Source organism: Mobula birostris, chromosome 26 (assembly GCF_030028105.1).
Source record: "Mobula birostris isolate sMobBir1 chromosome 26, sMobBir1.hap1, whole genome shotgun sequence".
NCBI classification, from domain to species: Eukaryota; Metazoa; Chordata; class Chondrichthyes; order Myliobatiformes; family Myliobatidae; genus Mobula; species Mobula birostris.
The window spans coordinates 27006636-27059309 of NC_092395.1; the positions used below are offsets into that span (position 1 = coordinate 27006636).

Genomic DNA, 52674 nt, shown 5'->3' on the forward strand with positions numbered 1-52674 from the left:
GTGAGGATTGGTTCGTGTTCCCTTGTCTTACCCTTCCTGATGTTCACAAAAAGCTCTTTGATCTTACTGACGCTGAGTGCAAAGTTATTGCTGCGACACCACTCAACTAGCTGGTATATCTCCTCTCCATTTGAGATTCTATCAACAATGGTTGTGTCAACAGCAAATATACAAGATAGCATTTGATCTATAGCTAGACACACAGTCATGGGTATAGAGAGAGTAGAGCAGAGAGCTCTGAGGTGCACCGGTGTTGATCGTCAACGAGGAGATATTACCAATCCAAAGACTGTGGTCTTCTGGTTAGGAAGACGAGGATCCAATTGAAGTCTTCCTCCATTCATGGACTATGAAGCTAATGAGACTATTTTTGTTACTGACTTTGGTCAGGAAGCTCCTCTACTGCCTCACCACCTGTGTGCCTGTGATACCTTGCAACTCATGACCAGTCTCTTCACCCCGTAGAGATCTAACTCTATTCTTGATAGAGTTCTCCTTGTATGCGTAGAACACAACATCTATTCTGCTACTCTGACTGCCTTCCCTCAGAGCCATACCCAGAATTGCTGTGGCAACATCTCTGAAAGTAACTTGTTCAGCTTTCACTCTTTGGACCAAGTTCATTCCATCAACCACTGTAGCAGAGTTTCCTGGGAGTTGCTCTTCTACTGCTACATTTTTCTGCAAGGTTGTGGCTAAAGTAGCTTTATTTGTCTTTCTCAGTAATTGTTCTGGTACAGACAGGGCCCAGGGCAATGGTCCAAGGAGATGAGAAAGGATATCCTCCATACATAGACTGCGCTCTTGAGCCATCATTATGATGCTTGCAAACAAAGACCTATCTGCTTTCAAGATGATGGCCCTCCCATTTGATTTCACTTCTCTCTTCTTACACATATCACTGAATATTTTCAGCTTGTTGGTTTTCATTGGGTCATGGAATTTGTTTGCTGGTGGGTCTTCCTCTAGTCTCTCATCCTTGAAGGTTGTATAGCATTGCTCACCAATCTCATATGCCTTCATCAGGTCGGAGGCAATGTCCTTGGGGCTGCCTTTGCCGTAGAGATGCTAATGAGGTCCTGCTTCTCTGCAAATGGGTTGACTCATTCATGTGTGAGGCTAACTACTGCTGAAACTGCTTCCTCATCTTTCTGGATTCTTGGCCGCTGCAGCTCCGCATGACAAAGCTCTGATTTGTTGCCTTGCACCAGCTCCCTTAACTGTCCCGGGAATGCACTGCGGTGCTCAGCTGATAGCTCCAGCATTCAGGCTGAACCGTGATGTGCGTCTTTGTTCACTGTGGCTTCAATAGCCTGGTCCACAGGGATCTGCCCAAAGGGGTTGTTACTTGACAGCTGCACTGAGAATTGGCCTGTCTTGAAGGCCTCATTCACAGAAGGATTCTTCTCTGGGAGGTTCATCATCTGAGCGAAGTAAGGGGACAGGTACCTGGCATGATTCATCTTATCATAGGCAAAGCACCATGGGATCATGGTTCTCATAGCATGGAGGTGCAATTCCCAGTCCCCCTCGCAGAAAGCTACCACCACAGCAATGCTGTCACATATTTTCTAGCACTAGGGGGTGTATACCTCGCCAAAAATCACTATAAGAATTATTCCCCCCAGATGGTACCGGTGGCCCAAATTTGGAGTCCTGGCTCACGGACTAAAGAGGGAGGTCCAGAGGCCTAGGTTCTGTAGCTTATCGATCAGAACTGTGGGAATGATGGTGTTAAACGCTGAGCTATAGTCACCGAACAGCTTCCTGACATAGGTGTTTGCGTTGCCCAGGAAGAGCCATTGAGATTGTGTGGCGAATTGCGGTGGGTCCAGGTTCTAGCTGAGTGTTGCTCCTCCAATGCGAGGTTGGCCTCATCGTGGAACATCGACCGGCAATGTCTGAACGGGAATCTGAATTAAAATGTTTGGCCACTGGGGCGTCCCGGTTCCGCTTTTGGAGGATGGAGCGGAGGTGCTAGACGAAGCGATCCCCCAATTTATGAAGGGGTCTCACCAAGGTAGAGGCCGCCGCATCGGGAGCACCGGACCCAATAGAAGATACCAGCAGATTCGCGGGTGAAGTGTTACCTCACCTGGAAGGACTGCTTGGGGCCCTGAAGAGGGGAGAGGAGAGGTGGTGAATGGGCGGGGTAAGTGCCGGGACGGAGATTAGTGGGAAGGGACGAACGGACAAGGGAATCACGGAGGGAGCGATCCCTGCGGAAAGCGGAGAGCCGATCCTCAACTCGTATACGAGTCCTGTTGACACCGACCCTCACTGGGAGGCGAGACCCTCAACGGAGTACGGATCCCACTAGCAACGACCAGTGCAGGGTTACAAACTCTCTCTGGTGTTGGAATTCATAGTCATAGTCATACTTTATTGATCCCGAGGGAAATTGGTTTTCGTTACAGTTGCACCTCAGGGCGTCTGACCCTCCAAGGGAGGAGTTGTAAAGTTTGATGGCCACAGGCAGGAATGACTTCCTATGATGCTCAGTGTTAACCACCTTGCTTGATGCCTCGCTGCCAGGGTGATCTTCCAACCCATGGAATTATTCCAATCGGAGGAATGGAAGATCAATAGTTCCTATGGCTTCACTCTGGTGGCCCGACGAGAGTCCTCGCAATTTAAAGCGCTGCAAATCCTCAGCGAACCAGGAAGCACCTCTGGAGGGGGAATCAGGGCTAAAGTTCCACGTGGATGGCATCTCCTTTCGGCTATTGTGCAAAACCATCAGTCCGTCTTCCTCTCCAGAGCTGCCGCCCACGCTGAGGATTTCTAGCATCCCTGGTTCATTTCGCTCGGTACCTGTCCAACCCCGGGTTTGAGCGAGGAGCGAGGACAGAGCTAATGAGGTGGCTTTAACCTGAAGACAAGGTGACGAGTTTTGGGACATTGGAGGGGAAATGCGGTTTACGTGTAATCAGTGACATTACTTAAACCGCCTCCTGCAGGGTGTCTCGTTCTCTACCTCACCAGCAATGGGCATGCGCGTGTTTTATTAATCTCATCTAAACCGAAAAGCTGACCTTTAATTCCCCTAGCAACGCCATGTTAGATTTTATCTGACAGCAACCATAGCAACGGCTCATATTCCCAACTCGCCAAAGGCGGGAACCACTCAAGTCAGATCTAGTGTCAACCGACACCCTGCTTGAAGAATTTCCCCGACGGGAGCACCGCGCTCTTTCCAAAGAGAAACCGACTGCCGCCCCGAAGGCGAGGGGTGTGATTGAATGTCGGCTCCAAAATGTTGTAAAGGAATTGATGGCAAAGTGGGGGTTCGGAAAGAGGGAGAGCCGCCTTTTTATTACATCCAGGCTACCAGCTCAGGATCTACAGGCACTAAGGCAGCGGGAATGCGCCAAGGGGAAGATCAACAGGCAATGTTAATATCTTGAGTTACACATAACCACTATGGATCGAATCGGAGAGGATACGCATGACGGGCTGAATGGCTTCATATCGTCATCAAATTGGCCTGCTCCTATGGAGGAGCCGCAGCCCACATTGGTGGAGTGATTAAGGACAGGGAAGGTTAAAGGCCAGAGATGGAGGAGCACAGATTTGACACGAGGGTACAAGGAGTAATGGGGTAATGGCGGCAATTGAACAGAGCGAATTTTTAAATTGAGGTAATTCTTCCCTTAGGTGGTTCCCGCCCCCCACATGGTATGGACAGCAGGGTAATATAGCGGGTAGCACAACATTTTACAGTAGCAGCAACCCGAATTTGTATACTTACTCCGTGACTGCACGGGTTTCCTCTGGGTGCTCCGGTTTCTTGCCACTTTCCAAAGACCTACCGGTTGATAGGTTAAGTGGTCAGTGAAAACTTGTCCCGTAATTAGAAACGTAAAAAACCTACAGCACAATGTAGGCCCTTCGGCCCACAAAGCTGCACAGAACCTTCGAACTACCTAGTGTTACCTCTATTTTTCTAAGCTCCATGTACCTATCCAGAAGTCTCTTAAAAGACCCTATCGTATCCGCCTCCACCACCGTCGCCGGCAGCCTATTCCAAGCACTCACCACTCTGCATAAAAAACTTACCCCTGACATCTCCTCTGTACCTACTTCCAAACACCTTAAATCTATGCCCTCTTGTGCTAGCCATTTCAGCAATGGGAAAAAGCCTCTGACTATCCACACGATCAATGCCTCTCATTATCTTATACACCTCAATCAGGTCACCTCTTATCCTCCGTCGCTCCAAGGAGAAAAGGCAGAGTTCACTCAACCTATTCTCATAAGGCATGCTCTCCAATCCAGGCAACATCCTTGTAAATCTCCTCTGCACCCTTTCCATGGTTTCCACGTCCTTCCTGTAATAACCAGAACTGAGCACAGTACCTCAAGTGGAGTCTGACCAGGGTCTTATATAGCTGTAACATTATCTCTCAGCTCTTAAACTCAGTCCCACTGTTGATGAATGCCAATGCACCGTATGCCTTCTTAACCACACAGTCAACCTGCGCAGCAGCTTTGAGTGTCCTATGGATTTGGACCCAAGATCCCTCTGATCCTCCACACTGCCAAGTCTTCCCATTAGTGCTGTATTCTGCAATGATATTTGACCTACCAAAATGAACCACCTCACACTTATCTGGGTTGAACTCCATCTGCCACTTCTCAGCCCAGTCTTGCATCCTATCAATGTCCCGCTGTAACCTCTAACAGCCCTCCACAACACCCCCAACCTTTGTGTCATCAAATTTACTAACCCATCCCTCCCACTTCCTCATTCAGGTCATTTATAAAAATCATGGAGTAGGGGTCCCAGAACAGATCCCTGAGGCACACCACTGGTTACAGACCTCCATACAGGATATGACCCGTCTACAACCACTCTTTGCCTTCTGTGGGCAAACCGGTTCTGGATCCACAAAGCAATGTCCCCTTGGATCCCATGCCTCCTTACTTTCTCAATAAGCCTTGCATGAAGTACCTTATCAAATGCCTTGCTGAAATCCATATACACTACATCTACTTCTTTACCTTCAATGTGTTTAGTCACATCCTCAAAAAATTCAATCAGGCTCATTAGGCACGACCTGCCTTTGACAAAGCCATGCTGACTATTCCTAATCTTATTATGCCTCTCCAAATGTTCATAAATCCTGCCTCTCAGGATCGTCTCCATCAAGTTACCAACCACTGTATCTTCGAGATACCAGAACCCCAACACTCCCCCATAGCAGGTAGGGTCCCTGTCTGCAGTCTGCTTTCTGATCCTCTCCTGTTCCAAGTGCACACCCCACCCGATCCCCATCCTCCGAACCTGACAGGAATCCAGATTCATTCTGTGCAGCTGGTGTGGAAGGTTGTGAGGTATATGCGCGTGTTGTACAAGTGCTTCTGTGCTCCCACTGTACAAGTGATTGCCTGTCCGTGTGTGTGTCCATTTTGCCCTCCTGTCACCGGCCATAGCCAGCTGACTCTCCTGGTGCCAGTGGACCCACTTCCCTGCAACCTTTGCCCAGGTACAACCAGTCACCACCACCCCACCCCTCTTCCCCCAGCAGCATTCCCAGGGACCAGCAAGGCAGAGTGTGAGGGTGGTGGGGTCCCCCAGTCTAGTCCCTGTTCCCAAATTCCAACCCTCCCTTGTCTCTTTGCACCCTCCCAAGAGTCCAGTGCCCTCCTTCTGGGGAATTATTCTATCACTACCTCCCCCCCCCCCCCCGGGTAGTTCTGTTCCTGGTTTAGGAAGAGATATTCTGCTATCCCCATTCTGCCGTCCTCCTCTACACACATACCCACCCCTGGTGGAAAGTGCCTCTCTCTCTCTCTGTTGTCACAGAGTGTAGATGTTCCCAATATTGTACCGTAATCTCCACCCTCTCCCTGAATGTGTTGGAAGACTCTTAACAAATATTGTGTCGTGTTTTATAGGACCCTCCCACCACCAGGCACCCCTTGTAGAGAGAGAGACTCCCTCTTTCCTTTTTTTCCCCCATTAGACTAGAATTAAATTGAGGGATTCAATGTTCCATGCTGCCTGTCAATAATAATTCCAGCACCACCGGCAGATTTTTATCCACTGTTCAGCCAGCATTCTTCCCCATCTTAACAACACCTTACAGGATCTGCTCACTTCCTTTACTGGGATCTTACTGTGCACACATTGTGAACGGTTATCTTGCAGCAGGGGTTTTAGTTTGATAGGTCGCATTTGTACGAACTGTCACACAACAGCCACCAGCCAAAAGTATTCACCAGTATTGCCCTGAACCACTGCCATTTGGAAATGAATGCAAAATCTTCCTGTAGTAGCAGTTCATTGAACAGGGAGCCTGTGGCAGGCAGCTCATCTGACTTTCTCAGGGCCTCCATCTGAAAGGTTGCAGAAACATTACCTTGCATGCCCTCCAGCTCTCACACCTCATACGTTTGTGTCCAGTGGATGAAAACCTCGCAACTGGTTAACACATTGACTTGGGCACAGTGGCCGACAGCAGCAGCCCACCATTCTCTGGAAAGTGGGCAGTGAACATCAGTGTCACCCGCATGTGAAACCACAAAAATGGTTATTGCACATTTCCAGAGACAAAACGTAAAGATTTTTACTCCCCATGTATGTGAAGTCAATTCAATTCCAGACTTCAGGCAAAGCACCACCATGATTCCTTATCAGCACAGTCCAGGAAAAAGCAATGGAGGTACACAATGAAAATTAGTCCCTTTATTGAAATACTTTATTTTTCAACTCTCATCTTAAAGCCAGAAATTGTAAAGTAGTGCCAAGAGACATGTCAGTGTATGCACACAGAACAATCTTTAAAAGCAAGTGATATGGACTAGCAGCCTGCACACCTGCACAAGCCAATCCATGCAAACATCTTTCCAATTAAAGTGTAACGTGGAGCTCAACTGCTCCCCACACTGAACCCAGATCAAGTCACAAAACATGAATAATGATCGACGCGCAGTGCAGCGAGGCAAAGTGACAGGCTGTCTGGGCTCCCAACTTTGAGCTGCGGAAAGAATCAAATCAGTCAATCGTCCCTCCTGGGGCTGGGAGGAAGGGAGAACTTAATATCTTCCATCAGATCTTGGGCTCAAAGAAACCAATGAAAACATACAGATGGTATTTGTCTAGTTGGACAAAACATCTCTTGGTTAGGTCACCCAGATCACCATTTCTGAACTTGGCCGATTGCTCACCCCTTTGCAAGCAGCCATTACTGAAACACAACTCTCTCCCCAATATATGGCATAGTCAGTCAGCAGTTAGCATGGGAAATTACATAGACATGTCCCGGGAACACAAAGTGGGTCCCACTGAAATGCATAAATCAAGTCAAACTGCATCCTGCATTTAGCCTTAAACTATTAGTGTTTAATACTGATTACTCACATTAAAAATACTAAAAAAAAATTTGAAAGGTTCTACACAAAGGTTCAACAGTCCTGCTGACACAAAGCAGCTATTACAAAATAGTGTAAACTGGTTTATATATTAATTTCAAGAATAAATAACTAGATTGAAATCGCTGCATCAGTTACAGACTGATAGTCATGAGCTTTTAGCACAGAGGCTCACCGGAGTGTATCTGGTCTTGAGGAGCTGGCATCAGGGCACAAGGTAGTCACAACTTGGGCTCTGCAGAACCCATAATGTAAACAATGACCAGATCTTTCACTTAAGATTATCCCATACACTGAGAGAAGTCCCTCTAAGGTCTGGAGCAATGATAGGGGGTTTGGGTGGTGGGAGGAAGGTGGAGGGGAGGGTAGTGCTTGATTCCAAAACACCACTGAGCCCCATATGTAGTTTTGAGGGTGCCTATTTGACCCAAATAGACCCTGATGCACATTATGCTGGAGGCATTATTAATGCTTGTTCAATTCTAGAAACCACCATAAACTTGTAACAAGGTTCTGTGCTCTCAGTACAACTCACTTCATCTTTCCCGATTCCCTGCCATTAAGCCAGGGTCACATCCCACAATACATCCATCTCTCCCTCAGCTACTTAACTAAACCATCTTTTCCTCCGGATACAAAACATTCCTATTTGGCCTTGCTGGATATTGTTACCTGTCTGTGACAAACCAACATCACTGGAGCAGAAACAGATCTTCAAGAACAGTGGACAAAGTCACCCGAGCTGAAGGCCTTGTGTGGCCAGTTCCTTTCATGACTAATGCTCAATATGCTACCACAATGGAGACACCCGAGTCTTCTGCAACACCGTACACCTTTGTTTCGAGGGATCAGAGACACAAACTTCTCAGCCAAGATCTGTTTAAGCAAAAGTTTCAGCCATGTTCTCCATTCCACTGTTCTCCAATTCAACAGCTCCTGGGAAACAAAACCCTTCAGGGTCCGTAGGAATCCTTCACTCTCTCCAAGAACTTCACTATTCTGATGCTTAATGTTAATAGCCTTAGGCCCCCATTTGGAACCCAGAATATTTTGTGGTGCAGGCTGGAATAGAGATTTTATATTAATAAAAGCCATTTCACCAACTAGCATTAATTAGCTCCTCATGAGAGGAAAGGCGTGGAGGCAGTCATGCATTTGGATTTGGTGTAAATTTTATTCAGGACCCAACCAATTAGTATTTACCTCTAATTCATTGCCTACAGCCCACACAGAGACTTGTCCGGCAGCCTGCAAGGCCCTCATCAGGAATATGTTCTCAGTTCCTTCCCCTGGAAGGGAGTGTGCAATTAATTTTTGTGCTACTCCCATCACTCATCCTCATTGATAATGTTTAACTTACCCAAGCTAATTAACATGCAGTATATATTTAATATCAAGCAACACCAGAGTTCCTCATTTAACTTGGTAGAATTTTCTAGAAGCAGTGTTGTAACAAACTAAGCGTTTGGTTCTCAATCTACGGTAAAAGTCAAAGTATAAACCCAGTCTCAAAAGCTGCCCAACACAACCAGATTACCACAGCATCAATTTGACCAACAGCACAAATTCTCCAACCAATGAGAGGCACTTCCTTTACTATCCTATTGGTTGAATTGGCATTTGCTTCAAGAACATGTGACATCCAACCAATAAAAAAAGAGCATGACATGGGAGGATCACTGACTAAGTAGCTAAACCACACACCAGGACCCTCCCCAACAGGACATTTTGTTGGAAGAAAGAAAGAAATTAACTCAAGATCAGAACATTATACAGATCTTACTTACTTTGCACAGCTTTGGACCAAATCAAATTGACAATATGACCATTGGACAAAGTCAGAAATGGGAACAACTTACCTCCTGGTTAGATTATTCCTGGGCATAGATATGCGGCCAGTTCAAGACCAGCTCGGCTATTGGGCTGTTTGTCCACTGTAGACCAGAAGTCTAGTCTTCCACAATGTCTAAAGTACCAGAGAGCAGATCCAACCCCACCAGGTCACAGATGCTGCAGCAAGAAGTTGGACTGTGACCAAGGGGGCAAATATTTGAAAGTAGAAAGACTTCCTTTATAATAATTCCAAACCATGACTGTCAATCAGAGGAAGGAGAGAACAGAGTCTTCGTCCTTCCTATACAATAGCTGCTTCTCGTAACATAGAGCTGTGGAGTTCAACTAACAGCAGGCCTCCAAGTCAAAGCCAAGAATGTCAGCTCAACCAAGACCACAGCAAAATATTCATTCACAGTAACCAAGAATGGTTCAAATAGTCTCTTCCCAAGTTATTTATGTTAGGGACAAAAGCATTTAAAAAAACGAAACCGCCACTGTCAGTTTATTTGGTGGCTAGCCGGTCCCATCTCAAACCTTTGGTCCCAGTTGGCTCTTACCCTCCCACCATGGTCATAGTTTTGGCTCTTCACCCAGTTCACTGCTGCTCTAGTGATCTCTAAGCTCCCAGCTGATACAATTGTGCAACTGAAGAAAGGTTTCACAGGAACTGGGACAAAGCTTCCATGGTTACGTGCATTACCCGACACATCACTAGAAACAAACACTTCAGAAAGGGTCTACATATTGCCTGGGGCAGGCTAGGGTTTAAAATAAACCTGCCCAGTTCTATCTCTGGCTCTTTTTGTCCTTGGAAAAAGGGTGCTCAAAGGAGTTACACTCCCTGTGGCCACCAGCAATCAGAATTCAACTTTGCATGCTGGGAACGTCTCCTCTTGCATGACAACCGTACTGTTGCTGCCCAACACAGTGATGTTCAAAGACTGCTGCCTCTCGTGCGTCTCCTGGTACCATTCATGCATGATGGGAGAGTCAAAGGTCGGGATTATGGTGACCTGCAAAAGGAAAGGACAAGGTCACATAATTGACTACAAATATCATTCCAGAACTTCAGCAAGCACAAGACGTGGTGGGCAGGATATTAAATCAGATGTTACAAAATTGCCCCAAAACCATTGAATGGTGTCTAGTGGGACAATAGACATGTTGCGTCCAACAGCTGCCCCCATTGCTCAATGCATAATCCATCCACGTACTTAGCCCTGACAGTGCGAGATACAGTTCCACTAGGACGAGACACCCTGAAAAACAATGCATCAGTAAGTTGTGCCAAAAATCCTCCAAGCAATCCGTGGCCAATAAAGTTATTGTAACATGCACAGAATGCGGGAGGAACTTAGCTCAGGCATCTTCTATGGAGAGGAATCAACAATTGATAGTTTCGGGCCAAGACCCTTCATCAGAGCTGGAAAGGAGCCAGAATAATGTGTGGGGGTGGGGAGGAGAAACAGTACAAGCTGCCAGGTGTCCACAGCTAAGAGGCATTCCCACAATAGCAATCAGATCATTTATCTTTGTGGCACTGAAGGTGGTATTAACCTGGAGGCTGGGAAGAACACCCCAAGAAATTCTTTATGACAAAACCAGCAAAGGATTAAAATTAGCAAAAATGGTGGAATTAGCAATAACAGGATTACTGTCCCACGGGAAATTTTTATGGCTACTTGAGAGGGTAGAGAAGGGGAGTGGTTCACCATTTCACTTGAAAGGCATCAGCACTCGGTTGGTACTGCTTTTGCATCCTTTCCTGAGTAGTACATAGCCCGAGGTAATTGGGACAGTTGATACAAAGCTCATGTTATCTAAAGATAGAATGGATTAGAGAGGAGATTGCAGTTACAGCACAAATTTCCAGTGGAGTAATTAAGTTCAGGAAGTGGCTGGAATTGGAAGTAAACTGCTTCTAAGAGGACTGGAAGGCTGAGTGGGATTACACTGTAAAATATTACAAATCCCGGGTGCTGGGGATTCGAAAGCCATTGCCCAAGTTCAAGGCCCTCACCTGCACATTATTGCCCCACACTGCTTTGCCTTCCAGGAGCGAATCCAGAATGTTCCTCATCGCACCCTCTTTCTGAGGGTCATCTCCACTTATGACGTAGACTGACGATCGCAGACGCTTGAAGAAGTCCGTGTTGATTGTCCTGGCAGCATAGCTGTTAGGGATGTAGGCAAGATCCACATACACGGGGGGACACTTGCTCACTGCACCTATAATACATGAAATTAATGGGCTGTTGGCTCCAGAAGGTGTCAGCAGAACCACTGATTCAGCAACTATTGAGGTTAATAATTACAACATTGGTGAAATGAATCAAGGTGAGATCAAGGTGCAATTTGAGATTGCACAAGCCATTGCTGGTAGTGAGTGAGCAAGAGATGTAAAAAGTGAGCAAGACCTGCCTGGACTTTCGATAGAACTTGAGATCATTGGGTAAACAGGCACTTAGCAAGAGCCAATACAAACAAGTTTAAGCACAGTGGCCATTATTGGAGTGGGACAGTGTAAGAGTGGGAAGGTTGAGGCTTTGGTGAGATGAGACAAGATGCTTAGAGGACCTTTGTTTTTGAGAGGGATTGAAGCCCACAAGGACTGTAAGGATAAGGATAGGATGTGGGAAGGTGGATCTTTGGGTTGTCTTTCAGTACGTGGCAAGTATAGGCAAAGTATATAAAATGAGTAAGTTCCCTAAACATCATGTGGAATGTGTGAAGACAGGGAGACCTCTGTTAGAGAACTGGAGTGGTAGCTGGATAGAAAAATCATTCAGGAAGCTAAGGGATCAATTGACAGGAGATACAGGGAGGTAGTTACATTTATGGCGCAGGAAACAGACAACTGGATGACTACCAGGAGAAAGGGGATAAATAGCCAGTGCAGGGTACCCCTACAGTGATCCCCTTCAACACGTATACTACTGGGGGGGGGGGGGAAAGAGAGAGAGACCAAGCAGTGGAAAGCCACGGCAGTCAGGCCTCTGGCAATGAGTCTGGCTCTGACTCAGAAGGGAAGGGGAGAGAACAGGCAAGCAGAATTGATAGGGGATTCATTGCTTGGGGAATAGACAAAATGTTCTATGGATGCGAAGGAGATTCCCAGATGGTACGTTGCCTCAAAGGTGCCAGGGTCAGGGTCATCCGATTGAGTCCATAGCATTCTTAAGTGGGAGGGTGAACAGCCAGAGGCCATGGTCCACATCAGTAAACGGGTAGGAAGGGTGACAAGGTCCTGCAAAGTGAGTTCAGGGAATTAGGTGCCAAGTTAAGGGACAGGTCCTCTAGGGTTATAACTTCAGGATTGCTACCATGTGCTAGTGAGGCCAGAAACAGGAAGATCATACAGTTTAACACGTGACTAAGGATATGGTGCAGGAGGCAGGTCTTCAGATTATGGATCACTGGACTCCCTTCCAGGGAGGGCGGGACAGGACCTGCACGGAAGGAATGGTTTGCACCTGAAATGGAGGGGGACTTGTACATTACATGAAAGTTTGAAGAGATGGGGGGGGTAGGGGGGGGGAAAAGAGGAGGAAGGGAGGTTAAAATAGAGTTGCAGGGGGATGGGAACCAGAGCTCAAGGACTGTATGGGATAAAAATTGTCAAATATGTTCAGTCAAGTTTTGATCAATATATAGAAGTCTCAAATAGAGAGTGTGATACTGGATGTCCTTTAAGTGAAATGTTAGGGCAGGTGACAGAAATGTAAGGGAACACTTTACATCTTGTGATAAGGCCACAAGATATAGCTGCAGAATTAGACCATTTGGCCCATCGAGTCTGCTCACCATTTCATTAAGGCTGATCCATTTTTCCTCTCAGCCCCAATCTCCTGCCTGCTCTCCGTAACCTTTCACGACCTGACCAATCAAGAATCTATCAACCTCTGCCTTAAATACACCCAGTGACACAGCCACCTGTGGCAATGAATTCCACATGTTCACCACTTTCTGGCTAAAGAGATTCTTCCTCGTCTCCATTTTATTCCGAGGCTGTGGACTCAAGTCCCAGACTCTCCCAACACAGGAAATATCCTCTCCACATCCACTCTATCAACATTTGATAGGTTTCAAGGAGATCCCCCCCCCACATACTTCTAAATTCTAGGTGAACTCAGGCCCAGAGGAATCAAACACTCTTCATATGATAAGCCGTTCAGTCCTGGAATCATTTTCGTGAAACTCTTTTGAACCTTCTCCAGCGTCAGCACATCCTTTCTAAGAGACCCAAATCTGCTGACAATACTCCAAGTGCAGCCTCACCAGTTCTTTATAAAGTCTCAACAATATAACAAGAACATAATAGAGCATAGGAAATAGGAGCAGGAGTAGGCCATCCGGCCCATCGAGCCTGCCGTGTCATTCAATAAGATCATGGCTGATCTGTCCGTAAACTCAGCTCCACCTACCTGCCTTTTCTCCATAACCCTCAGTTCCCCTATGTAAAAATCTATCTAACTGTATCTTAGATATATTTCGTGAAGAAGCCTTAGCTGCTTCCCTGGGCAGAGAATTCCACAGATTCACCACTCTCTGGAAAAACACTTTCTCATCTCCATCCTAAATCTTCTCCCCTGAATCTTGAGGCAATGTCCCCTAGTTCTAGTCTCACCTACCAATGGAAACCACTTTCCTACTTCTTTCTTATCCATCCCTTTCAAAATTTTGTATGCTTCTATAAGATCCCCTCTCATTCTTCTGAACTCGAGAGTATAGTCCCAGGCAACTGAATCTCTCCTCATAGGTTAACCCCTTCATCCCTGGAATCAACCTGGTGAACCTCCTCTGCACTGCCTCCAAAGCCAGTACATCTTTCCTCAAGTATGGAGACCAGAACTGCACACAGTACTCCACGTGCGGCCTCACCAGTACACCGTACAGTTGCAGCATGACCTCCCTGCTCTTGAATTCAATCACTCTAGCAATGAAAAACAGTCCGTTTGCCTTCTTAATAACCTGTTGTACCTGCAAGCCAACATTTTGCGATTCATGAACAAACACTCCCAAGTCCCTCTACACAACAGCATGCTGTGATCTTTTACTATTTAAATAATAATCTGCTCTTCTACTATTCCTTCTAAAGTGGATGATCTCGCATTTACCAACATTGTATTCCATCTGCCAGACCTTGGCCCACTCACTTAACCTATCTATATCCCTCTGCAGACTCTCTACATCCTCTGTACAATTTGCTTTTCCACTCAGTTTAGTGTCATCAGCAAATTTTGCTACGCTACACTCAGTTCCCTCTTCCAAATCATCAATGTAAATGGTAAACAGCTGTGGGCCCAGCACCCACCCCTGCGGCACCCCACTCACCACAGACTGCCAACCGGAGAAACACCCATGAATACCAACTCTGCCTTCTATTGGTTAACCAATCCACTGACCATGCCAATACACTTCCTCCGACTCCATGCATCCATACCTTATTTATAAGTCTTTTGTGTGGCACCTTATCAAACGCCTTCTGGAAATCCAAGTATATGACATCCACCTGTTCCCCTCTATCCACTGCACTCATTATGCCCTCAAAGAACTCCAGTAAGTTTGTCAAACAGGACCTGCCCTTTCTGAATCCATGCTGCGTCTGTCTAATGGAACCACTCCTTTCTAAATGTTTCGCTATTTCTTCCTTAATGACAACTTCAAGCATTTCCCCGACTACAGATGTTAAGCTAACTGGCCTAGAGTTGCCCGTTTTTTGCCTACATTCTTTTTTTAAAAAAGTGGCGTGACATTTGCTGTCTTCCAATCCGCCGGGACCTGCCCAGAGTCTACAGAGTTTTGATAAATGATTACCAACGCGTCTACTATAACCTCTGCCAATTCCCTCAGCACCCTGGGATGCATCCCATCAGGACCAGGGGACTTATCTACCTTCAGGCCCTCTAGTTTGCTCTTCACTATCTCTTTAGTGACAGTGATTTTATCAAGGTCCTCACCTCCCATTTCGTCCATAACGTTCTTCTTTGGCATATTAGACGTGTCCTCCACCATGAAGACCAACACAAAACAGTCGTTCAATGCCTCAGCCATTTCCCTATCACACAATATCAATTTCCCCTTCTCATCTTCTAAGGGACCTACGTTGACTTTAGTCACCCTCTTCCACTGTATATAAAAACTTTTGCTATCTGTTTTTATATTTTGCGCTAATTTACTTTCATACTCTATCTTCCCCTTCCTTATTTCTTGTTTAGTCATTCTCTTTTGCTTTTTAAAGTTTCCCCAATCCTCCAGTCTTCCACTACTCTTTGTGACTTTGTACACATGAGCTTTTAATTTGATACTATCTTTTATTTCCTTAGTTATCTAAGGCTGGCTCTCCTCACACTAACTGTCCTTACTTTTGACTGGAATATACTTTTGTTGAGCACTGTGAAAAATCTCTTTGAAAGTATTCCACTGTTCCTCAACTGTCCTACCAAATAGCCTGTGCTCCCAATCCACATTAGCCAACTCCTCCCTCATCTCGTTGTAGTCTCCCTTGTTCAAGCATCATACACTAGTTTTAGATCTAACTGTTTCATCCTCCATCTGTATGCGAAATTCAATCATACTATGACACTCTTTCCAAGAGGATCCCTGACTACAAGATCGTTAATCTTACCAGTCTCATTGCACAGGTCTAAATCTAAGATAGTATTTTCCCTTGTAGGTTCACTAACATGCTGCTCAAGAAAGCCATCACGGATGATGATATGAAGTCCTCCTCAAGACTTCCTTGACCAACCTGATTCATCTAATCTATGTGGAAGTTAAAATCTCCCATGACAACTGCTGTCCTGTTCTTACAAGCCTCAGTTATTTCTTGGTTAATCGCCTCTGCAATATTTTTATTAGGTGGCCTATAGATAACACCCACCAGTGATTTCTTCCCTTTACTATTCTTAATCTCCACCCAGATGGACTCAACATCCTGCTCCGTAGATCTTATATCGTCTCTCACAATCGCTTTGATCTCATCCCTAATCAAGAGCACCACCCCACCTCCTCTGCCTTCCTGCCTGTCTTTCTGTATTACCTGATACCCTTGGATATTTAATTCCCAGTCATCTCCACCTTGCAACCAGGTTTCTGTAATATATCCCTACTTTTATATTCAGGCCTCTTGAAACAAATGTCAACATCACATTTGCCTTCCACATTACGACTCAACCTGCAAATTAATCTTTCAGGAATCCTGCATGAGGACTCCCAAGTACCCTTGCGCCTCAGATTTTTGAAATTTCTCTCCAGTTGGAAAATAGTTTCGCTTTTTATTTCTTCTACCAAAAGTGCATGACCATACACTTCCCAACACTGCATTCCATCTGCCACTTCTTTGCCCATTCTCCTAATCTGTCTAAGTCCTTCTGTAGCCTCACTACTTCCTCAAAAGTACCTGCCCCTCCACTTATCGCCATATCATCTGAAAACTTTGCAACAAAGCCATCAATGCCATCATCCAAGTCATTGACATATAATGTAAAAAGATGCAGTCTCAACAGATCCCTGTGGAATACCACTAGTCACCAGCAGCCAAAGAGAAAAGGCTCTCTTTATTCCCACTCTTCGCCTCCTGCCAATCAGCTGCTGCTTTACCCATACTGGTATATTTCCTGTAATACCATGGGCTCTCAACTTGTTAAGCAGCCTCATGTGTGGCACCTTGTCAAAGCCTTCGAAAATCCAAGTACACAACTGATTCTCCTTTGTCTATCCTGCTTGTTATTTCTTCAAAGAATTCCAACAGATTTATTAGGCAAGATTTTCCCTCAAGGAAACCATGCTGACTACAGCCTATTTCACCTAGTGCCTCCAAGTACCTTAAGACTTCATCCTTAATAATCGACTCCAGCGTCCTCCCAACCACTGAGGTGAGACTAACTGGCCTACAATTTCCCTTCTTCTGCCTCTTTCCCTTCTTGAAGAGTGGAGTGATATTTGCAATTTTCCAGTCTTGCAGAACCATTCCAGAATCTAATGATTCCTGAAAGATCATTACTAATGCCTCCACATTCTCTTCAGTCACCTCTTTTATAACCCTGGGGTGTAGTCCATCTGGTCCAGATAACTCATCTACTTTCAAACCTTTCAGTTTCCCAAGAACTTTCTCCATGTTAAAAACAACTTCACACACTTCTGACCCCCAACACTCTGGAGCTTCCAACATTACAATTCCATTAGTTTCAAAACAATTATGGAGAAGGATAGGACTGGTCCTCAGGTGGATATTTTAAGTTGGAGAAAGGCCAATTTTGACAGCATCAAAGGATCTAGCAGGTGTGGATTGGGATAGTTTGTTTTCTGGCAAAGGGATACCTGGTAAGTGGGAGGCCTTCAAAAGTGAAATCTTTAATAGTACAGAGGCAAGGCTAACAGGTTTAGAGACACTCAGTTATTTAGGATTATTGAGGCCAGGGTTAAGCAAGAGGTGCTTGGACGGTATAGGCAAAAAAATGAGGTGTTTGAGTATACAAAATGCAAGAGGAAAATCAGGAGGGCTAAAAAACAAAGGCACGAGGATGCTCTGGCAGACGATGTGAAGGAGAAACCCAAGGGCTTCTACAAGAACAAAAATATAACAAGAAACAAAATTGGTCCACATGGGGATCTATGCATGGAGCCAAAAGAGATGGCGGGGGATCTTAAGTAGATTTTTCATCTGTATTTACTTGGGAGATGGGCACAGCAATAGAACTGAGGCAAAACTGCAGTGAGGTCATGGACCATATCAAGACTGCAGAAGAGGTGCTTGCCGAGGAAAATTAGGGTGGATAAGTGCCCAGGGCGAGATAAGGTGTCCCCTCTGACCTTGACAGAGGTTAGCGGCCCTGGCAGAGGTATTCAAAATGTCCTCAAACAATGGTGAGATGCCAGAGAACAGCTAAAGTTGTTCTGTTGTTCAAGATAAGCACTAAAAATAGCCAGAAAATTATAGTCCAGTGAGTCTAACATCACAAGTGGGTAAGCAATTTGAAGAGACAGAACAGATAAGTATTTGGACAGACATGGCCTGATTTGGGGTAGTCAACATGGCTTTGCACATGGTAGATCGTGTTTAACCAATCTTAGTATACAAATATAAAATTATGAGGGGTGTAGGTAGGTTAAATGCCAACAGGCTTTTCCAGTGAGCTTGGGTGAGACTAACTAGAGGTCCAGGATGAAAGGTGAAATACTTAAGGGGAACTTCTTTTCTCAAGGTGGAACAAGCCATCGGTGGAGAGTGGTAGATGCAAGTTCGATCGCGATATTTAAGAGAAGTTTGGATAAGTCCACCACTGTGAAGTTTTTCCAAAGATTCCTCCCATGTGGACCAACTTTGATTTTGAGGCAACATACATTAGCCATACCCCACACCAAACAGTAAAAAATGTACTGCAAAACAGAAAAAATTCAAAAGGAAACCGACATTTGACCCATCCTTTCAGTGCCAGCGACTAAGCAATCCGACTCACACACATATCATATAACTGACCTGCCGTTGTGCTGCGAGACGTGCTCTGAGACGACTTGTAACTTGGTACTTGGGAATTCTTTCCTTTCTTTTCTTCTGAGTTGATGGACTGGCTGGAATTAACCCTGGAAACCTTCCCCGACTGCTCAGTCTTGCCGGCCGCAGCTGATTTTTCCACCTCTTTGGATGTCGGCTGGGGACCTTTTGGTTTGGACAAAGTTGCCTGTTTAGCATTCTCAACTCTGCGACCCAGAGAGCCCACAGCTGGCTTGGACCCTGGCTTCCGCCCTTTTGACTTCTCGACTGCACCTTTGGTAGAGGTCTGGGTCAGGACCTCTGGGTCTACCATGCAGATGCCAGGCTGGGGCGGGGGTGGCTGGGGGTCCTTCATTGGGGAGGGGGGAGGGTCATGTGACTTGGAAGATAAGGGGGGGCAAACAGGACCCAGAGCAGACCCGCCCACCGACAGACTCTCAGAATCGTCCTCAGAGTCCATGCCACCATCTGCAGTGATGGACGGGCAGTCCTCAGTACCGGGAGGAACTGCCGAACCCGAGTGGGACAGGAGAGACTCGCTAGCAGAGGTCGGGGTGGTCTGGTCCAGTGCCACCTTCCTGCCGGAGAGGGGCACATGGTCTCCACTTTGCCCCACAGGCTTTGCGCATTCCTGGGAAAGGTCACTGTCATCTGACGTGTCCCTGGGGCTGGGGTTGACAAAAGATGGCGAGATCTCAGTCTTTGGGTGCTTAAATTCACAAGGCGACACAAGGCACAGGTCAACATCGTGAGGGGATTCGGAGGGGAGCCCAGCCACATGCGGCCCGGGACCGTCCACTCCATTGTGAGGGGGTCTGCTGTCTCCTTGGGCGGGAAGCAGAGGCCGAAAGGCGTCCTGCAGAGACCTCAGGGGAAGGCTCATGCCTTGAGGATCGCCCATCCCCAGGAGAACATCACGTTCGGGAGAAGCGCTCGGTGCTTCGGTCAGGGGTGGCAGGACCTGCTCAAAGGAGACAGACAGAGACTCGTCAACTTCGGTGGAGTGAGGAGAGCCAACCTCTGCTGGCAGTGAGGGGGTCGTCAGAGTTGGCGAGACATCAGGGACAACTTCTTTGAATGGACTCAAGCTCAGGATGCCAGTGTGTCTGTCCAGTGGTGCACTGGCATTGTCAAATGGTGGCTGCGGGTGTGACTGAGGGGCTCCGTCTGCAGGTCTGTCGTAAGCATGGGCCAACTGGCTTTCCCCATGCAGGATGCTGGAAACGCTCTCAATTAAACTGTCTTCACTTCTGGGGAGGATACCTTCAGTTGGCGACTGGTGGAAGGGAGTGTGGCCAGCGCTGGCAGGCCCGGATCCAGGAGGGGAGACCATCTCCAGGGTCTTCTCCTCAGAGCTGGTATACTGCTCCTCTGCATTGTCCTGGTTGGTGGTGGATACCAGCCCCTTGACCTCACCTGTTGGCCCAAGCTCAGTTGGCGTTAGGTCAAAATTAACACTACGATCACTCCTGGGAGTCTTTGCAAGAGGGGACAGGGCAGCCATGTTCCTGCTGGGGCTCAAATTGTCATCAAAATACCTGAACTTATCAGGACTTTCCATCTCAAAGTCATGGTCGTTGTCAGTACCACAGATCAGACCATTAACAGGATGGATTGTAACCGTACCTTCATCACCCTGTGCTCTGGCACCAACCCCCGCTGCTTGCTCCGTGCCAGTCTCTTGCTCTCCCGCCGCCTTGCCGTTTTCAGCAGCGCCGTTGTCCCATAACCGAGTCCCGAGCTCCCTCCCCACCTCCACAGCAGTGAAACCCTCCTCAGACAGGGCATCCCCCAGCACCACTGCCCCCGGGGCCCCGGCCGAAGCAGCTTCCTCTTGGGGCAGTGAGGCTGGGCCCCCCTCCTGCTCCAGCTTCTTGAACTCCTCTGTCATGTCTTCAGGAGTGGTCATCCCTGAGGACGCCGCCTTGTCTCTCTTCCCCATAGCTGCAGTCTGCTGGGGAGTGGGCTCCCGCTTTGGAGCCCCAGGCTTGGCTCTGACCAATTCCTTCCCAGGAGTCACATGATCCTTCTTGAGCTCCCTGGAGCTGGCCACGGCATTGACTTTGGCCGAGCCCCTTCTACCTTCAGCAGCTACCGGGAGTCTTTTGGTAGGGGGCTTGGCCACCACTTTCTCAATCTTTTTGGGCTCCTTTTTAACTTGCTTCGGCACATCCTTCTTCAGCACTTTCTTGTCCTCAGCCTCTTTCCCGTCTTCCTTTTTCACCATCTTCCCCTCCTTATTCTCATCCACCTTCGTGGGTCTGGATTCCTTCTTCTGAACTTTCTCCATGGACCCTTTCAGCGAGGTCTCCGATTTTGGTTTCTCGCCTGCCTCGGGCAAGGCTGACGCATTCGGGGGACCGTCTCTTGCTCTCTCGCCCGGCACCGCGGAGGCAGCTTTAGTTTTCCCGGCCTTGTCCTTCTTCTCTGGCTTCACTGGCTTGTCCTTGGCAGAGGACGGCCTCCCCCCCGTCAGCCCGACCTCCAGCTCTCGTCCCGATTTTCCAGATGAGCCCCTAGTGAGGCTTTTCAGACTCTCGCGGCTCTCTGTGCGCCTCGGCTTGGTGCCTTTCTCCTTCTGCAGAGCCTCCAGTTCGCCCCGTGTCGCCACGGGCTGCTTCAGGAAGTCCAGGTGTTTCACCCTCTCAAGCCCCTCCAAGATTTTGCCCTGTGGAGCACAACCTGGGAACAGCACGCGGATTATCTTCTCTACCTTGCTGGCTGGGTGCCAGGCGATGAGCGCACAGATGGAGACCAAACACTGAATTGGGAGGTCCTTCCCTTTTGGCCAACTGTTGCCCGTCCACTGATGCAACATGAAGTCCAAATCCTTGCTGTCTTTGCTTGGGTTGAGGACGTACATTTCCAGGCGGCCAACTCCCATTTTCTGAAAGAGTATTATCGGTTCAATGGAGCTGCCAATAGTCCTATACAGGGGGAGTGGGTTAATACCCAAAAGGTGCAGACGTTGAAGCAGTACGCTGACCTCATCTACACCCCGCCTGACACTTTCCCTCTCAATGTGCTGGAGTCGATTTGGTGCATTGAGGAACATGACACCAATCTCAGGAGAAATTAGGTTTTTTGTCCAGTCACCATTTAATTCCAAGCCTTGCGATTGATCCTCGTCTAGTTCTGCCAGCTTCCTCTGTAGCAGACTGTTGATCCCAGGCAGGTTGTCTATCCCAATGTGAGTCAATAGGACTGAGTCGATCCTGTCCAAGTGACGAACCAGCTTCCAGAACGAGGACTTCTGGTCTGAGCCTCCGTCCACCAGGATGTTGAAGCCATTGACAGCAAAGAAAGCGGAGTCGCCCCGACCGCCCGGAAAGATGTAGCAGCAGGGCCTGGAGAGCTTCAGGAAACCCACAGTCGCTGGAGGCTCCAGCAGGTCAAAGGGAGACGACGCCTCCAAGGACTCGGTGAGGTATTCCAAGAATTCCTGCAGCCCTTCCATCTCCGACAGCGCAGCTGGAGGGTTCACCTTGATCTCGATGAACTCCTGAAGGCTGTGCTGCCCTAGGCTTGACCGCTTCCACTCTCCCAAGTCAGGGCAGCAGAGACAAAGGCTAGCCTTGTCGGCAGGAGGCGTGAAGCTCAACAGCTCTCCGATCTAACAGAAACACAAAGTCAACCCATTAATGCAGCACTTCAGCTCATTCAAAGCCCCAGACTCATTCATCCAGCAGCCCTGTACTCTAACCCACCCTGGCTCCCAGTTTAGCAGTAAAGAAATTAGTAAATTAGCAAATATCTCCATGGTATCACCTCTCCCATCTCTCCAGTCGAGGGTTCCTCCAGCTCCCACCACAAATTTCTGTTCTAGCCACTATGAGAAAGATACACTTGCAGTGGAGGAGTTGCAAAGTTGATTTATAAGCTCCACAATCCTAGTGCCAGGATTATAACATTTCATCTATGAGGAATGATTGAATAAGACCAGTGATTTTCCTTGAAACAGTGGAAGCTGAGGGGAGATTTTACGAGGGGCTTCGGTGAAGAATAAAGAACTGACTCCCCTGACTAGAGCAGTCAAAAAACAGGGCACAGGTTTAAAGTAATCGACGGAAAATAAGGGCGAGATAAACAAACCATCAGGAGGCTTGAGCCTCTAACTGAATTTAATTTAATCACTTCTAACCAAATTCAGATGAGCACATGAATTGCCTTGGAAGAAAAGGCTGAATACGGGAAAATGGGATCAATACAGACAGGTGCCTGATACAGACGGGCCAAAATGGCCTGTTTCTACATCGTATGATTCTATGACTAATACTTTGTCTGAGAAAGTGGCAGGGCAGGAAGCCTCCTTAGACATATGATTGCGAAACCCAATGCTGGAAAGTGGGATTAGGTTAGCAAATTCTTCACCCAAACATCACAAGGGTTACAGGCAGAGTAATCGCTATGTTGTTATGAAATTCCTTTCAAACTCCTGTTGAATCTGGCTCCAGTATCCTTTCAGAAAGCACATCAGCTCTGTGTAAATATATCCAAGCTGCAGACTTTGAATAACCCTAATTCCTTGCAAATTTGTGCTTTCCTTCCAGGAAAGGAACGTCAGCTTCTCTGAACATCTCACTTCCTTCTCCCCATGTCCAGCTCTCAGGACTGCTTGAGCCAAAAATCTGAAATTCTCTTTCAAATACCTGTCCTTCATTTCTTGCTCCTTAAAGTCTACCTTAGTAATCAATGTTTCAATCACCTGTCCAATGTTTCTGTGAATTATTCAACATTTAATAGTTATACAACATCCAAGTGCCTTGGATAATACAATACCAAGCTATTTTCCCCTTCATTGAATTGAATGATGCTTAAATCTTAAATCTGTTGTACCATCTGAGATTCCCAGGGCAGGTATAACAGATATAGACTAAAGCTCCCTGTACATAAGGCAATAGATAAATGGGCAAGTTAGAGTATTGCTAGAAACAACCTCCTTATCTGTGAAGATCTGGATGAAATCGTGGAATGTGAAGGATCCTTTTTGCAGGAGTAGATCACCAGATTCTTCTAAACATGGCCCGGCCAATACCAGCAACTTATGCCGTGAGGCAGCCGATATCAGAGTCCGCACCTAGAATTCAAACAAACAAATCAGACGCTCCTCCTGGGAATGGAACAGCCCACCAGATCTCCAGTGATGGCACGTCAACTCAGTCAGAATTTCAGTTTTCCTTCATGAACTCGTGGTAACAATCAATGAAAGTTGGACAGATTTTTCACAGTATGAAGATGCCTCAGAGGCTTAACTGATAGATGCAAGTGTTCTTTTACTGTTTTAATTGAAATGGTGCAGAATAAGAAACTTTGCACCTGGAAAGTACGGGGGAGCTCTCCCTCTCAGTAACACAAATGAGGTTATCTAATTTATTGGCGACTAAGGGCAAGTATTGGCCAGTACATAATAAAATGTGTTAGAGGAGAACCTCCTCCACTCTTATTTCAATGAACGTATGGGACCACTTATCACACCCAAGGAGGCAGATGGGGTCAGAGCTCATCACATTCAAAAGTCAGACACTACTTTGGAATTGTTCCACAGATGTACCAATGCATCTGCTTCCCATGTGCTCTGCAGTGGAAGAGGCTACAACTTTAGATGTTCTTGTGGTGTATCACTGGTGACAGACTGCAGTGTTGTTGGAACTACACTTCGCTGCAAGCGGAGAGAATTCTCTCATTTTCGTAGACTCTACCTTGCAGATGTTGGATGGGCATTGTAGTTTGGAGATGACTTCACTCAGCACCGGAGACTGCCTGCCTACAAGAGCGTGCTGACACACAGACTGGACCTCAAAAGGAACAGCACCATGAAGGTGGCTACTGAGGGATGCAATGAGTTGGGACAGGGGGATGGGAGCAATCAGAAAGGAAGAAAGCTATAATGGAAGAAGGCTGCTTTGGGAAGAGGTACTCGGGATGGCAGAGAAAGCCAAGTGACAGGGGTAATAACCTGAATCGATCAGGAGAGGGCAGAAGAGTTCACCAGCCAATAGAGTCAGATTGAAAAGATAAATTTTAAAAAGGGTGAGATAGCTTTGTTAATAAAGGAAGAGATCACCGCAGTGGTGGGGAACAACTAGCTCAGGCTAAGATGTGGAATCAGCTTGGGTGGGGATAAAGAAATAGCAAAGATAACAAGAGGATACAAAAGCAAGAAATGGGTAAGAGGGGAACTGCAATAATCACAGGTAAATTTAATCAGAAAGACTGGATAAATCAAATTGGCAAAGTTAGCCTCTCGGAGATTGTGCCTTATTCGGGACAAAGCAAAGCACTGGTTTCTCAATCAGGGAGCAGACCAGTTTACATCTGGCATAATGTAATGAGGCAAGATTAATATATGACCTCATAGGAAAAAATCCCAGAGCAGAGTGATCGTGGCATCTTATAATTTCAAATTTAGTTGAGGGTAAGAAACTTGATTCTGAAACTCAAGTCCAAAACTCAATGGCAATGAGGACAAATGAGGCTGTGGGCAGAGAGAATAGAGTAAAGGTTAATGTGGCAGATTATCAGCAGGAGATATTTTAAGCATTTTTATAAATCTCAGTAAATGTATATTCCAGTGAGAGAAGAATGTAATATCATCCACAGCCAGGGGAGCTAAAGATGGCATCAAAATGACATACAATTTTGCAAAGATTGGTCGTAAATTAGGTGACTGAAAAATGTTTAGAAGCAGCAAAGGATGATTAAAATAGAATTAACTAGCCATAGACAAGAACAGACAATAGGAGCTACAACGACAAAGAGAAAGGGGGCAACTAACATAAACGTCGGTCCTTCGAGAATAGGGCTGAGGAATTAATAATAGCACATTATGAAATGGCGGAGATGATAAATAATTCTTCACATTGGTTTTCACGGTTGGAAACAAGAAACACCCCAATAACAACAGATAACCAAAGGGCTATAATGAGGGAAAAACTCAAAACAAATGCTAGAGAAAAGTTATCAGGCAAATTAATGGGGTAAGGAATTCAAGCTGAACAACCTACATTTAAGGTAAATGTACCAACTGTTGAGCGAACCCAGTTGGACTGGAAAACTACACAGAATATTAGCCTAACATCTGCCATTGGGTCTACACAAATCCATTAAACAGGTAATAGCAGAATATTTAGAAAACCACAAAGTAAAGTCAACATGGTTTCATGAAAGGAAACTAGCATTTGACAGATACCTTTAAGTTTCTTGAAGATGTTACAGATAGGGTGGATAAAGGGGAACCAATAGATTTAGTGCATTTGGAAGGTCCCCAGCTATGGGTAGATAGCCCCACCGTCTTGCAGGCAGCCTCAGGAGAGGTGAAAGATACGGGATTAAACCCAGACAGAAAACCCGGAGTGGAGCCACTATGGTGGCTGGATGTCATTGAACATCCTCCCGGCAGCTCCTGTAGCCAAGCTGGTGCCAAACGTTTTGCTTCACTTTCCTTTGGACTACAATGGTGAGGCTGAGAGGGGGACCTTGATGACTGGGCACTCCAGGATCTCCATACCTTCCACCCAGGCTTGTGCCCTGGAGGGGGTCACTCACTCCACTGTTCTTCGAGACAGGCAGATGCCATCAATTTGAAAGGTGCCACAAAAGGCTACTGCATGTGTCAGGAGGCATGGGTTAAAGGTGAGGAAGCAGGTAACAGAAAACAGCCAGGATACCTGGGCCATTTTCAGATTAGCAGTGAGTAATTGTATGTCTCTGTAATTCCCTTTACTCCATTGTAAAACCAATACATCTGACTGATATTAAAACTGCTGATAATTAGTGGGAGAAAGTAGTTGGCAAATAGACAGTGGGAAAATATGAAGATATTCACTTAGGAAGGAAGAATAAGCAAGCAAATTGTTACTACATGTAGCGAGAATACAAAATGTTTTTGGACGAAGGGATACAAGAACCTAAAAGTAAAGAAATGGGAGCAGTGGGCCATGGGCCATCAATCCCTTCAAGCTGCTCCATTCAACAAAATCATGTCTAATCTTCTACTTGCCAATTGCTAGAAATCAAGCAATGCTTTGAAATATCAAAATTAAGGGGCCTCCATAACACGAGTAAAAAGGGAAAAAAAAAAATCACTGAAAATTTACTTATCCGAATCCTAAGCAGCCTAACCCTTATTTCAAAACTCTGCCTTTTGTCCTAAATATTCCAGCACAGGGGTACGTTCTCCCTTCATTCACCCTGTCAAGCTCTGGTAGAATTAAGATTCAATGTGCTCAATGCTCTTCTAAACTATAAATACTGTCCCAGTCTACTCATTCTTCATACCACAAACTCAACATCCCCAAACCCGATTGGATGAAAGGTCACTGTATTCCCCCTGTTCTAACAACGTCCTTTTCTTGATAGAGTATTAAACTGTACACAATACTCTGGCGTACTGTCTCACCAAGGCCTGTATAATTGCAATAAGACTTCCTTATTCATAATTAAATCCTCTTAATACCATTCAACATGCTCTACATAGCCTCCAAATTGCTTGCTGTCCTTCAGTAATTAAGGTGCAAGTACATAGGTTTCTTTGAACATCCACCCTTACCACTTCTATTATTGTATCAAAGTGGATGATCTAATTTTCCATTTTATGTTTTGTCTGCCATTGGCAGTGCCTACCCACTCTGTTGTTGTTTTTTTTTAAAAAGTCTCCTTGAAACCCACCTCCAGTCACCTTTGTACTCACAACCCACTGACCTTGTCATGTCATTGGTTCCATAGGATTTAGCGTATGAAACACAAGGGGCTGGAATACATGTACACCGCAAGAAGTTCAGATTAAAAGGACAATCAATTTTATTGCAAGGAGCAAGCCTAAAAGTAGCAAGAGCTTTGATTTTGCAGCCTTACAGCATACGGGTGAGAATGTATCTGGAGGGCTAAACGCTGTTTAGTCGCCCTGTTCACAGACCTCGCAGAGAAAGGTGGGATGGAGGGGTTGAGATACAGACAGGGTGGAGCTCAGAATAACACTGAAATACAAAATTGCGGGAGATTGACGCAATGGATCGCGGGAAATTGACCTGATGAATATCAGGTCCTGGTTTCAGAAAAAGAGGGTTTCACTACCCACCCTATTTGGAACTGAGATGAAGAATTGTTTTTCAGAATGTTCTTCTTCAGAGCATATAGAGTCAGATTTATTGAATTTATTCAAGGCAGAGATTGACAGATATATAAACTACATGGAAATCACAGGACATGGGTGAGAGTAATAAAGTGGTGTTGAAGTTTGTTTTAGGGGTAATCTTAATTGGAAGGCAGAACAGATTCAAGAGACTGAATAGCAAATTCCTGCTCCAGTTCTTGTATACAAACCAGTTCTTAGCAACTTGGTCAGAAATCACTTTCCTGTGAATGGAATTAATTACAATCAACGTTTCGTCTCCAGTCATGCCCATCATAAAGTGGGCATGGCTGAAAGAACTGGTGATAGAACTTCAAGCATCCTACAGCTAAAATTTTAGATGTCATTCAGCCAATCTGTTTGGGGGGTGGGGGGTGGAAGACAGGTACTACGCAAGGACCCATAACATCATGAGTGGAGATTTCAACAGTGTGGATGGAGGGAGAAGATTTGAGGGCAGAGGGGTTGGGTAGATCACCTCAGTGCAGAGTGCCTCATTGGTGGGGTTTATCAACACCAGGGCTTCCAGCACCTCATCGCTGTGATGGAGAATTTTCTGACCTAAAACACAAAAGAGAAAGAAGGCGAAATAAGAGAACATTCAGATTGAACTATTCCATCCCCAGAACGGCTGAGACTTGACCATACTACGCCAGCTGAGACAGAAATTAATTCCAAGCTGCCAGTTCAGGGCAAATCCAACACTAGCCCCAGCTTTACGCAATAAAACATTAGGCTCAAAGGCTCACTTGTACCAGGCCTGTGGGCCAGCGTCGTGCAAACCAGGGCCACAACAAACATCATGCACTCAAGCTCACATGGATATCGATTCAGGGCGAGGCCTATGGAAGAATCTTTCACAAAAAGCCTGGCATCAGGAAGCATTAGACCACTAGAATAGGTTCAGTTGATCAGAATTATACTTATTATCACTGACATGTGTCATGATATTTGTTTAGCAGCAGTACAGTGCAATACAAAATATACTATAAATTTCATTAAAATATACACAAAATTAGTGCAAAGACAGCAAAAACAATGAGGCACCATTCATGGGTTCATTGTCCACTCAGAAATCTGATGACAGAGGGGAAATGAGCTTTGTGACCGACTCTAGCTGCTTTTATTGGATAGAATCTTCCTGCTTCTTTACCACAAGCCTTGGCCCCTCCCCATTAAAGAATATCCTCTATTTAGTAGCATTATGTCATGGAAGTGTGGTGGGGGGGGGAGGGGAAATGAAGTTAGATGTTGACTGATCTTTTAAACAGTGATGACGATTCTCACAGATAGCGAGGTTAACATTTTATTGTTTGCCTGTTTGGCTTACAAGTTGTTAAACAAAGGAAATGAAATGGGCCACAGTCCTTCTGACTTGTTCCACCATTCAGTGGGATTGTGAGTCATTGCTGCCTCGACAAACTCTACCCACACTTGGTTCCACAGAACACTTCCTCCACAAAACCATTTTAGTCCAGCGTACAGTGCTTCTGGGGAAGAGTGTGACTGTGTGTGAAGTGTTTCCCGACCCCTGAATGGCCTGGCTCACATATCATGTCCTATTGTTCCAAACTGCCCTATGGGGAACCAATCAGCAGAGCTGACCAACCAGATGAAAAACTACACATTTTCAGTGTTGTAGCATATGCAATATTCCAGTAATAGTGTAAATATATTGCTTGATTAACCGCTCTTTGTTTATACAACTCGTTGGGTTATATACAAGCACGTGAATGGCATTCATCATAACGCCACCACATCATGTGCGAGTGCCTCACTAAAAGAAAAACAAAGTAGACAAGTTATCCTGGCTCCTGTGTTAGTTTCTGGAGTTACAAAACATTAATAAGTGTGGTTCTGCATTCAGTCCCCGAATTATGTCACTATCCAATACAAAGCTACTTAACCTAGGAAGATAATCAGGATCCCCACTCTTAGATTGATTGATGGAGAATTGAGAAATATTGAGCTGAGGGAAACCCGAGATTAAACAAGGGGCAGTACTGGAAACAAAAAGTAACTTGTCACGTTAGATCATCAAACAGACAAGTTAGACGTGAAACAAGAATGCTTCCCACTCCACAGATGCCGCTTGACCTGCTAAACATTCCCACCATTTATTATTAGGTCCAACTGTAGAGTACCAGGAGGTACAGGTCTGTCATTGAATAACTAAGGTATGGATTACTACAGGGGACTTGCTATTCGCTGCTATATAGAGGTTACTAGACAAAGCAACCTAATAGATATTCAAATACAATCAAATTCATTCTAAACACCCACCCACTGTGGCTTCTACACACAGTTTGATTGTTAGTAACCAAAGGCCTCTTATGCTCCCAACTCCCGTATGTAGCTGGAAAGTTCCGGCATCTGCTGGCGCACATACAAGCTGAAGGCAGAACCTCTCTCTCCAAGAAACTGACTGCAGTCAACAATAAGAATACTTCCTTCTCCCTCCGCCAACATCAAGCCCCCACCAGTTGTCTGTGACCTTGTCAGCTTTGTAACCCTCACCTTCCCCAATTAAGGACACCAATGCAAGGTGTCCCAAAACCAACAATTCTACAAAGGAGCAGAAACAGACCATTCAGCCCATCAAGTGATCTGCTATTTGATCATGTAAGAGGGGTGTTTTCCCACGTCAATCATCTAGGAAGAAGGAAGACATTGAAGAATGTAATTGAGCCCTGTGCCTCATCACAATCCCAGTTCAAATTTATTCATTTCAGCCAAGGGTGTATGTTTACCAGTGTTCAATGGGCTCGAGTCATGTCTAGGCCAGTTCCACATGTCATATTTATCCGGCCTCTCCTAAAAATATCAATGCTATTTCCCTCAATTACATCCTGAGAGAGAGAGTGCCACATTGTCCCAATTCCTTGGGGAAAGTCTTCATGCGAAATTCCGTATGTATATACTGGTAACTGCAGATTGATGGCTTCGATCACACGCTGGAGGAAAGAATCTTTTCTTTATTTACCAGCCAGGAAACAGAAGGTTATAATGAACCCCAGGAACATGAACAGACCACAGATCAATAGGAATCCTGTCCTTGTATAACAATCCAAGTCAGCTTCTTGGTGCATTCTTGCAGGGAAGGAGGAGTGACTTTATTCTACAATGGTCCAGGCACAGCAGGAATGCCCATCTGTACAGAATAGGTACTTGCAGACTTTCAGTTTATCATTAAGCAGCTTCGTGCTGCAGTGGAATTAAAGGAACATCTTCAAAATACAGGAGGAACTTGGCAGGTCTATGGAATGGAATAAAGAGCCAACATTTTGATCGGGGACCTTTCATCAGGACCTGACCTGTTGACTCCCTCCAGCATTGTGTGTGGTGTGTGTGTGTGTGTGTGTGTGTGTGTGTGTGTGTGTGTGTGTGTGTGTGGGGTGTGTGGGGTGTGTGGGGTGTGTGGGGTGTGTGGGGTGTGTGGGGTGTGTGGGGTGTGTGGGGTGTGTGGGGTGTGTGGGGTGTGTGGGGTGTGTGGGGTGTGTCTCTAGATTTCCACCATCTGCAGAATCTCTTGTGCTAGCAGAATCAAAGGACTTACATTTCAATAGATCTTTCAGGCTCAATGATTTTCCAAAACAATTGACAGGTGTATATTCCAAGCCCTGGAATGAGCAAACTCCAGTCAGAACGTACACAGCCATCTCACAAAATACACCATCGTTTCTGTGATGCTGAACAAGGGGCAACTATTGGCCAACACCCTGACAGCTCACAGTAGAGCCGGTACACCTTTTACAACACCCAGAAGTGGATATGGGCTCGATTTAATACTGAGAACAGAACCACATACAAGATTCCCTCTGCACTGGGTCAGTTATGAAGAGTTAAACGCACCAGCACCCGACTCAGTACGATGTGTTTCAGTCTTGTCACTTAAGTTAGAAAATATCTAGAAAACATCAGTCAAAAGTAAAAAGTACATACATCACATGTACTACCTTGAGATTATTTTCCTGTAAATGCCTGCAACAAAATTAAAGAAATACAACAGAATTTATGAAAAAAGCATACAGAAATAAAGACTAGTAAACAACCAATGTGCAAAAGACAAACTGCAAATAAAAAGTAAATAATATTGAGAACAGAGTTGCATAGCCCTTGAAAGTGAGTCTATAGGTTGCAGAATCAGTTCAGTGTTGAGGTGAGTGAAGTTATCCACGCTCGTTCAGAAGCCTGATGGTTGAAAGGTAATAATTGTTCCCAAACCTGGTGGTGTGGGACCCACAGCTCTGTACCTTCTGCCTGATGGCAAGAGCAAGAAAAGAGCATGGCCTGGACATTGGGGGTCCTTGATGATGGATGCTGCTTTCCCGTGGCAGCGCTCAGTGTAAATATTGCTCTGTGGCAGGGAGAGCCTCAGGGTGGAGGCAGTATGGATCACAGAGTCAAAGTTACTAAGATGACAGGAGTGGAAAGATACAAACGTACACATGAAGCAGTATGCATTACACTGCCTCCATATATATACAAACATATCCAATACATTTCACAAGAACAAAGACAAAATATTGACCCCCAGGACAATTGAAGTTAGGAGAGGCGCCACAAAGCTTGATTGTTGTTTTAAACAGCCTTTCAAAAAGGGTAGGCTGTGTGATGGAAAAGTTGAGGGAATACAGGGCCTCACTCTCAGGCAGCTGAAAGTACAAATGTCGCCAGTGTTGGAGCAAAAGAAATTCAAGATCTAATGATCTGGAATTGCAATCTGCTGATCCAAGACGATAGCAAGCAAGTCTTAGGGAATTATATACTTTAACACTATAAGCAGTTAAAGTCTGAAAACAGAAATAAGACCAAACTTGGAGCACAGGATAACCGATTTGAAGGGCGGGGAGAAAGGCTGAAAACGTGGATGAGATTTTTAAGTAACTAAGTTCAACGATATTAAACGAGGAATTAATATTGGCCAGAATGTCAAGGGCAACATCCGTTTTCTTACCAAATGGTGGCGATGGGAGTCAAGAGGTGCTGATTGCTTACCGATCATCAGCCATCCCAATGAGAGTAACTGTAAATAGGTCCCAGTTACCTTCCCATATTCCTAATCAAACCCAACTCCCACCCCCTCTGAATCTACCATGCAGCTACACACTCCGAATTTACAGTGGCTAATCCACACGTTTGGGATGTGTTGGAAACTGGAGCACTGTACGGTCACAGGGAGGACATGCAAAGTCCACACTGACACCACTGCAGGGTAGAAATGAACACCAGTCACTGTGCTGGGAAGGAGCAGTTCTATTTGAGTGATTGTGCGGCTAGACCCTTCCACATGTCCAGCGGGTGATTCCTCGGTACAATGCCTTAGCTCAGGGGTCCCCAACCTTTTTTGCACCGCGGACTGGTTTAATATTGACAAGATTCTTGTGGACCAGCCAATGGGGGGGGGGGGGGGGGGGGGTGTTCAAGTAGGGTTAGACTCACCTCAACCTCCTGAAATCCAGCACCAACCTGATTTTCACAATCTACCCTAATATTGAAGTTCCCCATGTCCTTTTGGCATGCATTTACCATCTCCCATTGTAATTTGTGGGCCACACCCTTACTACTGCTTGTGGGTCTGTACACAATTCCCATCAGGCTTTTTTTTTTACCTTTGCAGTTTCTTAGCTCTATCCACAATGATTCAACACCTTCCAACCATCTGCCAGCTCTTTCTAATGATTTGATTTCATTTTTTTTAACCAACATAGCAATGCCGCCCCCTCTGCCTTCCTGCCTGTCCTTTCAATATAATGTGTATCCTTGGACATTAAGCTCCCAGCTATAACATTCTTTCAGCCATGATTCAGTGAAGCCTACATCATACCTGCCAATCTGTAACTGTGCTGCGCGTTCATCTACCTTATTCTGTACACTGCATGCATTCAAATATAACACCGTCGGTCCTGTATTCACCCCTTTTCGATTCTGCCCACCTTTTACATTGCAATTCATCCTGCTGACTGCAATTTTTCCCTATGAACAGCCTCTCCCGACTACACATTGCCTCTGTTTGCAAACAAGCTACCTCATCTTCAGCAGTATTATCAGCCTTTCCTGGGCATTGAAATATATGCAGCTCAGAATATTAATTGCATCCAAAGTGTCCAAAACTATCCAAAGTGATAAACCCATTAAAGAGGATGGTCCTCCTAAGATACAAGATGAGATATAGGAGCAAAATTAGGCCACTCGGCCCATCAAGTCTGCTCCATTTCATCATGACGGATCCATTTTTTCCCCTCAGCCCCAATCTCCTGCTTTTCCTCCTATCCCTTCAAGCCCTGACAAATCGAACTTTTCAACCTCAGCCTTAAATATACACAAAGATTTGGCCTTCACAGCCTTCTGTGCAAATGAATTCCATAGATTCACCACTCTCTGGTTAAAGAAATTCTTCCTCATCTCCTTTCTAGGATGCCCCTCTACTCTGAGGCTGTGTCCTCTGGTGATAGACTCTCCCACCATAGGAACCATCCTCTCCACAACTACTCCATGAAGACCTTTCACCACTTGATAGGTTTCGATGAGGTCACCCTGCATTCTTTCTGAATTCTAGTGATTACAGGCCCAGACCCATCAAACACTCTTCATACAACAAGCCATTCAATCCTGGAAACATTTTTGTGAACCTCCTTTGAACCCTCACCAGTGTCAGCACATCCTCTCCAAGATAAGCAGCCCAAAACTGCTCACGATACTCCAAGTGAGGCCTCACCAGTGCCTTATGAATTCTGAACATTACATCCTTGCTTTCATATTCTAGTTCTCTTGAAATGAATGCCAACACTTAGGCGCTGAGATGTTCCAGCATTTTGTGTGTCACTATTAAAGCACATTGATAGTCAACATGATGGATGCAGGTGGCAAACTAAAGGAGTTACCCTTTAATGCAGTTCATGCAGATTGGTACAATGTCACACTGGAGACCAGAAGGGAAGAAATCAGGGATTCCATGGGAGAGGCAGGAAGATGCTGTGGCCACAAGACATTAGAGCAGAATTAGACTATTTAGCCCATTATGTCTGGTCCTGCCATCCCATTTATTAACCCTCTCAACCCCATTCTCCTGCCTTCTCCCGGAAACTTTTGACATCCTTACTATTCAAACACCCATCAATCTGCTCTTTAAACACAGTAGATTCCAGTTAACTGGGATGCATTGGCCCAACTAAGCAGCTGCCCAAAGTAGCTGAAGTTTCAGGGGAACAGGTAAAAGAGCATAAAAAAGACAAACTACAATAAAACTGAGTAACAAATTATGTATTTAAATGAAGTTTCGAACAAATTAGCACATTATAAATACTACTACTATAAAATTGCATTAGATACTAATAGTTACCAACGGAAGAACTCATCCAGTGTATGCTGACATTCTTTTGATTGACTATAAATGAACAAAACAATCTTTTCATGGCATCTGGCATGGTTGTGAAATTCTTTTAAAGTTAAAATAAAAAGCATTGTCAAAAAAATCACTGCTCTTGAATTGCTGTCCGTCAGCTTAAGTGGAAAACATAACACAAGCCCATGCAACAGATGCTATTTAAAAACTGCTCTAAGCAGTGTCATGTCTAATGGCCACACAAGTGCACGTGACTAACGCTAGTTAGAAACCGTTCAGCAAGTCTCCTGTCCCAACAGAGTTGCATGGTATCAAATAAACAAAAGGAACTCTGGCTATTTTCTCAATTAGTGTTTGTTCTTTAACCAGAATCCACTGTATACCCAACGACGCGGCTTCCACAGCTGTCTGTGTCAATGAATTCCACAGATTCATCACCCTCTGGCTAAAGAAATTCCTCCTAAAGGAAGCAACTCTAAAGAGATGTCCTTCTATTCTGAGGCTGTGCCCTCTAGTCCTATACTCTCCCACTATTGGACATACCCACTCCAGATCCAGGAGTGATGAGAGCTTAGATATGATCGCAAACGACAGTGTAGATCTAGATTGTCAGGCACCTGCTCCTGCTCTCACTTCTTACAGCAGGTATGACGATAGGACTGCAACTGGAACTAACACTGCAGTCAGCAAAGCACCAGATTCCGTGTCTTTCTATATTAAAATAAATTGACTTTTTTTTTGTATTGTTACGTACCCCGTAACTGGGTTGCCAAACCAGCAGAAATGGATCACTCAGTTGGAGTCTGGATTACTAGAACTAAGAAAGTTTTATTAAAGAAACAAGCAACACAGTACTCTAATCAAAAGGATAATGAATGCAACAGTTCAGCAATGATAAACACACATGTACACAGAATTAAGATAACAGGATCAATCAAGCTCTATCGTTGTCGAGGGGTAAATGACCAGTTTCAAAGTGACGCAAAGTTCAGTTCAGTTCGCAGTAATCGCTGCCGTGGCGATGGACAGTGGGGTGGGGGGGAAGGAGAGAGAGAGCAAAACGAATGAATATTCAAAAACGGCTTTCACACAGACCTTCGCAGTCAGCTTTCGGGCGAGTCCTTTGTGGTGTCATCTGAGGTCACCGACCGTGACCCCTCCGTTTCCAGATACGATCGTTTCTCTGCGGTGAACCCGGCACCCAGGCAAGGGTGGACACACACCAGGTTCCCGCTGATCGTGCTTTTCCACCCTGTGCGTCTATGGCCTGGTCCCGCAACTGGCCTTCCAAAACTTCCCACCGACTTGTGAGAGACGCACCGCTTCCAGGGTCTCGTTACCTCGGGTGTCGTGTGTGTGTCCTGCCTTAGCGAACCTGTCCCTTTTTATCCCCCTGCTGGGGTATCGCCTGTCCATCACTTCAAAGAGTTCAGGGTTCAAAGGGGGAGCCGTTCAGGGTTCAAAGGGGGAGCCGCTCTTGACAGCTCTCCTTCCGTTACTCTCTCCCCTCCCTTCATTAACATCTCCAAATGCTGCTCCATTGTTTTCCTTATCTCTCTCTCTCCTGAAGACAGGTGGCAGACCAACTGCTGATCCCACTGGTGCCAGCACAGGACAGCTACATCTTAATCTATGTGTATTCTTGTCACACTTCCCCCCTTTAAGGATTTTTACCGGGGTAAAAATTACAAACATGAATACATTATTTGATACACACAAATACACATCTTTATCAGCTATTTGGCTAATACAGCGAATTTGAAGTTGTCAACACCTGACAGACAGTCAGCCATCACATTTTCTGTTCCTTTTATATGTGTTATTAGTAATCCCTTAGACCAGGCTCCAATTTAGCAAACTTCATAGTGGCCAAAAACACTGATGAATTGCGATCAATGTAACCTCTCATTGGGTTTCGTCCCGGACCACAATAACAAGGGTCGTCCCATTCCGACTTAGTTTTCTCTCACAAGGGCTTAGTAGGAGGGGGAGGGGTAGTAACCACAGAGTTATTGCAAAACTTCCTACAGTACCCCACCATCTCCAAGAGCCTTCTGAGGGCCCTCTTGTCTGTCGGGGTTGGGATGTCAGAGATAGCCTGCACTGTAGCTTGCATCGCTGCCAGCTGCCCCTTGGTCACAATTCCCAGGTAAGTGACCTTCGCGTGGCCAAACTCTTTTTTTCCAAGGTTCACTATCAAGCTGGCTTCAGACAGCCGTATTACATCGCCAATACACACCTCTGTGTTCGTCAGCCCTTTAGTCAATGAATTACTCATTCTATAGGAATGCTGCTTGCTAGGCTGGCCTAGTGTAACAAGCACCACCCAACGTCCCAGTTCTTTGCATCGCCTCGGGACAATCAAACACACGTGTGCGAGTCGTTTCATTACTTCTCCTAAAGAGTCGCTTTGTTCGGGGATTAAGGGAGAGACCTTATCAGCAGAGCTGGCCAAAACAATAGCCTTCTCCCATCTGGTCGATACCATACTCATCTATTCAAAAAGGTTTTTTTCTCTTATCAGGGAGAGCCTAGCTTCATTGATTTCCGCGCTAACACCGACTAGGTTTGTTAGCATATCAAAAGCCTGTGACCGTCTCAGTTCGTGTCGGCCATAATCAATAACATCCTTCCTCCTGGGCAGCCAGTAAACCTCTTTCATGATTCCACCAACTGTTTCCTCCAGCACCGCAAAATGTCCACCAGGGGGTACCTTATGGGCCAGGTTAAAAATCTCATCCCCATAACTCTTTTGCACCACCCCCCATTCCTCATCTGTGGGTACGGTACTTGGTCTCCCTTTCTTCCTTAGCACTTCCTCCTCCACACAATAGCCTACTAGTTCCCTTGTTAATTCTGCGTCAGAGAGAGCTGTCTCTGCTAAAACCATCAGCCCCTTGTCTCGCTCCTGCGCCTGCACAAATTCCTTCCTGGCTAATGCTAAGTCTTTCCCAGCTCCCTCACTACCTCTTGTTTCACTACACTCCTTCTTTCCATTTTCTACCCCCTTCTCGTACAAGGCTGGCAGAAACGTCTCAGCTAAATTTACTACCGCAGCCCCATGATGAACCTGTGAGTCCATGGGCGGGGCCTCACTGCTGGCAGGCTGACCTGTCAATCTCATGACTGGGAACACGATTCCCCCGGCGATGTCATTACCGAGCAAGACTTCCACGCCTTTCATCGGTAATTCAGACCTCACCCCGATCGTGACTAGTCCAGAGACCAGGTTGCTTTGTAAGTGTATCTGGTGCAAAGGGACGGCCTCTGTCCCTTCCCCAATACCTTTGACCTTGACCTCCCCAGTCTGGGTCTCTGAGCTAAACTCTAATACACTCTTCAGTATCAGTGACTGACACGCTCCCGTGTCTCTCCAGATCCGCACTGGAACTGGTTTTAACCCCTCCTTCACTGACACCAATCCGGCTGAGATAAACCTCTCGCGCGTTTCCTGAACTTTGGCAGGCCTGTCCTGTCCTAGCAGTTCGTTTACCAGCTCGATACAGCCAGTCAAAATCACCGATTTTCCTTTTCCTGTCTCCTTCTTTGGGACAAAGCACCTGGACGCAAAGTGTCCACCTTTCCCGCAATTATAACAGACGACCCCAGGAGACTTCCTACCAGACTGCTCCGGGTCTACCTTATCCTTCTCACTAGTCCCCAGCTTACTTTCTGACTTTTCTGGCGGACTCTCCCCGCCATCCTGACTACCCTTCTGGTAGCCTTTACTCGGGGCAAACTTCATTTTATGCGTCAACGCATACTCATCCGCTAATTTAGCAGTTGCGGCTAACGTGACTGCCTCTTTCTCATCTAGGTAGGGTCTCATACCCTCAGGGACACAACCTTTAAACTGCTCAATCAGGATCAGCTGTAGCAGTCTGTCATAATCCCCCTCTACCCCCTTGGAGGCGCACCAACGCTCACAATATGTCTGCATCTCACGGGCAAACTCTAAATACGTGCGGTCCCACTGCTTCCTCGCATTCCGGAACCTCTGCCAGTATGCCTCCGGGACCAACTCATAAATCCTGAGGATGGCCTCTTTCACCACCTCACACCTCTGGGCATCTTCCGCAGACAAAGCTGAGTAAGCTTCTTGGGCTTTCCCTTTCAGTACACTGAAGCAAAACAGCCCACTTATCCCTCGGCCAGTCCTGACTTGTAGCAACTTTTTCGAAATGGAGAAAGTACCGATCCACGTCGGTATCGTCAAATGGGGGAACCAGCCTAACCTCCTGGGTCGCCTGGAACCCTCCACCTTGGTTCCACACGGGCCCCTGCTCGGCCCTTATCTTTAACTTCTCCAGCTCAAATTCCCTTTCCCTCTGCCTCTCTCTCTCTTCTCCATCCCATTGCCTCTCTTTCTCTTCTCTCTCCAACTGTTTCTCTCTCTCTTGCCTTTCTAACTGTTTCTCTTTCTCCCGCCTTTCTAACTCTCTCTCTTTCTCCCACCTTTCTAACTGCTTCTCTTCGTGTTCTAACTGCCGTACCCGGAACTCGTGCTCGAGTCTCAGTTTTTCAAGCTGCACCTGTACCGCGTCTCCCGCAGGTTTTTCAGTAGACACCACCTCCAGCTCACCTTGGGGAAACACACCTTTAGATACATAGTGCTCTACGATAGCTCTGTGTATCTCCTCTCTCCTCATTGTCGACTTCCCCTTAGCAAGATTCAACCGTTTGGCCACAGCTACCAATTCCGATTTACTGGCATCCTCTAATGCCTCCAAGGTCGGCGCCTTTATAATTTCCTCAGCCTCCATTTCTGCTGTTTGTCTTTTCCTTCTTTCGGGAATCTTGACCCAATCAATTTACTCAGTCCCAAATTTAGCGTTCAAAATCGCGGACGAGAACCCCACTTATGTTACGTACCCCGTAACTGGGTTGCCAAACCAGCAGACATGGATCACTCAGTTGGAGTCTGGATTACTAGAACTAAGAAAGTTTTATTAAAGAAACAAGCAACACAGTACTCTAATCAAAAGGATAATGAATGCAACAGTTCAGCAATGATAAACACACATGTACACAGAATTAAGATAACAGGATCAATCAAGCTCTATCATCGTCTAGGGGTAAATGACCAGTTTCAAAGTGACGCAAAGTTCAGTTCAGTTCGCAGTAACCGCTGCCGTGGCGATGGACAGTGGGGGGGGGGGGGAAGGAGAGAGAGAACAAAACGATTGAATATTCAAAAACGGCTTTCACACAGACCTTCGCAGTCAGCTTTTGGGCGAGCCCTTTGTGATATCATCTGAGGTCACCGACCGTGACCCCTCCGTTTCCAGATACGATCGTTTCTCTGCGGTGAACCCGGCACCCAGGCAAGGGTGGACACACACCAGGTTCCCGCCGATCGTGCTTTTCCACCCTGTGCGTCTATGGCCCGGTACTTCCCACCGACTTGTGAGAGACGCACCGCTTCCAGGGTCTCGTTACCTCGGGTGTCATGTGTGTCCTGCCTTAGCGAACCTGTCCCTTTTTATCCCCCTGCTGGGGTATCGCCTGTCCATCACTTCAAACAGTTCAGGGTTCAAAGGGGGAGCCGCTCTTGACAGCTCTCCTTCCGTTACTCTCTCCCCTCCCTTCATTAACATCTCCAAATGCTGCTCCATTGTTTTCCTTATCTCTCTCTCTCTCCTGAAGACAGGCGGCAGACCAACTGCTGATCCCACTGGTGCCAGCCCAGGCCAGCTACATCTTAATCTATGCGTATTCTTGTCACAGTATATACTTTGTCTCCAGCTCATTCTAGTTACAGAATTCAGTCTGAAAATTAGCCTGCGTGAATGGGAAGATCTGTGTAGGCAAACACCGAAGCAAAGGGGTTTGGTGCTGATAAAGGTGGCAATGTTTACAGGCTGGGTTCCAGGATAAGAACTTTCACTGCAGACCTTCCTGCCGCGTCCAGCATCCCTCACCCCTCACCAGATTTCGCATCTCTGCAGTATTTTTACTGTGCGCTGCAAGCTTTTGGCTCATTCTCTCACTGAAAGGTTTGCTTAAACCCACGTGCACTTGGTGAACAGAACATTCTCTGTGACTCTCAGTCGAATTTACCGGATCAGATTCAGTGTTCTCTCCCCATTCCACCCCCAGGGCCTCTGCTATTTGTAAAGTCGTCCAAAGGCTGCACCAAATGATATTTCTATCACTTGGGACACACAGACGCAAAGATCTATTCACATCAGATACTTGACCAGCCCTCAGTATTTCACCCTGTGCCTTGGCCAGACTTCAGGACAAAGTTTACAAGGCCTCAGTGTGAAGAGATGACTAAAGCAAGTAAATTGCATTTCTACTTTCTTTTATCTTTTGTGATCCAGAACACGCTGAAGAGTTTCACAATCAATGCTAATCTACCAATGACTGTTATAATGTTGAAATCTCTTAGGCAACTTGCATGCAGGAAAATCTCTCAGGAGCAATGACAACACCCAATTTTGTAGCAATGTTGATTCAGGGGTAACATTGCTTAGGAGTTCTTGGGGCTGCAAGGAGAGGGCGTGAAAGGAAGAGCTCCATGATCTTCCTCCACAGTGTAGCAGTACCTTGGCACAACTAATTGGCTCCCCCAAGGAGCAGGGACTCTGTCTGGCCACAGCTGAGGTGAAGACCCTAGCCAAGGTCAACCCATGTCAAGCTGCAGGTCCTAATAACTTACCTGGTTGGGTGTTGAGGGGCTGTGCTGCCCAATTACAGACGTTCTAACAAGCATCATCGACATCTCTACAGAACAGTCCACTGTCCCCTCAGGCTTCAAGGCAACCACCATCAGCCCAGTGTCCAAGAGGGACACAGTAACCTATTTTTGTAACTACTACGGAGTGGCAATGAAGACAATAATGAATTGCTTTAAGCAGCTGGTTACAGATTGCATTAAATCCCATCTTCCTGCTACACTTATCTTGGCTACCATGATTGTGTAGCCAAGTTTCTATCGAACACAATATACAAGTTTGCTGATGACACAACAATAGTAGGCCATATCTCAAATAATGATGAGTTTGAGTACAGAGAGGAAATTAAGAACCTGGTGGCATGGTGCGAAGACAATAACCTATCCCTCAACGTCAGCAAGATGAAGGAATTGGTTGTTGACTTCAGAAGGAGTAGCGGACCACACGACCCCATTTACATCGGTGGTGCGCAAGTGGAACAGGTCAAAAGGTTTAAGTTTCTTGGGGTCAATATCACAAATGACCTGACTTGGTCCAACCAAGCAGAGTTCACCGCCAAGAAGGCCCACCAGCGCCTTTACTTCCTGAGAAAACTAAACAAATTTGGCCTGTCCCCTAAAACCCTCACTAATTTTTATAGATGCACCATAGAAAGCATTCTTCTAGGGTGCATCACAACCTGGTATGGAAGTTGACCTGTCCAAGACCGAAAGAAGCTGCAGAAGATTGTGAACATGGTGCAGCACATCACACAAACCAATCTTCTGCCCTTGGACTCACTTTACACCGCACGCTGTCGGAGCAGTGCTGCCAGGATAATCAAGGACACGACCCACCCAGTCAACACACTTCTTGTCCCTCTTCCCTCCGGGAGAAGGTTCAGGAGCTTGAAGACTCGTATGGCCAGATTTGGGAACAGCTTCTTTCCAACTGTGATAAGACTGCTGAACGGATCCTGACCCGGATCTGGGCCGTGCCCTCCAAATATCCGGACCTGCCTCTCGGTTTTTTTTGCACTACCTTTCCATTTTTCTATTTTCTATTTATGATTTAAATTTTTATTATTTACTATCAATTTGTAATCCAGGGAGCGGGAAGCACAGAATCAAATATCGCTGTGATGATTGTACGTTCTAGTATCAATTGTTTGGCGACAATAAAGTATAAAGTAAAGAAAACACTGGGCCATTTCCATCGCATAAATCAGTTCAATGACGATGCCATAGCCTCTACACTCCACTCTGTCCAACCCACCTGGAAAACGGCACCTCTAACACCAATACTTTAAACTGAGCCATCCTTCAGAAGCTGGTGGGTAAACTGCCTTGTCGAGTCTCAACATACCTCTCTGTAATTGGATCTTGGACTCCCTAACAGAAAGAAGCCTATGTCATCGGCAACATCTCTAGCTCCATCACACTGCTGACTCATGACTGGACCGCTTGATCCAGTTCCAACTGAATCAAGTTCACAGAGTGGTTAGCCTCAACAACGATGAGAGGGCGCACAGGGTGACTGGTAGAATGGTATGAGCACAGCAACTTGAGTCTCAATGTGGACACGATTAAAGAGATGACTGTGGATTTTACGAAGTGCAAGCTGACATCTCCTCACTGCACATAGATGGCTCCTCCATAGAGCTGGAAGCATGAAGTTTCTGAGAGTGCACACAACGGACAATGTCACCTGGCTTCTCAACACCACCTTCTTAGTCAAGAAAGCACAGCAGCGTATCTCTCCATTTCCTGAGGAGAGTGAGGTGAACAAGGGTTCTGCCTCCCAATCTAACCAATATTTACAGGAGCACCACTGAGAGCACCCTGACCAGCTGTGTCACCTGGCGTGGGAGTTGCAAGGCACCCGAACACAAGACCCTACAAAGGATTGTGAGGAACGCTGAGGGGAGCATCGGTTCTCTCTTCCACCCATCCATGATACTTGCCAGGAGTGCTGTGTATGCAGGGCCCTGAGCATCGTCAATGATCCCTCCCACCTGTCCAATCTCTTTGAACCCCTACCCGTCAGGCAGGAGGTGCCATAGCGTTAGGACAAGGACCATCAAGATGGGAAACAACTTCTTCCCCCAGGCTGTGAGAGTACTGAACTCCTTGCTACTATCCAGATCTCACCACAAATGAAGCACCAGTAGTGTCACACCATTTACTTTTTAAACTTGTTTTGCAAATGCACCTTATTATTTATTTGTGGTACTATCACCTTATGTATTGTGTGAGAGTTATTTGTACTGTGTTGTGAACCTTGGTCTGGAGGAATGCTGTGTCATCTGACAGTGTACATGTGTACAACTGAAATGCCAATAAACTTGAACTAATTGTAGTCCCCATTCTTGCCACCCAACGCCGCTTGCAAGTTGTCTACATATTGCCAATGATGAGGACACCAATGCGGAAAAAAAAGAAATCACTATTTATTGCTCTTCCCTTTGGATGTCGTTGAGGAACTTTGAAGCGCACCAACTCCTTTGGAGAAGGTGCTCGTGTGGCATTGACCCTGCAGCAAGATGCTGGGTGAAATGAACAGGGAGGGCTGGTAGACAGGATATCAAGTGGACTGCTCAGTCCCGAATACTCTTGAGCTTTGAGTGCTGTCAAAGCTGGACTCAAGTGGAGATGTTCCATCACATCCCTAGCTTTCATCTTGTAAATGTGAGGAGCAATGCACAAACCACACGATACACAGCCTATAACCTGGTCACGTAGACAAAGTTTAATTGGTTGCTCGAGCTTTCGGTTGACGATGATCAGCAGGATATTGATTGTGTGGGGGTGGGGATGCTGATTGCCATCAGCGACAAGATCATCTTGTTGGAGACAGTCAATAAGAGATTGTGAAGCATGTTATTCAGCAGTTAATGTGCACCTAAATGCTACCCAAACTTGGGTAGCATGAGCAAGGATGAGTATTAACTGAGTTACAAAAAAGCTAACGAATAAAGCAAATACAAATTAAAGCTGACAATGGAAACAACAAATATGAACATCTTCAATTCTGATATCCTGATGGACATATCAAAGAAACTGAAAATGGTTTGACTTAAGGTTTGAGGCATCATTGTTGTCAACAGGTATGACCAACCTGTGGAGAGTTTTCCCTCACATCCTGGAAACTTTCCTTATTACTTCAAATCTACGTCTTCTCTTACTCACCCCTCCATCATGAGACAAGGTTGGCTAGAGTCTAAGTTGATGAGGTCTCATGTCAGGTTAGACAGGAACCCCATTAGGACTGGATACTTAATTTGCAGGAAGCCTACATGGCTAGACAACTGATGGCCAAAATGTGACCACGTCATTGTTTTTTTTTTACTTGCAAGGACAGCATTAATTACTTGCTCCTGAGCACCCCAGAAAATAAATAGTTTCCTTGGCATTCACAAGGCCAAAGAACCAGCATATTGCTGGCCTTGTAAATGCCAAAGAAGCCATTTGTTTTCTGGGGTGCTCAGGAGCAAGTAATTAATGCTGTCCTTGCAAGTTAAAGAAAAACAATGATGTGGTCATGTCACGGCCTTGTCGCTCACTGGCTAGACTGGGCAAGATCAGTTTTCTTTTCCCAAATCACCAGTAAGCCAGCTACGAGGGGTGATTGATAAGTTCGTGGTCTAAGGTTGAAGGAGTCAATTTTAGAAAACCTAGCACATTTATTTTTTCAACATAGTCCCCTCCTACATTTACAGACTTAGTCCAGCGGTCGTGAAGAATACAGATTTTGGACCTCCAGAAAGTGTCCACAGCAGGGGTGATTGATAAGCTTGTGGCCTACGGTAGAAGGAGATGAGTTATTCAGCTCTCGTTACACGAACATGCAGGTCAACTCTGAGTGGTTATGCAGAAAGTTTGAAGTTAATAACTGATCAGAGAATAACTCATATGGGGTGATTGATAAATTCGTGGCCTAAGGTAGGAGGAGATGAGTTATTAACTTCAAACTTTCTGCATAACCACTCAAGGAGTTGAAATGCATGTGCATGTAACGAGAGCTGTATAACTCATCTCCTTCTACCTTAGGCCACAAACTTATCAGTCACCCATCTGTGGACACTTTCTGGAGGCCCAAGATCTGTATGCTCCACGACCACTGGGCTAAGTGTGTAAACGTAGGAGGGGACTATGTTGAAAAATAAATGTGCCAGGTTTTCTGAAATTGACTCCTCCTACCTTAGGCCACAAAATTATCAATCACCCCTTGTATGGTTCTACTGACACCACAACCACTGTTCCGGACACTATGTTTTGTTTTAGTTCAAATTTAAATTCCCCAGCTGATGTGGTGGGACTCGACACCAATCAACAGCACACTGCTCTCTGGATCGAACGCCCAGTAACACAACCACCGTCATACCATGTCCATCTTGAGCTCCTATATCAGGTCCACCACCACAAAGGCAGTTTGTCCTTATTCTCCGCTTTCTCACCCGCATCACGGATAAACGCCACCGAGTTCTGACTTTAGAATCTGCAGTCAACAGGGCAGGTGAGCCTCCCGTGACCGACAGCTCACCCTCCAGAGATTTCAGCTGTCCTTGCCCTATCAATGCAGGACCAGCCCACTGAATGTTGTGTCAAAGAACTTAAATTGTTCAACGCAGCAGCAGTGCTTCTTGCCTGCAGTACAGCTAATTACTCTTGCCAAAATGATTATTGGGAAAATGCCAATATTTATTTCACTTTCAAGCAGGTTGATAGTTGAATAAAGCTGCCCTCCAAAAGGAAGCCAGAATGTGGGATTGAATAGTCAGCTCCAATGTTAAGATTGCTATATTTGGTACAACCTTGTACTGAATGCAAGGTTTTTTGTGGCGTCTGTAAATGTAGACCTGGCCCGTGTAGTCATTGGGAGTTTGTCCACCCAAGGACATTTCTGAACTGAACACTGCTCAGTGCCTTTTCAAACCGTACCAACAGGGTGGAGAGGCCGCCACAAGAAAACATTAGGACAATAATTCAAGTGGGCAAGACGCCCAGCATTCCTTCCTGAGTCAGAGTCTGAACACCTGCCTCCAACAGTCAGGCATCTGGCATTGCCAACCCCCTCCTCCCCATTTCATTAGAAAAAGTTGAATCTATGAAACTTTCAATGGACTTTTAATGATTCTCATGTCACAAAGAACTTTACGACCAATAAGCTACTGGAAGTGTGGTTGCAAGGTAGGAAAAGCTGTCAATTTGTGAAGGAACTTCCGTCAACAACCATGTGTTTTAGTGAAGTTGGTATAACATTGAAAATCCCATTTTTTCAGGTATTGCCAGCGGACTTGACCATTCAGAGCCTGTGTTTTGCTTTGCATCTGAAACACTGCACCCTGGGCAGTGCTGCTCTCAGGATCTCACTGGGGCGATGGGCTTGATTTCTCCAATGGGACTTGGAGCCCGTTTTCTCCCGACTCAAAAGTGCAAACCAACGAGCGACAGGCACACCAGGATATGTAGGAAAATTAAGTCCCCACGGACATATCACATGGTATTTCTCACGTCCATTGTTCATGGATGCACAGAAAATTCCCCATGGAAAACAAGGAAACCAAAAAAAAACAAAAGCAGAAAACCGCATAGCATGTCAAGCCTGCCGTTCAGTACTGCAGACCACAGGATTGCCACTTCATTAGGATTTTCAGTGCAATATTGACACAGTCCCCAACCGTTCTTATAAAATAAAGATTGCATGGCAGCACTTTAAAGACCAAGCACACCACCCCTTGCTAATATGTATCCCCAAATAATCAACACAAGAGATTCTACAGATGCTGGAAATCCAGAGGAACACACACAACCTGGAGGAAGTCCGGTCAGACAGCATCCATGGAAAGGAAGAAAGTGTTGTCATTTTGGGCCAAGACCTAGTCCCAAAGGGTCTTGGACCAAAAAGTTGACACTTTATTCCTTTCCATGGATGCTGTCTGACCTGCCCAGTTCCTCCGGCATTTTGTACGTTACCCCAGATCATCTCAGTCATTCAATCACTTGTCGCAGACTAGTTCGCTCTCCCTCCTGTTCAATTAACAAGGATGCTATCATTCATCCCACTTTGGCCAAAGTGGAGATAGGCCATTTCCTCGCTCCCGTTCCCTATACTTGCAGTTTACGAGTAGTCATGCACAACTCAGTCTAATGCAGGGGTACCCAACGTTATTTTCCCCCAATGCCATGGACCAATATCATGAAGCAAAGGGTTCATGGACCCCAGGCTGGGAACCCTTGGTCTAATGGCTCCAGCTCTGAGGAAAGGTCACCGACTGGCAGCGTTTATTCGCTCTCCCCGCAGGCCCCAGCAGCACCAGTTTCCAATCACTGCTAAGGTTAGCTATTGCTGCTTGTGGGATCTTTCTGTGCAAAGATCAGCCTCTGCATTTCCTACATTACAAATTGACTCTGTTGCAATGCAATCAAAACACCTCTGCATCAAATCATTTGTTGAACACACTATTCCACCACAACCTGATACACACAGATCGGCTGCCATGCTTCTTTGCAGAAGAACAAAGAGTCTACTTAAAAAGTTCTACAGTGACTTCCGGGATATCAGGATTCATTTCGTAGCCCAGAAGCACACATTTTCATTTAAGAAATCCCCCAAAAACATGAAAACACAAGCCCATCCTTGATCAGGGCTCTAAAACTTTACAAACCTGAAACAAAAGCGGACCGCTTTCAAATTTCAAAGCAATATTCCAAGGGCTGACTGGACAACAGCCATTTCAAAGGACTGCAACATTCCCTTTCAATGAAAAAAATATACCCATGGTTTACTATGCTTAAAATTCACAAACAGCCGAGTTCTGCTTCAAAGACCGGGAAAAGTTTGCACAAGCCACATGAATTGCTCCAAATAAATTAAGCTGCAGCCTTACCCTTTGCTTCATCTGAAAATGTTGCGGAGTGCCTGGAGACAAAGAGCTTCAACTGTGCATCCAGACAGTAGGCAGCAGCATCAATATCCCAGGAGAGGATTCCTAGCAAAGAAATGCAGACAATGAGGCAGTGCACAGCAAGGAGGACCTGGGTATCCGGATGCTCTAGTTTCAGAGTTACACTGAAAGGTATCCAAAATCAAGGGATATTGATTTTTAACCAAGGACCTGAAACCCAGGAGGAGATCATCTTCAGGGTGTGCATAGCCTTGGCAAAATCCAATCAAGAGAACAATGTGCCCCCAATCTTAGACTGGTCAGTCTGGTCCAAGGTCCAGAATCAAATTATTCCTCCAGATGGGGGTCTAACCAAGGTCTGTACCGAACTGAACCATCCCTGCCCACACCAGGACCCAATCATTACTTGCACTCCAATCCCAGTTCTCCACAGTATTCCACAAGCTTCCCCCTCCCCCAGACTAAAGCATTTGCATGAAGTGACTTTACACAGACACGTGCCCTCAGTGTCAGAGAATGGTCACGCACCCATTTCACTCAGCAGGAGGAAGTCCACAAAATCCTTCCTCACAATGAGCCCACTTAGACCATTGCCCCCAACCGCACCATTGTAAATAACCCAGGCGGATAATCAAATTACTCTCTGCAACGCTTCATGGGTGTCTTAAATGCTCTGGGCTGTACAGTATGAGCAAGAAGAGGCTATATTTTATTATTTGAGGAAATAGCAAACTGTCCAGTGTATCAGATACCAAGGAAATGGTTATTTTAAAAGAACGAAACTATCTGAAGATACACACAGCCATACAGGGGGAGGGAAAAGCAATTTGCATTGTTTTAAGGCCTTTAATGTTGCAAAATATCTGAAATACTAACGACATTAATAAAGATGACATTGCAGCTGCTTCGGTCGAGCATAAAATAGTAGCGCATCTTATTCCCAAATCCGCCCAGAACTTGACGCCGACATTGTATCCATGAAATGAAACTGACGTGGTGCATTACACCATGCTCCATCCACAGGGTGAAAATGACACAGTGACAAATCCGCGGCCGCAGTCCGTCACTAATCCTGATTCCACATTCGGAGTGCGATCGCGATTTCCCCTCCCGACATGCCAGGTTTATTTTGCATCCCAGAAAAAAGAACAGCCCGCAAACCCGACGCAAGGAGGCGTTCCTGCGGGAATATGCCGTGCGATTCAAAACTGCTCGTGAAGCGGGAGCTGGCTCGGGTTACGAATGCCCCCAGATACGTTGATACCAAAGTTTCCCCCAAGCATTCCCCGACACTGTGGGTGGGGAAGAGCGTAAACTCAGCCCTTTGTTCACCGGCAGTACGTTTCTCAAAACGGCCTCGAGTGTGAAGGCGCGTGGAAAGCAACCCCGGGACAAAGAGGGCCTCGGCCACCACTTCCACTCACCAGCAAGGGGGGGAAAATCAACGCTGCAGCCTCGGACTGCAACGCAGCGCGGCTGGAAAACGCAGAGAGTTTTCCCCAAACACCCGAAAGGCGAAATTCACCACGTCAGCTGCAAAAAACAAAGACTTCATCGCGCTGACCAAAACTGTTAGCAGCCCAGCCCAACTCGGCCGTTAAGGGAAGGGAGACGGAGAGGCTCCCAAATCCCCCTCCTGAAGGCACATGTTACAGTTACAATGCCCCCGGAGTGGCTGTCAGGGACCCGAATGCCTCAATACCTCAGAGAGGTCCCAAAGGCTCAGGGGCGGGCTATTACTCATTGCAAAGTTCTAGCTCCCCATCCATGATGCTTTGATACCCGACGTAGGCCACTCACCGGTCCTGCCCCAGGACGGGGCCACGCAGATTGCAATGGCCCAGGCAGCGCAATAACCCCGCTGCAAATGGCCATCTCTTGCACCCCGCCACCTGACTGTTACCCCCCTTTCCCCGGGAATCCGCCGCTTTATTCCCACCACCTACTTCGCTACCGGATTGAAGCCCCACCTCGTTGGATCTGTGCAATCACGTCGCGCAGAAGCTCCGGTCTCCCGGCTTCGCCGACGACCACCAGAGCGGAGGCTCTGCGGCGGACGCCGCCGGCAACGGGCTCCATCGCGGAGCCGCTTCCTTGCAGCGGGGACGCCATTGACGCCGCTCCTTCTCGGCCTGCAGCCGCAGCCCTGACGTCACACCTTTTTATACTGTGCGGATGACCGCACCGCCGGCCAATCAGCGGCGAGCCGGAAGTCGAACTGTATTTGTATTCAAACAGTCACTGGCGCGCTTTCCCGTGATTTCCCCCAGTCAGATTCATATTCAAATATGGGTTATTGGCAATTACACCACAGTGCAATAGAATTCCTTGCCCGCGTCAAACTCAGAGTAAACATGGTAAATCTAACGAGAGTCTGCCTGCACCTTATCATGCATTCTGCTATTGTTTATCTTGCACCACCTCAATGCACTGTGTAATGATTTGATCTGTATGCAATATACAATTTGATTGTTAATAAGTCTTAACTCTTGACCAAGGGTTGAGAGTAAACGCATGATTTACTGTAAACATCTTTCATTTGTAAATGAACAGAGAGTCAACGCAAAATTTTTATTGTTAATAACTGTATTGAATAAGGACTCACAGTCAACGAATGGTTTTCTTTTCCTGTATGTAATTATTTTTATTTTGTAATATTTCTGAATAAAGTATTTTTGGAAAAAAAAAGTATGCAATATACAAGACGAGCTTTTCACTGTAACAATAATAAACCTATAACCCTAATAAAAAATAGTAATAAATCAATTCCAATTGGTGAAAATTATAGTAGGCAGATTGAGGAACCGCAAAAAGGAATGCTGAAGTCACGAGGTAGAAGGATTGAGGACAGCGCCACTCGGAATAGGGATGTAAAAGATGATTGTTCTCAAATCGATTCAGGGTGAAGATTGGAAGCTAGTCGTTCTTCCTTAACTTCTCTGGCTTGCTGCACTTTCAGTGAACAATCTGCTGGAGGAACGCAGCTGGGCGAGCAGCTTCTGGGAGGAGGGAGGCGGAGAGGAAATATTGACGTTTCGTGCTGAAACCCTGCATCAGGACGTCCCAATCCCTACGCCCCTCCCCCAACGCCACCACCACATGCAGATGCTGCACCTCCAGCAGCGATGATACTCCAGATTCCGGCATCTCCATTCTCCCGTGTGAACAGTTAAATAAAGTTTCGCATTTCTGCTTCTGAGTTATCTGGGTTATTAGACATGTGGGCGTGCCCCAAATGACTGGGGTAATCCAGAAGAGCAGTCGGAGTTTTCGGCAGGATTGAACGGGAAACCGTTAAAATTAGTGGTCGTTTCCCTGTGAAACTGACATCAACATCTGGTTGGTTCTGATGACGAGTCTTTGAGCTGAGATGTTAATTTTTTTTTAAGCTTTAAAACTATTTGTTTCCATCAAAGTTTGTTGCAATTTCTGTATTTACTTTAGATCTTTTAATCTGCAGATTTTTTTCTGGATCTTCAGCTAATGGTATCTGTGCACAGCTGAGCGCGGGAGTCCCGAGGTGTCCGTGAATTAAGGCGGAATCAGTCACATGAATTGATTGACTTTTCTGAACGAAGGGGCAAAACTAAAATATTCCAGATGTTGGAAATATGAATCAGTAAAGAAGATGTTCAGGAGACCAGCGTGATGTTAATGGTCACAGTCTTTTTCCCAGGACTGGAAAATCTTCAACTGAAGGGTTTAAAACGAGAGGGGAACAGGGTTCTGAGGGGCAAGGTTTTCACAATCTGGTGGGTGTATGGAACGAACTGCCAGGGGGAGTGGTAGAAACTATTCCAATTGCAATGTTTAAAGGTCATTTACACATATACATGGATAGGAAAGGTATGGAGAGGGGTGTGGGCTTGGTTTAAGCAGTTATCTTGGACGGGCTGGGCCGGAGGGTCTGACCTGCGCCGCAAA

General features: G+C 46.0%; 1 protein-coding gene across 2 annotated transcripts; it reads right to left on the reverse strand.

Moving 5' to 3' along the window:
• Positions 1–6669: 6669 nt before the first annotated feature.
• Positions 6670–50880, reverse strand: map1sa (microtubule-associated protein 1Sa). 2 transcript variants are annotated; one of them, XM_072243938.1, is made up of 8 exons: positions 50721–50880; positions 48733–48834; positions 28318–28400; positions 23646–23786; positions 20336–22322; positions 18695–18874; positions 11234–11442; positions 6670–10226 (listed from the first exon to the last, which is right to left on the reverse strand). In XM_072243938.1, exons 1-8 carry the CDS (start codon positions 50860–50862, stop codon positions 10071–10073), a joined length of 3000 nt encoding a protein of 999 aa, XP_072100039.1. In that variant the 5' UTR covers positions 50863–50880; the 3' UTR covers positions 6670–10070. The 2 variants fall into 2 exon arrangements, with proteins under 2 accessions (XP_072100039.1, XP_072100038.1); XM_072243937.1 differs by having other exon boundaries at positions 18695–22322.
• Between the last annotated feature and the right edge of the window lie 1794 nt (positions 50881–52674).

Coding starts and splice junctions, on each gene's coding strand:
- map1sa (XM_072243937.1), bottom strand. CDS start 50,862: ATGGCGTCCCCGCTGCAAGGAAGCGGCTCCGCGATGGAGCCCGTTGCC. Junction 28,401..48,732: donor ATTTTCAGATGAAGCAAAGG/GTAAGGCTGCAG, acceptor TTTGTGTTTTAG/GTCAGAAAATTCTCCATCAC. Junction 10,227..11,233: donor TGTGGGGCAATAATGTGCAG/GTGAGGGCCTTG, acceptor TTCCTTTTGCAG/GTCACCATAATCCCGACCTT.